Here is a 72089-nt window from a genome sequence, read left to right as displayed (position 1 = left end):
TACAGTACATATTCCGTACAATTGACCACTAAATGGTAACACCCGAAAAGGTTTTTCAACTTGTTTAAGTCGAGGTCCACTTTAAACAAGTTGAAAAAAGTTTTTCAACTTCAAACAAGTTGAAAAACTTAGTTACAACAGTGACTTTTATTGCAAATGTTGATCCGAAATCAGACGAGACGTCAACCTGAAACTAGCAGGGAGTTCAGTACAATTGACCACTAAATGGTAACACCCAAATAAGTTTTTCAACTTGTTTAAAGGGAAACATTATCACAATTTCAGAATGGTTAAAACCATTACAAATCAGTTCCCAGAGGCTTATTATATTTTTCGAAGTTTCTTTCAAAATTTTACCCATCACGCAATATCCCTAAAAAAAGCTTCAAAGTGCCTGATTTTAACCATCGTTATAAACACCCGTCCATTTTCCTGTGACGTCACATAGTGAAGCCAACACAAACAAACATGGCGGAAAGAACAGCAAGCTATAGCGACATTAGCTCGGTTTCAGACTCGGATTTCAGCGGCTTAAGCGATTCAACAGATTACGATTGTATTGAAACGGATGGTTGTAGTGTGGAGGCAGGTAGCGAAAACGAAATTGAAGAAGAAACTGAAACTATTGAGCCATATCGGTTTGAACCGTATGCAAGCGAAACCGACGAAAACGACACGGCAGCTAGCGACACGGGAGAAAGCGAGGACGAATTCGGCGATCGCCTTCTAACCAACGATTGGTATGTGTTTGTTTGGCATTAAAGGAAACTAACAACTATGATACATTTGGCAACAACATGCACTTTGAGAGTGCAGACAGCCCAATTTTCATCAATTAATATATTCTGTAGACATACCCTCATGTCAGCAGGCCAGGGAAGCTCGGGTCGATATTCTTCTCTTGATCATCTTCGGTGGCATAAGGGACGGTAGAAGCGGTGTGATCCAAGACATCCAGGGGGTTTAGCTCGCTCGTCTGCGGGAACAAACTGCCGCCATTGCTTGCCGTGCTACCGAGGTCCTTTGTCCCTGAATTGCTCACACACTCCGGCAGATTCAATGGGGGTCTGGCGGCAGATTTCTTTGACTTTATCGTTGGAAATGCATCTGCTTTGAGTGTCGCAGGATATCCACACATTCTTGCCATCTCTGTCGTAGCATAGCTTTCGTCGGTAAAGTGTGCGGAACAAGCGTCCAATTTCTTGCCACTTTCGCATCTTTGGGCCACTGGTGCAACTTGAATCCGTCCCTGTTCGTGTTGTTACACCCTCCGACAACACACCGACGAGGCATGATGTCTCCAAGGTACGGAAAACAGTTGAAAAAACGGAAAATAACAGCTGATTTGACTCGGTGTTTGAGAAAATGGCGGATTGGTTCCCGATGTGACGTCATCGCTCCGAGAGCGAATATTAGAAAGGCGTTTAATTCGCCAAAATTCACCCATTTAGAGTTCGGAAATCGGTTAAAAAAATATATGGTCTTTTTTCTGCAACATCAAGGTATATATTGACGCTTACATAGGTCTGGTGATAATGTTCCCCTTTAAGTCAGGGTCCACTTTAAACAAGTTGAAAAACTTATCCGGGTGTTACCATTTAGTGGTCAATTGTACGGAATATGCACTGTACTGTGCAATCTACTAAAAAAAGTTTCAAAATTCAAACCCCAAAAAACTAAACAGGACAAAACCTTGAGTGACGGGTCATGATCAATGTTCCCTCTAATTTTTCATGTGTGTGAGCAAACGTAAAAACTCCCTGAGCATTCAGTGGAGCCCATGTGAGCAACATCAGACGTGCACACTGTGGCTACACCAGCAGCACACCTGTCCCAAACCTGACTAAATAACAAGTTCAATCTCCATCCATCCATCTATTTTCTACCGCTTGTCCCTTTCGGGGTCGCGGTGGGTGCTGGAGCCTATCTCAGCTGCATTCGGGCTGAAGGCGGCATACACCCTGGAAAAGTCCCCATCTCATCGCAGGGCCAACACAGATAGACAGACAACATTCTCTTATTATTATAATCAAATGGCAGCAGTCATTTCCATGAGGTTATTTTCTAATATAAGTGTTTAGGCCCACTTACAATGACAATAACAAAAAATATTGTTTTTCATGAACTGTGTACTTGTATTGTTTGTCTGGGTGGAGGTCCTGCTTTGGAAATAATTTGTACCCCTTTCAGACATTGCATTTAGTTCCCATTAAAACATTCACATGTTGCACAATGAGATGTAAGCAGGGGATCATGTGTACATTCCTGCAACTTCCTGTTTGTAAAAAATATATTTTTATTAGTATTTATTTAATATACTAACAGCATTTCATGATTAATATTTATAAATTAAGATTCCTAATAAATGACACTAGCATAAGCACACATTTGATTGGTAAATCATAGTGTAACGACCTGGAATGACACTTTATGTGTGGTGTTGGAGTTGTCCGACTTTTTGTGTGGCTGTAAACGCATCACTGGCTAAGTGCCATATGTGCATGTGTTGGCGCAAGTGAGAAAGAGCGAGCGGCTGCTGTTGATATAACAAAGTTGGTTTTGGTCTGGTTTGTACTGCAGAAAATGACCAGTTTTGCTGGATATCATTTTTTTTACTAATGTTTTGGTGATGTGTTTATGGCCGACAATAAAGAGTTTTGCTCAGTAAAGTGATGGATGGAATTCATGTCCTCAAAGCGTCTCGACAGACGTTACAATATTTGAACAGGTGCAAGCCTGGCTCAGGGAGGAGGACGCCCCTGCCATGCAGAGTCCCCAGGGATTGTACCAACGAGTCCTTTCAACAAATTCTGAACAATGATGACGAAAACTGTTTTCTCTGTCGTGTCCGTGTGTGGAAAATTGTTATGCGCTTATTTTTTTTATTTGATTTTGTGCGTGGCATAAATTTGCCGTGCACAGAGGACGCTTGAGCAGTGCGCAATTGCACAGGCGCGCCTTAGAGGGAACGTTGGTCATGACAATATGTTTTTGAAAGCAGTGTTTTGGGTTTACTTCCTATTTAGCGCTCTTATTTTGTTACCTTCCACTTGTTGTGGCCCTAAATGCAGAGGCAGCACGCAGTGTGCAGGTATAGAGTATTTAATGTACAAAAGTGCACAAACAAAATAAGAGCGCTAAACAGGGAGTAAAGCCAAAACTAAACAAGACATGACCCGCTGTTACAGGTCATGACACGCATCTTTGTAAGGTTTATCCAATACTCTAAATCATGGATGTCCAAACCCAGGCTTTACGCATCATTAATTACAACAGTGACTTTTATTTGCAAATGTTGATCCGAAATCAGAGGAAACGTCAACCTCAAACTGTATAAAGCAGGAGGCATGAGCGGGTGATGCAGCATAATGCAGGCTTTATACATCACTAATTACAACAGTGACTTTTATTGCAAATGTTGATCCGAAATCAGAAAAGACGTCAACTTCAAACTAGCAGGGGGTATAAGGAGGAAGATGCAGCAACATAACCCAGGCTTTACCCATCACTAATTACAACAGTGACTTGTATTGCAAATGTTGATCCGAAATCAGAGGAGACGTCAACCTAAAACTAGCAGGGAGTTCGGGGGCCAGGAGGATGCAGAAGCATAACCCAGTCTTTACCCATTACTAATTACGACAGTGACTTTTATTTGCAAAAGTTGATCCGAAATCAGAAGAGACGTCAACCTCAAACTAGCAGGGGGTAAAAGGAGGAAGATGCTGCAGCATAACCCAGGCTTTACCCATCACTAATTACAACAGTGACTTTTATTTGCAAATGTTGATCCAAAATCAGAGGAAACGTCAACCTCAAACTGTATATAGCAGGAGGCATGAGCGCGGGATGCAGCATAATGCAGGCTTTATCCATCACTAATTATAACAGTGTCTTTTATTGCAAATGTTGATCCGAAATCAGGAAAGACCTCAACTTCAAACTAGCAGGAGGTATAAGAAGGAAGATGTAGAAACATAACCCAGGCTTTATCTATCACTAATTACAACAGTGACTTGTATTGCAAATGTTGATCCGAAATCAGAGGAGACGTCAACCTAAAACTAGCAGGGAGTTCGGGGGTCAGGAGGATGCAGAAGCATAACCCAGTCTTTACCCATCACTAATTACGACAGTGACTTTTATTTGCAAAAGTTGATACGAAATCAGAAGAGACGTCAACCTCAAACTAGCAGGGGGTATAAGGAGGAAGATGCAACAGCATAACCCAGGCTTTACCCATCACTAATTACAACAGTGGCTTTTATTTGCAAATGTTGATCCAAAATCAGAGGAAACGTCAACCTCAAACTGTATATAGCAGGAGGCATGAGCGGGGGATGCAGCATAATGCAGGCTTTATCCATCACTAATTAAAACAGTGTCTTTTATTGCAAATGTTGATCCGAAATCAGGAAATACGTCAACTTCAAACTAGCAGGGGGTATAAGAAGGAAGATGTAGCAGCAAAACCCAGGCTTTACCCATCACTAATTACGACAGTGACTTTTATTTGCAAAAGTTGATCCGAAATCAGAAGAGACGTCAACCTCAAACTAGCAGGGGGTATAAGGAGGAAGATGCAGCAGCATAACCCAGGCTTTACCCATCACTAATTACAACAGTGGCTTTTATTTTCAAATGTTGATCCAAAATCAGAGGAAACGTCAACCTCAAACTGTATATAGCAGGAGGCATGAGCGGGGGATGCAGCATAATGCAGGCTTTATCCATCACTAATTACAACAGTGTCTTTTATTGCAAATGTTGATCCGAAATCAGGAAAGACGTCAACTTCAAACTAGCAGGGGGTATAAGAAGGAAGATGTAGCAGCATAACCCAGGCTTTATCTATCACTAATTACAACAGTGAATTTTATTGCAAATTTAGATCCGAAATCAGAGGAAACGTCAACCTCAAACTAGACATAGCAGGAGGGATGAGCGGAGAATGCAGCATGTTCCAGGCTTTACCCATGACTAATTACAACAGTGAATTTTATTGCAAATTTAGATCCGAAATCAGAGGAGACGTCAACCTCAAACTAGCAGGAGGGTACAGTATGAGGAGGAAAAAGCAGCTGCCTAACCCAGAAGAACCCGCATAAATATAGCATGACTTTGTTGCTATATAAAAAAATAATAATATAGGAACAAGTTTAGAAAATGTCCTAAACTCCATTCTAATGTAAACATATGGCCACAAGGACAGAACTTCTGCACCTGCGTTTTGTAACGAGCCCCAAATGGAGTATTATCATATAAGATTAGATGATGTGCAAATTCTCACCTGGCAGGCAGACATGTTCTTCAAACTACAGTTTAATGGGCTGTAAAAGTTCAATTAAGATATGGTGACATCACTTAATATCATTCATCCCTTGTGATTCCCCACACTGCGCTCCTCCCCTTGCCTAATGTACCACCGAGCCTCTGCGGTAATGACCACCATCCACTTTTTCATCCAGCAAGCAAAAAGTACAGTAATGCTGTGGAGCAGTGGTTTTGACTTATTTTTCCTGTCAGGCGCGCCACTGTATGGAAATGCAATTGAGAACTGGATAATGTTGCTGTATGTGTCGAGCTCATTGCAAATAAACATCTAATTCTACTTGAGTGATTTTTCAAATAATATAATTACCTACCATAGTCACAGTAATGTCAAGGTCAGGGGAGCGTTGCTTCGGCGTGACCCCAAGGATGCAGAGAATGGTAGGCAGAAATGCAAGTCAAGAACAATTTTACTTACAAATAAATCATGGAACCAGAACAGCATCAGTCTCGAACGGAAGAGGAGGAGATCCAACACTGAAGAAGGGAAACAGGTGGAACCAAATAGAACTAAATAAACAAGGAACAGGTGTGCTGACAGGACATGGAACAGAAAGTAACGGTGCTGCAAAACACAGAGACCAAACAGGAAACACTGTCAAAACAAGAGCACCAGGAAAGGAAGTGATTCTAAACACATTACCAAACATAACCAAACTGTCAGTAGCAAGCCTGACATTTAATAACAAGTCCAAAACCAAGGGAAGGTGAAAGGAGGAATGGGGAGGGTTGCCAAACTGCGCCCCCGCCTCAAAAATAAGCCGACCATCAATCCAGACTATGTGCCCCCGCAGCCAGCGGGGAAGAGCTAGGTGGCGTCGGCGAGTTGAACGCCGCTGCATCTGGTGAGGCGGGCGCCCATGGAATGGCCACATCTGTGGCCAATGAGAAGGCAGATGTGAGTGGCCATTGTGCACCAGCAGCTGAAATCGTCCATGCCCAAGTCCTTGGCATAGCTGCTGAGCACGCGGAGGGCATCCATTAAACGGCCACACTCTATGCCGACGCTTATGCGACCGACAAGCTGGAGGTCGCGGAAGCGGCGAGGAGCCCGCTGGAGACAAAAAAGGCGGCGTAGGCGGCGAGGAGTCCGCTGGAGACGAAGAAGATGGCGGCTGCACACCAGGAAATAAAGAAGATGGCAGCTGCACAACAGGAGTCGAAGAAGATGGTGGCGTCTGCAGACCCACAGGAGAGGATGGCGCCGTCTGCAGATCCACTGGAGAAGATGGCGCCGTCTGCAGACGCACTGGAGAGGATGGCGCCGTCTGCGGTGGCCTCACTGAGAAAGGTGAGAGCTGTGACTCCCCTGTCGCAGAGCTGAACTTAGCCCCCCCCCCCTCAAGGGACGGATCCCAGGGCAAAACATTTTTTTGATCCGGCCATCAGTGCCAAAATCCTGTCAAGCCTCCCTGCCATTGAAATCTCTGCAGGGTCACTCACTGGTTGGATCATTTCTGTCATGTTCAGGTGAGCATTGCTTTGGCGTGACCCCAAGGACGGCAGGCAGAAATGCAAGTAAAGAACAATTTTACTTACAAAGGAAACATGGAACCAGAACATCACACGAAGCATCAGTCTCAAACGGATAAAGAAGAGATCCAACACTGAAGGAGGGACCCAGGTGGAACTAAATAGAACTAATTAAACGAGGAACGGGTGTGCTGACAGGACATGGAACAGAAAGTAAAAGTGCTGCAAAACACAGAGACCAAACAGGAAACATTGTCAAAACAAGAGCACCAGGACAGAAAGTGATTCGAAACACAGGACATAACCAAACTGTCAGTAGCAAGCCTGACAAGTAATACCAAGGGCTTTGTATACGTCATCATATTTCCTGCTCAGTGTTGATTATTTTGAGCACTGCTACCACCTAGCTGGAAGCTTTGGTATCCTTCAAGAATTAATATAAATACAAATAACGTAATTAGCTTGATGAGATCGATACTCAAATTCATACTTGCCAACCCTCCCGAATTTTCCGGGAGACTCCCGAAATTCAGCGCCTCTCCCGAAAACCTCCCGGGACAAATATTCTCCCGAAAATCTACCGATTTTCAGCCGGAGCTGGAGGCCATGCCCCCTCCAGCTCCATGCGGACCTGAGTGAGGACAGTCTTTTTTCACGTCTGCTTTCCCACGATATAAACAGTGTGCCTACCCAATCACGTTATTTTATACGAGGCGTCTGGCATACCGCCGATGAGCATGGTGTAGATGGAGAAGATCTACTCGGCGTCCGTGTTGGCGCACACTTTACCAAAGCCGACGCTGGTCAGGCTGCTGAGGGTGAAGTAGAGGGCGGCGATGTACGAGCTGCGCACCGACGGGCCGCCGACCGTGTTGTTGACGTAGGCCATCTCTAGGCGTTTGCCCAGCTCATGGAGCCATCCTTGGGGAAGAGACGGGAGGACAACAGGGTGACAAGAACTAAATCATCCAGACTAGAGATAAATTGTATTATTATGTTTATCTTATCTAGAAATGAATATATTTATTAATTTTAAAAAAAATAACTAAATACATTTTTACTATATTTCGCTAAAAACATAAAAATTAATTGTATTTTTATTTGTATTTTTTCTGACTCCTTATTACATCCAGCCATAGAATTATTCATTAAAATAAACATATTTTGAAATATTTAATTTTAAATGGTCATAATAATTCATTTAAAATGACCATAATTAATTATTAAAATAATTGCTTTTTTATCAACAACTTTAGCATTTTATTCATTACATTTTGAAGCTCTCAGAAGCCAAGTTATGTTATATTCCTTAAGATTTATTTATGCAAGTTTGAAGTATCAGTTATCTAAACACAGTTTTGTTTGCATAATTGCAGGATGTAGATATATATATATATATATATATATATATATATATATATATATATATATATATATATATATATATATATATTCTGAAATACTTGACTTGGGGAATTCTAGCTGTATATATACTCCTCCCCTCTTAACCACGCCCCCCGCCCCCAACCACGACCCCTCCCCACTCCGACCACGCCCCCCACCCCTCCCGAAATCAGAGGTCTCAAGGTTGCAGTTTCTCAATGCTCTACGTACTCGATTTTCCCTAAACAGTTCACCCTTGCACTGACTAGGCTGCTCACAAGAGAGCAAAGCGTCTGCACTGAGAGCAGTCCGTGACGATATTTACATTTTGGTTGCATGTATTGTAACATTAATAAGTTATTTTCGACTTGCAACATTTTTTCTAAACAGTTGTGTGATAGAAAGTAATAAGTTAAATATGTGTTACATTGTTTTATAATGTTGTATTTAAAACATATTTTCATAATGATAATTACCGAACAAGAGGCAAATTCACAGCATTATTTCACTATGTTTTTTATTATTTTAATTTCGTTATATGTATCGGCAATACCGATACCTTTATTACTTTGCCCTGTATTAAATGGAATCATTGATTATAGGGTTGTATGGTATAACCGTACTAATAAAGTACCTCGGTACTAATGAATTTGAAACGGTACTATACTGCTTCTGAAAAATACAGGTAGTCTTTATTTTCTGGACATTCAAGCGCGCCGTCGTCACGTTGTGACATTGCCAGTGGTAAAAATGCACCTCTGCCAACTTTTTTGCAATGTGTTGCTCCCAATAAATTCTAAGTTAATGATTATTTGCAAAAAATAAATAAGTCTCCCAGTTCGAATATTAAATATCTTGTCTTTGCAGTCTATTTAATTGAATATAAGTAGAAAATACATTTTAAATCATATTATTCTGTTTTTATTTACGATTTACACAACGTGCCAACTTCACTGGTATTACAATTATAAGTTTTAATTAATAAAAACAATTCAGTAATTTGACCATTTAGTGTCTATTTTTAAGTCTGTGTGGTTTAAAAAGAGTAAACCATCAATACAGTATTTGTTTTCCATTTTTTGTTGCAATCCTGTGCAAGGAACCCTTGAAACATTGATAATAAATTCATAAGATCACGAGTTGATTCAATGTCACTAAAAACAAAAATAAGAGCATAAATAAACACTGTAAAAAAAAAATATGTAAAAAAACAGTCATCTACTGGCAGCTATGGCTGCCAAACGAAAACCATACAATTAAAGTAAAACATTGTAAACCAAATAATGATCAAAAACATATTTACAGAAATTTTCATGAAACGTTTTGCGGAAAAATATCGTAATTTTACAAATGTTTACTAAATTATTTAGATCAACCACCTTCAATAAAGTGACAATGCAAACAGTTCTGCAGAAAAATACCTTTATTCTACAGAGTTTTTCCAAATTATTACGATCAAACACCTTTAATGAAGTGACAATGCTGGCAGTTCCACAAAGAAATACCATTATTTTACAGATTTTTTCTGAATTGTTAAGATCAACCACCTTTAATAAAGTGACGATGCAAACAGTTCTGCAGAAAAAATACCTACAGATTGTTAGTATGGACATAGACTTTTATATAACAAGCTACATATTTAATTAAATATAATTACTGTAATTTTACATGAAGTTGAAAGTAATTTAAGAAAACAGAAAATGCTATGTATAATTAATTTGGTATTTTTCTGTAAAAGAAATAGAAATATACATAGTTTGTCATTACTGGCATATTACTTAAAATTACAGGCGGGTTGTTTATTTACAGATAATGTCTTAAATTCTACAGTTGTATAAACTATTAAAAAAAAAAATAGAACAATTACAGTAGAAATTTAGAGTAAATTAACCATAAAAATGTGTTGTTTTTGTTACAGTGAAGCATTGCAACTTCAGCCGCGAAAGGAGGGAGGGACTGATTTACTATTGAGGGTCTTAGGGAAGATGGAGACCGTCTCAGCTGACGTTGGCTGAGAAGCAGAGACAATTAGGATTTAATTATGGGAACTCGACATGGAAAAACAACTTTGTGAAACCACTGGACAACCAATTACCTTTCTTGAACACACAAAGCAAATACCTATTACCTTCTCATAATTACAGGTATAATTAGTCAAAAGTACTTTCAAAATATTTACAAGCTATTGCAGACACAAATTAATTGCACAAACCAGCACTGTTGAACACACAGCCTTATGAATAGTAATTACTTGTTCCCTGAATTTCTAAAGCTGCATCTTACTGGCACTGGTCGGTTTACCATCTAGCGGAAAAGGTGAAAAGTTTGCAAGGCGAATGACGCTGATGCAGCCTTTTGATGAGGCCAATGTGAACATGCTTACGAAGGAGAGTCAATTAAAAATTGGATCACTATAAAAGGTAAATGCACACACGCTTGGACCAATTTCATGTCCATGCTGAACGCTACATCAACCTCCCACTTTACAGGCTGCAACCGGTGATCAATGGCTTGTTGAAGCCTCAGTCTATGCAATCTACAGAAGAGCAATATTCACATTTACCTTTCTGTTGGAAATAATTGAGCTCCGAAGTATGTAGATGACTCCTGCACCTACGTGCATGCACATCAAGACAAGAAACAATTACCTGCTTTTTTTTTTAACTGCTCTTTGATTACTTGCGCACCTGATTTTAACTCAACTCTGTGGCTTTAGAAAGTTTTTAATGGTTTCTGCTTTGTGACTTCCTGTACAAACCAAACTTTCCCTGCATGTGCTCTGTCCATTTGTGTTGTTTGTCTTGTTTCACTGTTTTATTTTGTTACACCAGTATAAATGTCTGATTTTTCGCAGCAGCTCTTTCAAAGGGCTGCAACAAAATAACATTGCATCACTTTGAGGCTATATGAATTTTTTATCAATATTTTAATCGTTCTTTGTAACCTTAAGTCCAAAAAGCCCCAAAATGTTGCGATTAATTAGGAAAACAAATATTGGTAACACGATAGTATGGGGAACACATATTCACCATTAATTAGTTGCTTATTAACATGCAAATTAGTAACATATTGGCTCTTAATTAGTCATTATTAAGTACATATTAATGCCTTATTCGATTATACAACCAGTAAGCCATTAACTAAGAGTCTTCCCTCAATAACCTCAGAATTATTGCTTATTAGTAACCCTAACCGTTATATGTTCCCCTAGTGTCAAAATAACTCTAAATTAAGTCTTTGTTACTTTAATAAGCAACTAATTAATGGTGAATATGTTCACCATACTAAAGTGTTACCCAAATATTGATGTTTCACTCTTTCTATTATAATAAAACCTAATTTACAAGTAGGAAGTAAAATCACATTCTTTACACTGCAAAAAGTCAGTGTTCAAACACAAGAAAAAGAAAATACAAAAATTAGGGGTATTTTATTTGAACTGACCAAAATTATCTGCCAATAGAACAAGAAAATGTGGCTTGTCAAGACTTTCCAAAATAAGTAAAATTAGCTAACCTCAATGAACCCAAAAATACCTCAAAATAAGTATTATTTTATATATTATTATTTCTACATGTAAAGCGACTTTGGGTACTTAGAAAAGCGCTATATAAATCCCAGTTATTATTATTATTATTATTATTCTCACTAATAACAACTGTACTACTATATGAGTATGTATTTTCTATTGTTTCATTGAAAATAAAACAGTAAAGTCCATTTGGCTGTCATCTGTTTTAATATGAGACACAATTGTGTCAAAGTCATGATTTTTTTTTACATGCTTGAAATAAGAAATGTTTACTTTAAAAAAGTAGTTTTATACTTGTGAGTGTTGATGACACAGTTTTGCAACAGTTGATATTCTAGTTTCAAGCATGTTTTACTCAATATAGGTCATAAATTCTCAGCAACAAGCTGTAATATCTTACTTAGATAATTTAGGACCAAAACACTTAAAACAAGTACAAATCTGCTTAGTGAGAAGAATTATCTTATCAGACAGAAAATAAGCAAATATCACCCTTATTTGAGATGTTTAATCTTACTTAGATTTCAGTTTTTGCAGAGTAAAGCAGAGGTTCTCAAATATTAACACTGAATTAGTGATTTTGTTCTTGATTTTAATCATTTTCAATAATTATACATAACCTACTTACAGTTTAAAACAGATCTGGGCGAATATTTTGACTCGGGGGCCACATTGAGAGAAAAAAATGTGTCTGGGGGGCCAAGGTGTATAAATGATATGTATACATTTAGCTGTAAAAATCTGCTGTACAGTATGTGTTGGGGTCCCTTTTTTTCAGGAACAATAATACCAAAAGTCACGATGTCCGATGGAGTTCTAAAAACGTTATGACAGACCACCTCGAAAAGACGGAATGGAATGTTACAGTTTTTTACTGCATGGGACACCCAAAATATGAATGAAAATAAAGAAAGTGGGACTTACAACATTAACTATGAACAATAAAACACTGAATATTAACAACATATGAACATCGCTCCTCTTTTACTTCTCAGACCAGCTCCTCGATAGACATCTTTTACAATCAATCAAAACACAACAAAAATGTAACAAACAAACATGGGTAATAAACACCTACAATATGATATATTATCACTTTTATGCAGACAAACTTGCTTCCGCATCTGTTTCTGACACATGCCGTTCAGGTTGGCTGCTCTGAAGACAAACCCCACCCACTCTGCTTTGTTCCTAGTCTGAGCTGCTGTGACATATATTACCGTAATAACTTGTATAACACCCAAAAGTGCAGATTGCAACCATTGAATTACTTTCTATAGTTCAAGACTTACAGATCATTTAAAAACAGCACTGCAAATCATAATGGCGGCTACAGTTTTGATATTAAAGGTCCAAAAAAATTATGTACAACGTTCGGCGGGCCGTAATGAATATCTTAATGGGCCCCATGTGGTCCGCGGGCCGTATTTTGCCCAGGTCTGGTTTAATAGGATAAATCTTGTCAAACATTGTTTACTCACAGATTATTATCAAGGTTTAGGTCAGGCTGATTACAAAAGTAAATACAATCTAATATACTGCAAACGAAGGGACTTATACAACTGAAGAAAAATACATTAAAAAACAACAAATAGTAATAAATATTATTCAAAATATCTTCATTAAATAGCACGTCAATAAAATTGAAGTGCAAATGAAAATATAGCTTCACCACTTTAGTCATAATTGTTGCGTTTAAAACTCAAAACTTCTTCTGTTTGTATTATATTGTCATTACTACCACAAGTGGTGAAAAAGTGTATTACATCTGAGTAGACCAGGGCCCATTCTTCCATTTTCTACCGCTTGCCGATGTTCAATAGGTCAATTTGTCCAATTATATAAAAAAAAAAAATCAACTTGATAACTTTGCCAACCTTGATAGTAATTTTAACAGTTGAAAAAGTACATTTAACAATACTGCGATAATAATGATAACCATGACAGACAAACAGATCATATTTTATTTTTATTAGTTGTTTGTTTTATTTAACTTGGATATTTAAAAGTGGACATTCCAATTATAGTGTTAAAATACACGATAAATGCAGGTTTATTGCATTTGAAAGGGTATACTTTCATTATTATAGTGTATTATCATTACATCAGTGGTTACTTTGGTCTCAAACTAATGTTCACAATAATATTGCACATCTGTAATTTGTAGGTCAATAGATCCATACTTGCCAACCCTCCCGGATTTTCCGGGAGACTCCCGAAATTCAGCACCTCTCCCGAAAACCTCCCGGGACAAATTTTGTCCCGAAAATCTCCCGAAATTCAGGCGGACTTGAGTGACGTGTCGACAGCCTGTTTTCACGTCAGCTTTCCCACAATATAAACAGCGTGCCTTCCCAATCCCGTTATAACTGTAGAATGATCGAGGGCAAGTTCTTGGTTTCTTATGTGGGTTTATTGTTAGGCAGTTTCATTAACGTCCTCCCAGCGCGGCAACAACACACAACAACAGTAGTCACGTTTTCGTCTACCGTAAAGCAGTTCGTCTGCCGTAAACAGCAATGTTGTTACACTCTTAAACAGGACAATACTGCCATCTACTGTGCATGCATATGTGACAATAACATCTACAGCTTTTAGAAAGTGCAGTGCACAACTGCGCACACAACAAGGAGATGAAGCAGAATGCATCATCAGAGAGGGTGTTCAGCATGGTTAGAAAAATAGTGACAGAGAATAGAACAAGGATGGACAATTCAACCCTTAACTCAACAATGAGTAGATGGGTGTTATGTGTGTGTAAACGTGTAAATAAATGAACACTGAATTTCAAGTGTTTCTCTTATTTATATATATATATATATATATATATATATATATATATATATATATATATATATAAATATATATATATATATAATAAAATAAATACATATATACATAATATATATATAGCTAGAATTCACTGAAAGTCAAGTATTTCTTATATATATATATATATATATATATATATATATATATATATATATATATATATATATGAAATACTTGGCTTGGTAAATTCTAGCTGTAAATTTACTCCTCCCCTCCTAACCACGCCCCCAACCACGCCCCGCACCAACCACGCTCCCCCCACCTCCCGAAATCGGAGGTCTCAAGGTTGGCAAGTATGAATATATCGCAAATTTTGTTATTGGCCCAGGCCTACAACTGAGAACCGCTGCAGCCCATACGGACCATAGCTAATAAACAAATATTTTTAGGCGACCCTCGAGGGGGAACTTGCAGCCCAACAAGGGACAATTGGGAAAGTTTGTGTCATGTTTGTCCTCAAACAAAAAACATACTAAAACAAAACAATTATACAATTATAGGACAAGGCATTTTTAAAAAAACATTAAAAATGGAAAAAGATGGCGGAAAAATAATTGTTTTGTTTTAGTATGTTTTTTGTTTGAGGACAAAAAATGACGCAAACCTTCCCAATTGTTAGAAAGCCCACTGTTTAACATGTTTGTGTCATGTTTGTCCTCAAACAAAAAACATACTAAAACAAAAAAATTATACAATAATAGGACAAGGCATTTTTAAAAAAAGATTAAAAATGGAAAAAGATGGCGGAAAAATAATTGTTTTGTTTTAGTATGTTTTTTGTTTGAGGACAAAAAATGACGCAAATCTTCCCATTTGTTAGAAAGCCCACTGTTTAACATGTTTGTGTGTATGCTTCACTGATGAGAGTATTTGGTGAACATACTTTTGTCCTACTAATTTCGGCGCTTCTTGAACTCACCTTAGTGTGTCTCATTTTGTCCACTAAATGTTTTATACTGTACGTGAATGCACAGAGGTGCACTTTGATGTTATTGACTTGTTGGAGTGCTAATCAGGCATATTTGGTCAGTGCATGACTGCAAGCTAATCAACGCTAACATGCTATTTAGGCTAGCTGTATGTACATATTGCAACATTATGACTCATTTGTAGGTATATTTGATCTCATTTAATATCCTTTACTTTAATCCTCTTTGTATGTAATTTAGTTTTGCATGTCTCATGACACATTATCTGTATGTAATATTGGCTGCATTTCAGATAGTTGTTTGTGTGCCATGTTGTTCCAGACCACAGCAAACATTACCTGAGTTGCCAAAGATTGTAATAAATATATTAAAAGAAGACAGCCTTAACTTGGACACACACATCTATACCTTGGGCCATTAAAAGCTAGTCATTTCCAGGAGTTATCTCACCTTCTGAGTAGCCTCTGATTTACTAATGGTTTCTAATGTTGTAAAAATGTGTAGAATAAATATTACATTTCAACATTTCTGTCAACGAAGATTTGCTTCAGCCTGTGACATATAGTCATTTTGATAGTAGGCTATTATACCTAATATAGACACTTACATCATGTGTTTCCTTCATTATAAGACTTATATACGGCTTTTCATTTTTTGCGGCTCCAGACAGATTTGTTTTTTGTATTTTTGGTCCAATATGGCTCTTTCAATGATTTGGGTTGCAGACCTCTGGTCTAAACCCATTGAGAAATTACCGTATGATAAAAACAAACACCACTAAAGGCTCCACAGTTTATTTTTTGTAGAGCACAATTTTAAAAATAGCCACTACTGCGATTACTGTGCAAAATAATGAACAATGAATAATCAATTCATGCAGTTGATTCTTTATTATTAAGATATGGTTTATTTATGTGCAACAAAAGGGCTCCATTAGACCTGCTTCCAACTACATGTTTAATATGTAATGTCCTGAAACATTAAAGTACATTATATTTTCAACACAGAGGCTCAGATAGTCACATGTATCACATTAAGTGATAGTATATACAATGTGGTTTTAAAAATGTACAAATAACCATTGGGCTTTAGCGTCCATCTCAATGCATAATTTATAAACTGTGCAGTGGTGATGAGACTGTAATGTTTAACTTTGATTACATGTTTGGACAATCTCTTGCAATTAGTGAATAACACAGGCAAAAATATTAACTATAACATTCAAAATGTGTCTAAAAAGGACCCAATTTGAGGGTTAAAGCAAAATGTGTTGGCATATAGTGTGGGGCAAGAGTGCATAATCATTACTCTGATGAATAAGCTAATTCACCTCCATGTTTTGGCATTCCCAGTGAGCATTAATCATATTACAAAACAATGCAAATAACATTGTGACTTTATTGCGTTGAACAGTGATACAGTGTTGAAATATGTACACTGGCTTGCTTCCCAGTTGGTCCAATTTATGGTAATGTGGATGGGAGCCATCTTGGGATTATTAAAATCAAACACTTTTCTTTCAAAATTCTATTTTAGAAATAGGGATCTTTCTGTGTGGAGTTTGCATGTTCTACCCGTGACTGCGTGGGTTCTGACGGAGGCAGATATCTACATATATCCATATTTAAGAGTTACTTCTTTATTCATAGTCTTATTAGAAAACAGCTAGTGTTTTTCCATTTGTTTTCTTTCTGGTTGTCCGCAAGTCCACTGTGAGTTACCTTGACTTTAGGAATGTGAAGAGGACAGATACTCCTTTCCTTATCTGTTCCTGTGTCCAGCTGAGGAAGACAATGGGCATGTGTTCGGGCTGGAGGGAGGGTCAACGAGGATGGGAGCAAGAGACACTTTATAGATGAGAAGGTTTCCGTATTTTAGATTAGATCATTTTAGCTGTGCTAGGGAACGTTTGCTGTACTGGATTGGTCTCACGTTTATTTTCAAAGCTTTGAAAATAAATCACAAAATACCCATTCTGTCTGGTGGTCAAATTGAACTCAGCTTATGTGTCATCAAAAGAACTTGGGAGTGACCAGCAACTTAAATTCCCTGGGAGGAACATCTGGTCCAAACGCAACAGTTCCCTCCGGGTACTCCGGCTTCCTCCCACCTCCAAAGACATGCACCTGGGGATAGGTTGATTGGCGACACTAAATTGGCCCTAGTGTGTGAATGTGAGTGTGAATGTTGTCTGTCTATCTGTGTTGGCCCTGCGATGAGGTGGCGACTTGTCCAGGGTGTACACCGCCTTCCGCCCGATTGTACCTGAGATAGGCTCCAGAAACCCCCCGCGACCCTGAAAGGGATAAGCGGTAGAAAATGGATGGATGGATATTTTAGATATAATCGTTCAATGCAATACAATGGTGAGAGAGGTAGGGCAGGTGAAGATGGATCATTTAAACTTTGGACAACTCCATCACTGTTAGCGCACTTTTGCTAACCTTTATTTACAAATTAGAATGTTTTTTTTTTTTAAAAGACATATGTATACTTGTTTTACATAAGGATTGGGAATGATAGACAAAATAAAAATAAAAAAAGGTCCCAGAGTTCTTCTAAAGATGAATTACTACAAACCCCATTTCCACATGGGAAATTGTGTTAGATGTAAATATAAACGGAATAAAATGATTTGCAAATCCTTTTCAACCCATATTCAATTGAATGCACTACAAAGACAAGATATTTGATGTTCAAACTCATAAACCTTTTTTTTTTTTTGCAAATAATAATTAACTTAGAATTTCATGGCTGCACCATGTGCCAAAGTAGTTGGGAATTGGTGTGTTCACCACTGTGTTATACGGCCTTTCCTTTTAACAACCCTCAGTAAACGTTTGGGAACTGAGGAGACACATTTTTTAAGCTTCGCAGGTGGAATTCTTTCCCATTCTTGCTTGATGTACAGCTTAAGTTGTTCAACAGTCTGGGGGTCTCCGTTGTGGTATTTTAGGCTTCATAATGCGCCACACATTTCTGTGTGGCACAGGTCTGGACTACAGGCAGGCCAGTCTAGTACCCGCACTCTTTTACTATAAAGCCACGTTGATGTAACACATGGCTTGGCATTGTCTTGCTGAAATAAGCAGGGGCGTCCATGGTAACCTTGCTTGGATGGCAACATATGTTGCTCCAAAACCTGTATGTACCGTTCAGCATTAATGGCGCCTTCACAGATGTGTAAGTTACCCATGTCTTGGACACTAATACACCCCTATACCATCACAGCTACTGGCTTTTAAACTGTGCGCCTATAACAATCCGGATGGTTCTTTTCCTCTTTGGTCCGGAGGACACGCCGTCCACAGTTTCCAAAAGCAATTTGAAATGTGGACTCGTCAGACCACAGAACACTTTTCCACTTTGTATCAGTCCATCTTAGATGAGCTCAGGCCCAGCGAAGCCGACGGCGTTTCTGGGTGTTGTTGATAAACGGTGTTCACTTTGCATAGGAGAGTTTTAACTTGCACTTACAGATGTAGCGACCAACTGTAGTTACTGACAGTGGGTTTCTGAAGTGTTCCTGAGCCCATGTGGTGATATCCTTTACACACTGATGTCGCTTGTTGATGCAGTACAGCCTGAGGGATCGAAGGTCACGAGTTTAGCTGCTTACGTGCAGTGATTTCTCCAGATTCTCTGAACCCTTTGATGATATTACGGACCGTAGATGGTGAAATCCCTAAATTCCTTGCAATGGCTGGTTGAGAAAGGTTTTTCTTAAACTGTTCAACAATTTGCTCACGCATTTGTTGACAAAGTGGTGACTCTCGCCCCATCCTTGTTTGAGAATGACTGAGCATTTCATGGAATCTACCCAATCATGGCACCCACCTGTTCCCAATTTGCCTGTTCACCTGTGGGATGTTCCAAATAAGTGTTTGATGAGAATTCCTCAACTTTATCAGTATTTATTGCCACCTTTCCCAACTTTTTTGTCACGTGTTGCTGGCATCAAATTCTAAAGTTAATGATTATTTGCACAAAAAAAAATGTTTATCAGTTTGAGCATCAAATATTTTGTCTTTGTAGTGCATTCAATTGAATATGGGTTGAAAAGGATTTGCAAATCATTGTATTCCGTTTATATTCACATCTAACACAAATTCCCAACTCATATGGAAACGGGGTTTGTAGTAAATGTCCTGGTGTACCAAAAGGTCAGAAATGTGCCCAGAGTACGCATCTTGCAATTTTGGGTACATTTTTAATTTTAGCAATTGGAACTTACCCGAATATTTACGGTAAAATCAAGGGTTATGCATACCTCCTCATATTTCCTGTTGATTGCGCACTGATGCCACCTAGATGTAGGTTTGTGCATTGTTCAAGCATTTTCAAAAGTTGCTAAGACAGGAAGTCTTCCCTTACGACAATAATCAATACTTGACAAAAACTATTTAAGGTTGAAGAACATGACCTAATTTACCAGTAATTTTTGACCTTATCTTCCAGGCCAACTTTTGTCAGACATGACTCAAGTATAAGAAGCACATTTTACATCTCAGTCTTCCTTTTATCCTGAGTGAAGGGAATCTGTGTATTGCTCAAGTCGATTCAAGGAAGCCATCACGCAAAGGTCGGACGTGGAGTCTGTTCTCTAATTAAGATTCCAAAAGATCATGGATCAAGAGCGACACACTAATTACATTTTTGGTTGTAATGTAAGGTCAGGTGGTCGGGCTCTCAACTAATTATTTGTCAGAAGATGTAGAAAAGCACAGTTCGTTTCAAAAATACAAGGCTATTTCATACCAGAGTAATACTTAAAAACTGAATGCTCCGGGAAAGCATTTCTTACAAAACCCCTCATCAAAACGTTTTTTTTTTATTCTTCCAACTTGTATCGGGGATTAAAAAACCTCATTTCTTTTTTTCTCTTGCGGTGACTGAAAATCGACCCGGATAAAAGTGTCAAGCAAATGCCAAAATGCAATTTTAATGTGTTCTTTCTTCTTCCCAAGAAGGAAAAAAAAACAGCAAAAATGGGAAATGACACATCCAGAATATCATCATTGGTTTTCATTTGACTATTCTTGTGTTGTTAGTAAATGAAGTTGATCCAAATGGCACCTGACTATGTGATGATTGGACTTTAATCAGTGTCATCAATCAGCCAACTCAATCATTCAATTCAACCTCGGCTCCTTTGGATGATTAATGTGGAATGATGGCGATCACTAATGTTGGCTCCATGGAAGCCAGGCTATGGTTTCGTGGTCCGAGAATTCATGGAGTTGAAAAAAAAAGACACACTAAGTGGCACTTTTAGTTGCCAAGTTCTTAGATTTGGCCAAATGAGTCGCCTACCTCCACAAGAGCTCTGTGCTCTTCTGCATACTTGCCAACCCTCCGGAATTTTCCGGGAGACTCACTCACGCCTCTCCCAAAAATCTCCCGGGACGACCATTCTCCCGAATTTCTTCCGATTTCCAGCCGGACTTAAGGCACGCCCCCTCCAGGTCCGTGCGGACCTGAGTGAGGACAGCCTGTCGTCACGTACGCTTGGCCAACCAAAAAGTAACCACAGAACACTATTGTTCTGTGGCTACTTTTTGGTTGGCCAACGGTTTACGTTGTATTGCGCACCCTGACGGCAAGTGTGGGAGTCGGTTCTGAAGTATGAAGTAAAGAGACTTAACTTCATCACCTCGCCTGGTTATTGACTCCAACCCAGAATACTACACTCATACCTACGCTCCTTCAAAGTCTGTGCTACTGGCTGCAAAGCATTGCACTTTCAAATACAACAATGAGTAGAGAGGAGGGTTATGTGTGTGTATATGTGTAAATAAATGAACGCTGAAATTCAAGTATTTATTTTATTTATATGTATATATATATATATATATATATATATATATATATTAGGGCTGCAACAACTAATTGATTAAAATCGATTATAAAAATAGTTTGCGATTAATTGAGTCATCGATTCGTTGGATCTATGCTATGCGCATGCGCAGAGGCTACGTTTTTTTTTTTTTTTTTTTTTTTAACCTTTATTTATAAACTGCAACATCTACAAACAGCTGAGAAACAATAATCAAAATATTAGGGGTAAAACGGTATGTGTATTTGTATCGAACCGTTTCGGTACGGGGGTTTCATTTCGGTGCGGAAGTGTACCGAACGAGTTTCCACACGGACATATTAAGTAGCGTACTGCATGTTGTGTAAACAATACTCAAAATGTCGGACATTTGAGGAATTTAAGAAACACCGCCCTGACAGCTCCGCAAAAGAAGACATGTCCGGTGAAAAGAGGACGTATGATCAGTCCATCCTAGCCCGTTAGCTGCTAGCATGCTAGCAAAAGAGAACTAGCAGCGATCGGTTTCACCGGACGTGAAGCGGATCGCTGCTAGCATGCTAGCAGCTAACGGGCTAGATCCTGACCATACGTCCTCTTTTCACCGGACATGTCCTCCTTTGCGGGGCTGTCGGGCGGTGTTTCTTAAATGCCTCAAATGTCCGGCATTTTGAGTTAGGGTTGCGTGTATTTTCAATATACGTTCAGGGTTAAGAAGGTTAAAAACAAAACAAATTGTGCGTGCAGCAGCATTCGTGAGGGAAGGGGAGAGACAGAGAGAGCGAGAGAGTTGTGTTAAACGTGCCTGCGTCGTCAGGCTCTGCTTTTTATCGATACATTTATCAGATTTTATTTTTTATTATCTATAGCAGGGGTGTCAAAAGTGTGCATTTTTGTAACATTTTCATTGTTTTATTTGGCAAGTTGAAAGAACATGGCGCCAGTATGCATTTTTTTCCCCAATAAAATACTGGAAAGGTTTGAAATGTAGTTTGTCTCTTTTATCCGATTATTAATCGATTAATCGAAATAATAATCGACAGATTAATCGATTATCAAATTAATCGTTAGTTGCAGCCCTAATATATATATATATATATATATATATATATATATATATATATATATATATATATATATATATATATATATAATAAAATACATATATATATATAGCTAGAATTCACAGAAAGTCAAGTATTTATTTTATTTATATATATATATATATATATATACTTGAATTTCAGTGAATTCTAGCTATAAATATACTCCGACCCTCTTAACCCCGCCCCCCGACCCCGCCCCCCTTAACCCCGCCCATCCGACCCCGCCCACCTCAGCCTGCCGTTCCCTTTAACTTGGACACAAACATCTATACCTTTGGCCATTCTAAGACAGTCATTTCAAGAGTTATCTCACCCTCTGATAAGTTTTACTAATGTTTCCCAATGTTATAAAAATGTGTAGAATAAATATTATTATTATTATTATTATTATTAAGCAACATCATGCGCCAAAGAAGGCAATCTCATTCATCAAAGCTGGAGAGACACCTTGTGCACATCCAAAGACAATAACCGGACTCCTTCACACAGCCAATGATTGGCAGCTACACGTTGACCTGGGAAAACAACTGAGGTTCCCCCAGCACATTGTAAAAACATCTCTACGGCCAGACATGATCATCATCTCAGAAGCTTCAAAACACCTCATCATGCTGGAACTAACAGTGCCTTGGGAGGAGCGGATTGAGGAAGCCAACGAAAGGAAACGTGCCAAGTATTAGGAGCTGGTGGAGGACTGCAGGGGCAGGGGCTGGAGGACTTTCTATGAGCCAATAGAAGTTGGCTGCCGTGGCTTTGCAGGACGCTCCCTCTGCAGAGTTTTTGGCCGATTGGGAGTCACGGGCGGCCAAAAGGAGGGCCATTCAATCCGTAAGTGACGCGGCAGAGAAAGCCACGAGGTGGTTGTGGCTGAAAAGGGCAGATCCGTGGGTTGCAACTGGGACACAAGCAGGGACTTGATCACCCCGGCTGGGTCGTCTGGACGAGGGTGTCTGATGTTGCGAGACCCGAAACACCCGATGAATCCAGGATACATCACTGATGTCCCAGTGCATCCAGGAGATGTATCTTTCAAGTACATTTCAACGTTTCTGTCAACGAAGATTAGTGTCAACCAGCAACACAGACATTTTGACAGTAGGCTAATGTAGATAATTAGCCACTTAGCCGTTGTTTGTGTACCATGTTGTTCCAGACCACAGCAAAACGTTACCCAGCTTACAAAGATTGTAATAATGTCAAGACTTGGTCCTTAGGTTTTGTTTTTCCGGAAGGCAACGGAAAGTTGGCTCGGGCGAGACGGGAATGTGAGTACATGATTTATTAAACACTATCAAAAAAGAACAAACAAAAGGCGCACACAAGGGCGGAGGTAAAAAACTTGGCTAATGAAAACAAAAGACTTGCACAAAGGCAAAAGACTATGAACAAAAAACAAAAACTTACTTGGCATGGAACTGTGAACATGGCATGAAGAAGAATGATCATAAAGAGTGATGTTGCCAGAAAGACAGCCTGGCAACTCCAAGCTTAAATAATAGTGACATGATTAGTGAAAACAGGTGCGTGACTCAAAACGTGAAACAGGTGCGTGACGTGACAGGTGAAAACTAATGGTTGCTATGGTGACAAAACAAGAGAGTGAAACCAGGAACTAAAAAGCGTCCAAAAAACAAACAGCACAAGGCCAAACAAAAACATGATCAACACAGACATGACAAATAAATCTATTAAAAGAAGAAAGCCTGCCATTTCCTTTAACTTGGACACACACATCTATACCTTTGGCCATTTTAATTCAGTAATTTCCAGGAGTTATCCATCCCTTTGAGAAGCCTCCGTTTAACTAATGTTTTCCAATGTTGTAAAAATGTGTAGAATAAATATTACATTACTAATTTTACGGGTGAGCTCAGTGTTTAGCATTTGCACTCACCTTTTGCTTGGGTGACTGATGTGTTTGCATGCAAACCACGTATCCCAACTGTGCAAAAAAACAAAACAACAATTACACAGAACGTGCTTGTTGTGCAGTACGATACCATGTCTTTATTCCTCAAGACATTTGGCTCAGCGGGTTCAGCCTGCTAGAGTATCTGCAATTGGCAGTACTGTTGCGCACAGTCAGGAACAAAAACAAGGCAGCAAAGCACCGCCAGATGGCTAAATTCACAATTCGGAGTGTGTGGCGGCAGGCTGACATGGTGGGTGGTAGCAATACCCATTAAAAGGCCATGTGAAGCTGATCAGCTGGGTCCCATTTTAGAGCCACGGACGCCGCTGCAGTACTTCTGGAAGCGGACGCGGGGGAGTGGAGGCAACATGGCGATTTACCTGCTTGCCATTGCACCTCATTAAGTTGCAGAAATGTACCCACATACTGGCCACGTTTTGCAGATGAGCGGCAGCAAGCAAGATTTAAGTCTGTTTTCGCTTTCTCTTTGTCAACAACAGTGTGACACCTTTTCTGTGTGTGTGCGTGTGTGTGTGTGTCACGACACATTTAAACGCCGATCACAGTCACACAAGCCGACTTGTGTCTTTTTCCTTCCTGGCTGCCAAATCCTATCGAGTATTATGAGCTTGCGCGCGCGACTGAAGGGCGAATTTACCTCACGTCACTCCTTGCCACTCACTTTTATTAAAAAGGTATCAGTTGCTGTCGTGCGAAAGGTGCCGTATGAGGCTTGAAAATAGCTCGGGTGATTGTTTTATGTGCACGGAAAAGGTGAGAGGATGTGTTCTTTAAATTGGATGAATTTATATTTTGAGAAAAGCTTTAGAGTGAAGTAGTGTAAAAAAAAAAAAAAAATGCCTCATGACTTGAATAACAAGACATTCGCTTTACTTATTCTTCTCACTTCAAAGGGCCTGGATTTTGTATTTTTTTTTAAAAGACCACACTCTTGATCCATCTTTAGAATTGTGTCTACAATGGTAATGCGTTGTGTAATTCGTAGATAAAAACATATACAATGATTTGCAAATCCTTTACAGCTTATATTTAATTGAAAACACTGCAAAGACAAGTTATTTAATGTTCGAACTGAGAAACTTATTTTTTTTTTGCAAATAAGCATTAACTTAGAATTTTATGGCGTCAACACACTGCAAAAAAGTTGGCACAGGGGCATTTTTACAACTGTGTTACCTGGCCTTTCCTTTTAAAAACACTCAGTAAACGTTTGGGAACGGAGGAGACCAATTTTTGAAGCTTTTCAGGTGGAATTATTTCCTTTTCTTGCTTGATGTACAGCTTAAGTTGTTCAACAACTCTACGTTGTGGTATTTGACGCTTCATATTGTGCCACACATTTTCAATGGGAGACATGTCTGGACTACAGGCAGGCCAGTCTAGTACCCGCACTCTTTTATTATGAAGCCACGCTGTTGTAACACATGCAGAATGTGGCTTGGCATTGTCTTTCTGAAATAAGCAGGGGCGTCCATGAAAAAGACGATGCTTGGATGGCAACATATGTTGCTCCAAAACCTGTATGTACCTTTCAGCATTAATGGTGCCTTCACAGATGTGTAAGTTACCCAGGCCTTAGGCACTAATACACCCCCATACCATCACAAATGCTGGCTTTTGAACTTTGCACCAATAACAGTTCAGATGGTTCTTTTTCTCTTTGGTCCGGAGGGAACGACAGTTATCCACAGTTTCCAAAAGCAATTTGAAATGTGGACTCGTCAGACCACAGAAAACTTTTCCACTTTTCATCAGTCCATCTTAGATTAGCTCGGGCCCAGTGAAGCCGGCTGCGTTTCTGGGTGTTGTTGATAAATAGCTTTCGCTTTGCATAGTAGAGTTTTAACTTGCACTTACAGATGTAGCAACAAACTGTAGTTACTGACAGTGGTTTTCTGAAGTGTTCCTGAGCCCATGTGGTGATATCCTTGACGAACTGGTGTCGCTTTTTGATGCAGTACCGCCTGAGGCATCGAAGGTCACGGGCCTTACCGTTTACGTGCAGTGGTTTCTTCAGATTCTCTGAAACTTTTGATGATATTACGGACAGTAGATGGTGAAATCCCTAAATTATTTTCAATAGCTCGTTGGGAAATGTTGTGCTTAAACTGTTGGACAATTTGCTCACGCATTTCTTCACAAAGTGGTGACCCTCGCCCCATCCTTGTTTGTGAATGACTGAACATTTCATGGAAGCTGCTTTTATACCCAATCATGGCACCCACCTGTTCCCAATTTGCCTGTTCACCTGTGGGATGTTCCAAATAAGTGTTTGATGAGCATTCCTCAACTTCCTCAGTCTTTTTTGCCACTTGCGTCAGCTTTTTTGAAACATGTTGAAGGCATCAAATGAGCTAATATTTGAAAAAAATAACAAAGTTTACCAGTTCGGACGTTATGTATCTTGTCTTTGCAGTCTATTCAATTGAATATAAGTTGAAAAAGATTTGCAAATCATCGTATTCTGTTTTTATTAACGATTTACACAACGTGACAACGTCACTGGTTTTGGGTTTTGTATAATAACCCAATGCGGTGCTCTATGCCAAAATGTTACAGATTAAATCTAATAACATATTTTTTACTATTGTCTTCAGTTTGTTAGAAAACATGTCACCCAATTTCCATGTGGAACAAGATAAACATAAATACTCCCCAAATCGGAACGATAATATAAAAACCCTAACCTCAACATAAAAAATAATGTAAAAAAGTACATAATACACAATCAACATCAAATATTTTAAATAACCATCCAGTTTGTACACAAAACCTCTATTGTCATCAAAAGGTCAAGGTTGACCCGGAGCATAAACACTATGCAGTTGTTTACGGCCACAACCAATAAGGGGGCCACATGATTATGGCCCTTGGCTTTTTTTCCCCTTTCATTTAAATCCGTTAGTTATAAAAGAGACAACGTCATGAACGTTAACATAACATACATTTTTCTGTTCAACAGTAAGGAATCAAAATGTGAATGTGTCGAACAAAAGGTAAACATATGACACATTTATTTGTGGCAGCACGGACAAAATTATTGTGGAGAGGGGCGTGGTTCGCGCGTTCCCTGCGGGCGGGGTGTGTGCGGAGGCCGGCCATGAAGCAGCAGACAGGTGAGTGGATGACTCAGCTGGAACGAGTTATCTAATCACCTGTTCCTTTATTAAGCAGCGTCGGAGACCATGAGGGCAGAGGGGACCTGGAAAGCAGCTGAAAAGCCACGGAAGAGTGCTGAAAAGCCGAAAAGAGAGACATTGTGAGGAGGAGGAGAGCTGAAAAGCCGACAGAGACTTGTGTGAGAATTTAATTAAAAGAATTGTAAAACGCCGACCCAAAGTGTTGTGCCCTTTCCTGTGGTCCCAGAAGAACCCGAGACAGAGACGTCTTCACAGTGGCGCCCAACAAGACGGACCACAGAAAATGTCGACAACATCCCCGCTGGAGGCGCTGGGCCAAGTGCTGGCCGAGGTGTCAACGGCAAGCCGGCAGCAGACACAGGTGCTGCAGGCATTAATGGACAGAGCAGAGGCGGCGGGAGGAATGTCCGCCATGAAACGCATGGTGGAGGGGGAGGACCCCCAGACATTCCTCGATGTCTTTGAGGCCACGGCGACATCGTGCAGGTGGCCAGAAGAGGAATGGGGCGCGAAGCTGCTGCCGCTTCTGGTGGGGGAGGCGCAGCGGGCGGCGGTGAGTCTCCCGGCGTCCGCCCGCATGCAGTATACAAACTTGCGCTGTGCCATACTAGATCGGGTCGGCAGCAGCCCCGAAGACCATCGCCGGAAGTTCCGGGCCATGATGTTGGGGCAAGGGGACCGGCCCTTCGTACTGGCATTCCAGCTCCGAGACGCAGCAACCCGTTGGCTCCAGCCAAATGGACTGGACCCAAAAATGCTGGAGGCCATCATCCTGGAGCGATTCGTGGAGGCAATCCCGGCCAGGACCTCCGCATGGGTACGGTACCACAGCCCCCCGGACGTCAAAGCTGCGGTGAAACTGGCGGAGGAACACCTGGCAGTACAGCGGGAGACAACAACCAAAACGGCCAAGAGACCCACCCCAGCACCCCGCCGACGACTCGCCCCGCTCTGGGGGGGGGGGGGGGGAGAGTCTCCGCAGTGGCAACCAAGCCAGCCGGAGCCACCCGGAGCCAGCGAACAGGTTCACCACACGGACATAAAAAAAGAACACGCACACACACACACCCAGAGACAGACGACAAAGGGGGGGACACGGGGTCATAAAATGTCTATGATTTGTGCATTGCAGGGTACCGACGCTGCGGGGAGAGGGCTTCCCTCGCAGATGGCACCTCAAACCCCAGGGCCGGTGTGCTGGAGGTGCGGACGGCCCGGGCACGTGCGCCGGGAGTGCTCCCTAATGGAGGTGGGGCAGGTGTTGCGGGTTGTCGGGCCTCCAGCACCCGCCCCCGATCGGGGGGAGACGTACTGTGTCCCGGTAAGGGTACAAGGGGGTACATATCGGGCGATGGTGGATTCGGGCTGCAAACAGTCCATGATCCACCAAAACCTGGTTTGGCCCGGGGCGTTGAGGCAGGCGACACGGGTGAAAATTATGTGTATTCATGGGGATGTGCACGAGTACCCTATGGTGCCAGTGGAAATTATATATAAGGAACAAAAGCATAAAGTTAAGGTTGCCGTAAGCGCGCAACTTACGCACCCCGTAATTCTAGGGACGAATTGGCCGGGATTTAACCATTTGGTGACACAATGTGTGGGGTTGCGTTCACAGACAGTAGGCGAGGGGAGTATCCGCGCGGTTCTCAGCGGCGACGCGGCTTCATCCGGGGCTGCCGAGCGGGAACCGGTGGGGGCTTCGCGGGAGGCCCCCCCGGTCCCCCGCTGGCAACCTACTGAGGACTTTCCCCTCGAGCAGTCCCGTGATGAAACCTTGCGCGAGGCCTGGGACCAGGTGGATTATATTGACGGTCAGCTGGTGCGCCCGGGGAAAGCGCGGGTATTCCCCCATTTTTCAATTATTAGGGATAGATTATACAGAGTGGGCCGTGACACTCAAACCGGGGAGGAACACACCCAGTTGTTGGTGCCAAAACACCGCCGGGAAATGGTTTTCCAGGCGGCGTATTTTAATCCCATGTCTGGCCACTTAGGGTATGATAAAACACTTAATCGGGTAATGGTTCGATTCTATTGGCCAGGCCTCCGGGCAGACGTGCGCCGTTGGTGCGCTGCCAGTCCGGACTGCCAGCTGGTGAACCCAGCGGCCACCCAAAAGGCGCCCTTGCGCCCATTACCGCTTATGGAGGTCCCGTTCGAAAGAATTGGGATGGACCTCATCGGACCATTCCACCCGAGCACACGGGGATACCGCTTTGTGTTAGTCCTGGTGGATTATGCAACGCGTTATCCCGAAGCAGTACCTTTGCGCTCCATCTCTGCCAAGAGTGTTGCGCAAGCGCTGTTTCAGGTCATCTCCCGAGTTGGAATCCCGAAAGAGATTCTGACTGACCAAGGCACGTCCTTTATGTCGCGCACGATAAAGGAACTCTACGGGTTACTGGGAATTAAAGCGATCCGCACCAGTGTATACCATCCGCAAACGGATGGGCTGGTGGAGAGATTAAATAAAACGCTGAAAACCATGATCCGTAAGTTTATGCACGAGGACAAACAGAATTGGGATAAATGGTTGGACCCCCTAATGTTTGCGATGCGGGAGGTACCCCAGGCCTCTGTTGGTTTTGCACCTTTTGAGTTGTTGTATGGCCGGAGGCCTCGCGGAGTGCTGGACGTCATTAAAGAAAGCTGGGAGGAGGGTCCAAGCTCCAGCAAGAATGAAATTCAATACGTCATGGACATGCGAGCAAAACTCCACAAGGTGGGGCACTTGTCACGTGAGAATTTGCTCCGTGCCCAAGAACGTCAGCGGCGCACGTATAACAGGGGGACCCAACTACGCAAATTCACACCGGGAGAAAAAGTACTTGTATTGCTTCCAACCTCAAACTCCAAATTACTTGCAAAGTGGCAGGGACCCTTTGAGGTCGCACGGTTAAGTGGGTGATGTCGATTATGAGGTTCGGCGCTCGGACCGACGCGGAGACACTCAGATCTATCATTTGAACCTGCTGAAGGCATGGAAAGAGGCGGAGCCTGTTTCCATGGTGACAGTAGTGGGGGAGGAGGAGGAGTTGGGGCCAGAGGTCCCGCGCTCTGGCCCGGCCCCCCGGCTGTCCTGTGACGACCAGCTCACATCAGCGCAGAGGGCGGATGTGGCTGAGTTACAGCGGCGCTGCTCTGATGTGTTCTCCTCGCGGCCCGGTCGCACGGATCTCATCCGACACCATATTGAGACCAGCCCGGGGGTTACGGTGCGGTCTCGGCCATATCGGCTTCCCGAACACAAACGCAAAGTAGTTCGGGAGGAATTAAAAACTATGCTTGAGTTGGGGGTGATAGAAGAATCCCACAGCGCGTGGTGCAGTCCCATTGTTCTGGTTGGGAAGAAGGATGGGACTGTGCGGTTCTGTGTGGATTACCGCAGGGTGAATGAACAATCACGGTTTGACGCGTACCCAATGCCTCGGGTCGACGAGCTCCTGGATCGGCTAGGCACTGCTCAATTTTTCACGACACTGGATTTGACCAAGGGCTACTGGCAGATTCCCTTGTCACCAGAGTCCCGAGAAAAAACGGCCTTTTGCACTCCGGACGGTTTGTACCAATTTGTGACACTTCCGTTTGGCTTGTTTGGTGCGCCCGCCACGTTCCAGCGTCTCATGGACCGAGTGCTGCGCCCCCACGCTGCATACGCGGCTGCCTACCTGGATGATGGCATCATCCAGAGTAGCAGCTGGGAACAACACATACGGCGAGTGGGGGCGGTGCTCGAGTCCCTGAGGCGGGCAGGGCTCACCGCCAACCCGGCGAAGTGCGCGGTTGGCCGTAGGGAGGTACAGTATCTGGGGTACCACTTGGGAAGGGGACAGGTGCGGCCGCAGGTAGACAAAACAGCGGCAATCGCGGCCTGTCCACCCCCCAAGACGAAAAAAGAGGTGAGGCAGTTTTTGGGACTGGCGGGCTATTACCGGCGGTTCATTCCCCGGTTCGCGGACTTAACCGGCCCACTGACTGACCTCACCCGAAAGGGTGCTCCAGAACTGGTCCAGTGGACGGAGCAGTGCCAGCGGGGGTTTGAGAAGGTAAAAACAGCACTCTGCGAGGAGCCGGTGCTGCACATGCCTAATTTTGACATCCCTTTCTGTCTGCAGGCGGACGCGTCGGGCCGGGGACTGGGGGCGGTGCTGTCTCAGCGGGTGGGGGACGTCGACCGCCCCGTGCTGTATATCAGCCGGAAACTCTCGGACCGGGAGGCAAGGTACAGCATGGTGGAGAGGGAGTGCCTTGCCATCCGGTAGGCGGTCGGGGCCCTCCGCTACTACCTGTTGGGGCGTGCCTTCAGTCTCTGCTCAGACCACAAACCTCTCCAGTGGCTCCATCGCATGAAGGACGGCAACGCACGGATCACCCGATGGTATCTGGCATTACAGCCCTATAACTTCCGGGTGGTCCACAGGCCGGGCGCGCAGATGGCCGTGGCCGATTTTCTCTCTCGGCCCGCTATAGGGGGTGGGGGGGAGTGAGCGCGGCCGGACAGCTGCCCGGCCTCAAATCTGGCGGTGGAGGCATGTGGAGAGGGGCGTGGTTCGCGCGTTCCCTGCGGGCGGGGTGTGTGCGGAGGCCGGCCATGAAGCAGCAGACAGGTGAGTGGATGACTCAGCTGGAACGAGTTATCTAATCACCTGTTCCTTTATTAAGCAGTGTCGGAGACCATGAGGGCAGAGGGGACCTGGAAAGCAGCTGAAAAGCCACGGAAGAGTGCTGAAAAGCCGAAAAGAGAGACATTGTGAGGAGGAGGAGAGCTGAAAAGCCGACAGAGACTTGTGTGAGAATTTAATTAAAAGAATTGTAAAACGCCGACCCAAAGTGTTGTGCCCTTTCCTGTGGTCCCAGAAGAACCCGAGACAGAGACGTCTTCACAATTATGTTTAAGTTTCACTTTTGCATCTCATAGCACATAAAAGTGGTGGTGCATTCAAGGAACCTTGATTAAAGTTCGAAACAAATATGTCGCTAGTTTTTAAAGATGCAGGTATAATGATAATAATAATAACAAGAAGAAAGATAATGATTGTTATTACCCACACATTGAAGGAACCTTGATCAAAGTTCGAAACAAAGGTGTCACTAGTTTTTAAAGATGCAAGACTAGTAATATTAATAATAATAATAACAGTAATAATAATACTAATAACAATGATTGTTATTATCTGCTCTTGATAATCCTACATACATCTTTTACATTTTTTTTGAGGAACTTAAAATGCGCAAACATTCCGCAAAAATCAATGGTAAACTTTTACAACGGTGCCATCAGCAGTGTCCTCACTTACGGCTTTTTAGTGTGGTTTGCTAACTGCACTAAAGCGAACCAACAGGCCCTCCAGCGAGTGGTTAAAGCGGCGGGGAAAATTACAAGGACGATACTCCTAGAGATGAGTGCCATGTACACAACTCGCTGCCTAAAACGAGTAAACAACATCCTGAAGGACAGATACCACCCAGCACATGGCCTCTTCAACCTGCTACCCTCTGGAAGGATGTATAGATCGATTCGCGCCAGGACCACCAGAATGTCTCACAGTCTGCATCCCCAGGCTGTGAGACTGCTAAATGAACAGCCTGCCCCTTTGCTGCCCCGGACCATCTTATTACCTCACTCTTCACCACCTCAATAATTGTGCTCTGGACATTGCATTGCTGCAACATCAACGTAACACCCATCAGACATCTGACTGTTCCCACCCCCACGTCCCTCTTATCGCGGTCTTCCTGACAATGCTAAAATGTAAACTATTGTCAACCTGCACATCAATGCAGTTTCTATGCCGTTGAACAAAGCTCAAACAAAATCTCGTTGACATGTATGACTTAAGTGTTATTATGACAATGACAATAAAGGAATTGATTGATTGATTGATTGATCAGGGAAACTTGACATATTTATAATTATTTGACAGATCAATGACAGATTGCATCATTATTAAAATGCACATACTGGTTACTTTATATCATTCTCTTTCAAATACGTCAAAAATGAGTTCTTAGGGTATGTAAACATACTGAGTATGTGTATGCGGGTTGGTTTAGGTTGGGGGCCCTTCAGGAGTCTAATAATAATAATAATAATAATTAACACTAAAGACCAAAATGCAACCACAAACTAAACCTTGTATAGGCCACGCAAAGCCTAAAATACTAACGATGTGTGTAAGACCTTGTTCACACTGAAGGTCAATTTCAATGTTTTGGCCCTTATGTGACCTGTATCAGAATGTTTTGAACAGTACAATTTAAAATTTGTTCAAACTGCAGTCGTTTGATTGGGACGTGTTCATCCGATCAATAGGTCATCAAAAAGTGAGAAGCGTCATAATTATTCGCCAAAATAGACAAATTAAAATTAATAGTTCACAAATGACCAGAAAACCGGCAAAAATAATGTGTTTTGGGAACTCGCGTCCACCACTCCTGTTTCCGACTGCTCGCCCAAACGCTCTTTGCAGCAAATGTCCCACAAACTGCGAGTGACCAAATATTTGCCTTCTTCCTTCTTAATCTTCTACGTGCATTCCGTTCATAAAATGTTGACTTTGATTTGCACAAAATCCTTCAAATCGCCATTAATGCTCCAGGACTGAGACCTGCTGGAATTGGAGCCATGTTTACTTCCGTAAAATCTGCTGCTCGTCTGACAAGAGGACCCCATATGTCTGCATGCGGATCGGATTGCGTCCACATTAGACATCGCATTTTTCTTTGTATTTCGATGGACTATATAAAAAGATCGGATTTGACAAAAAGAATCAGAATTACACATCCCACCCTGCAGATGTAAAAAAAAAAAATGAACCATAAACATTTCAATTATGTAGACACCAAGTAAGTGTAACCTCTAAAAATTATCCAAAGAAAACAAATGTAACCGATTGATTACTAAGTAGCATAGCATGTTGAGGCTAATCTTTCAGATGCAAGCTCGTGTGGATAATGCATATATTTTTGATATACTTTCATGCTTGAATATAACATTGTATTGTGTGATCATGCTACTGGTACTTCTCCACTCTGGAGATGTTCGTGCGGACGTTATACTTCCGTTGCCTTATTATCTGTTGTTGATGTCCATATTTGGTCCTCGAGCGCCCAGTGTCTGCACAAACATGATTAATCACTCCTCAAAAGGGAGGTTTGAGCCACTTCTGTTCTGTGAAGGACACGGTCCCTCTTCTTATCAACAGGTGCATCACTCTCTGTAAAAGGGGGGGCTGCCTTCTCACTATAAGAGTCAACTTCTTTTGTCTCACTTTTAGACCTCTCTTGGCGATGCTGTGGTTGCGTTGTAAGGGCTGGTCTCCTAAAGCTTTAGTAAAAGTTGGCCAAGTACTATTTTGTCTCGGTGGTCTCTTTTACTCAACATATATGTCATCCAAAAGAACTGGGGATGGACCAGTGTGTTGTATTCCTTGAGAGGAAGACTGGTCGCAAGCAACACTAAGGCCTACTGAAACCCACTACTACCGATCACGCAGTCTGATAGTTTATATATCAATGATGAAATCTTAACATTGCAACACATGCCAATACGGCCGGCTTAGCATACTAAAGTGCAATTTTATATTTCGCGCGAAATATCCTGCTGAAAACATCTCGGTATGATGACGTCAGCGCGTGATGAGCGGACATTTTGGGACAGCATAGTGTCCAGCTATTAAGTCGTCTGTTTTCATCGCAAATTTCCACAGGATTCTGGACATCTGTGTTGGTGAATCTTTTGCAATTTGTTCAATGAACAATGGAGACAGCAAACAAGAATGCTGTAGGTGGGAAGCGGGCGGCTGCAGCAACACAAACACAGCCGGTGTTACATTGTTTACATTCCCGGAAGATGACAGTCAAGCTTTACCATTGGCCTGTGGAGAACTGGGACAACAGAGACTCTTACCAGGAGGACTTTGAGTTGGATGCGCAGACGCGGTACTGTGAGTACGCATGCAGCTGCAGCTTCCAAACATTTGATCGCTTGCCCGTACGTGCGTGCCGCTATGTGCATGTCACGTACGTAACTTTGGGGACTTTGGGGAAATATATGTGCTGTATGAACTTTGGGGAGGTGAACGGTACTTTGGGCTGTGGGATTGAGTTTGTTGTGCAGGTGTTTGAGTTGTATTGGCGGGTTATATGGACGGGAGGGGGGAAGTGTTTGTTATGCGGGATTAATTTGTGGCATATTAAATATAAGCCTTGTTGTGTTGTGGCTAATAGAATATATATATGTCTTGTGTTTATTTACTGTTTTAGTCATTCCCAGCTGAATATAAGGTCCGACCCGCCTCTCACAGCATCTTCCCTATCTGAATCGCTCCCACTGCCCTCTAGTCCTTCACTCTCACTTTCCTCATCCACGAATCTTTCATCCTCGCTCAAATTAATGGGGAAATCGTAGCTGTCTCGGTCCGAATCGCTCTCGCTGCTGGTGGCCATGATTGTAAACAATGTGCAGATGTGAGGAGCTCCACAACCTGTGACGTCACGCGCATATCGTCTGCTACTTCCGGTACAGGCAAGGCTTTTTTATCAGCGACCAAAAGTTGCAAACTTTATCGTCCATGTTCTCTACTAAATCCTTTCAGCAAAAATATGGCAATATCGCGAAATGATCAAGTATGACACATAGAATGGACCTGCTATCCCCGTTTAAATAAGAAAATCGCATTTCAGTAGGCCTTTAACTGTACACTGTGTTAAATAACTGAGGCTTAAATTCATTAATGACATCTTTACATCAGCTGACATTTCTCTTTTTTTTTTTTTTTCTTCGCTGTGTTTCAGACAGTTTAGTTTGTTTTGACATTTTTACAAAGTTCTCTGGTCATCATCAATAAATTTGCCCCTTGTCCCCCACAGAGCGCGAGCAGGTGCAACTCAGCTTGAAGAAGACAAAAAAAATGGGACTTTTTTGCCATTATCATTTTTGTAGAAATACTAAAGAGTTAACTAGTTTAAAGCGGGTTTTCCCCCTTAGTGGCGCCTGCTGTACCGCCTATGTACATGATACATACCGAGGGACTGAACTGTTGGTATATTGAGACCTGCCTATGCAGCTAAAATGTTATGAATCAGTCACACAGTGTTTGCCTTGTCCTTCTTGAACCATTGAGTCGATTTACCGACATAATGTTCCCATTAAACTGCGCCAGTCAATCTTGCTTGGACCTTTTACCTACAGAGATTCGATTTGTTTTCCTTCAGAATACCAGGCATGCCAGAATCCTGTGAGGGGACCAATTGCTCTAAAATTACATTTTTCTTGTGCATAACTCAATAGCATCAGAGATAACACTTTTATTTATTACTCTTACTGTACATTAAAGTAGAACATTGATGCATGTTGGAAATGTGATTATCATATCTCCCGGGTTGAAATCTGGCTCAGACATCTGTGGAGTTTGAATGTTTTTTTTTTGTGTACGCTACTAACTAACAAGACGGCGTCAGAAGCACAGCAAGTTCAATGCAAGAAATATTGTTAAACTAATAAATGCAACAACCAGCACCACACTAAAATTTAATTGATAAAAAAGAAGGAGGCAATATCACACAGCAAACAACTTGTAAGTACACGCACATAATCACACACTACTACTACTATGGGGGAATGATGAACAACAAAGCAAAAATTGACATTATAAGCTTGCAATCCTAGAATACCCCATTTGTGGGGGGGGGGACCCTAAAAAAGCCATCAAAGCACGTTAAATCTCTTTATAAACAGAAAATCATCACACGTGTGGAGGAAAATGCAGAGTCTGTGTCTGCATGCATTCAGAAGTGCATGGAGGATGTTAGTGTGATCAAGAACATCCCCACACGGGCCAACGAGAAACCCTGGATGAACAGTGAGGCACGTGCAATGCTGAAGGCTCGAAACAACGCTTTTAAATCTGGCGACATGGTAGCGCTTAAAAGAGGTAGAGCCAACCTGAACCGTGCCATTAGGGTTGCAAAGCGTGCTCACAGTCAGAAAGTGCAGGACTTCTTCGAGAACCCCACAAACACTAGACAAATGTGGCAGGGCATACATGTCATTACGGACATCACACGTCACCTAGCAACAGGAACCGCCTTTTAAAATGGTAAATGGGTTATACAAACCCCGTTTCCGTATGAGTTGGGAAATTGTGTTATATGTAAATATAAACGGAATACAATGATTTGCAAATCATTTTCAACCCATATTCAATTGAATGCACTACAAAGACAACATATTTGATGTTCAAACTGATAAACTTTTTTTTTTTTTTGCAACATTATCATTAACTTTAGAATTTGATGCCAGCAACACGTGCCAAAGTAGTTGGGAAAGGGCATGTTCACCAATGTGTTACACGGCCTTTCCTTTTAACAACACTCAGTAAACGTTTGGGAACTGAGGAGACACATTTTTAAGCTTCTCAGGTGGAATTCTTTCCCATTCTTGCTTGATGTACAGCTTAAGTTGTTCAGCAGTCCGGGGGTTTCTGTTGTGGTATTTTAGGCTTCATAATGCGCCACACATTTTCAATGGGAGACAGGTCTGGACTACAGGAAGGCCAGTCTAGTACCCGCACTCTTTTACTATGAAGCCACGTTGATGTAACACGTGGCTTGGCATTGTCTTGCTGAAATAAGCAGGGGCGTCCATAGTAACGTTGCTTGGATGGCAACATATGTTGCTCCAAAACCTGTATGTACCTTTCAGCATTAATGGTGCCTTCACAGATGTGTAAGTTACCCATGTCTTGGGCACTAATACACCCCCATACCATCACAGATGCTGGCTTTTCAACTTTGCGCCTATAACAGTTTGGATGGTTCTTTTCCTCTTTGGTCCAGAGGACACGACATCCACAGTTTCCAAAAACTATTTGAAATGTGGACTCGTCAGACCACAGAACACTTTTCCACTTTGTATCAGTCCATCTTAGATGAGCTCAGGCCCAGCGAAGCCGACGGCGTTTCTGGGTGTTGTTGATAAACGGTTTTCGCCTTGCATAGGAGAGTTTTAACTTGCACTTACAGATGTAGCGACCAACTGTAGTTACTGACAGTGGTTTTCTGAAGTGTCCCTGAGCCCATGTGGTGATATCCTTTACACACTGATGTTGCTTGTTGATGCAGTACAGCCTGAGGGATCGAAGGTCACGGGCTTAGCTGCTTACGTGCAGTGATTTCTCCAGATTCTCTGAACTCTTTGATGATACTACGGACCGTAGATGGTGAAATCCCTAAATTCTTTTTCTTGAACTGTTCAACAATTTGCTAACGCATTTGTTGACAACGTGGTGACCCTTGCCCCATCCTTGTTTGTGAATGACTGAGCATTTCATGGAATCTACTTTTATACCCAATCATGGCACCCACCTGTTCCCAATTTGCCTGTTCACCTGTGGGATGTTCCAAATAAGTGTTTGATGAGCATTCCTCAACTTTTTCAGTATTTATTGCCACCTTTCCCAACTTCTTTGTCACGTGTTGCTGGCATCAAATTCTATAGTTAATGATTATTTGCAAAAAAAAAAAGTTTATCAGTTTGAACATCAAATATGTTGTCTTTGTAGAATATTCAACTGAATATGGGTTGAAAATTATTTGCAAATCATTGTATTCCGTTTATATTTACATCTAACACAATTTCCCAACTAATATGGAAACAGGGTTTGTACTTGTATAGCGCTTTTCTACCTTCAAGGTACTCAAAGCGCTTTGACACTATTTCCACATTCACCCATTCACACACACATTCACACACTGATGGTGGGAGCTGCCATGCAAGGCCCTAACCACGACCCATCATAAGAAAGGGTGAAGTGTCTTGCTCAAGGACACAACGGACGTGACGAGGTTGGTAGAAGGTGGGGATCGAACCAGGAACCCTCAGGTTGCTGGCATGGCCACTCTCCCAACAGCGCCACGCCGTTCCCAAAGGCACATACACATACTGTGGTCTCATTAAAAATCTCAACTGCATACTATATGCCTTTTATTTTTTTAAGTAATGCAATAATTACTTCCTTTAGTAATTAATTACATGTACTAAATAATAATTTATTTGGTAATTCAATTGCTTTTTTGGCAAAGTATCGAGTAACTATATTGAATCACTTTAATAAAGTATTTTGCTAAACACTGGTTGTGAGTGGAAGACTCTATTTGTCCCGTAATGGAAGTGTGAGTGTGTTGGTCAATATAGCAGCCCTTCCAGGATTTCATAGGCTTGTTTTGTGATTGCCTAAAATGCCTGAATTTGGGTCAGCCTTTTCAGAAAGTTGCATCAAAAGTTGCGATGTTTTGAAGCTTTCTTCTTTTTTTTCAATAACATTGAATATACGTGCGACTTTATGAATTTGGTCCTTGTAACCTTAACCTCAAAAAAGCACAGGATATCAAAAAACATTGGAAAACAAATGTATCAGGGACAGTGTAGGTTTGCACCATTGTTACTGTTTAGCGTGCTGGAGCTTGCGGCGTGACCCCAGGCTGCAGAGACAGAAAGCGACGTGCAGGTAAAAGTATTTATTTGTGGAGAAATTATGTAGCACCAGCATGGCCGAGACAGTGGACCGAAAGTGATTAAAAAAATACTTTGTAGAAACAGAGGCAGACACTTACAGGCATAAAGCAGAGCGAAGAGTACGGAACGTAGGATGCAACATGCAGAATACCAGTTAATCTGAACACAAAGAAAAGGAAAACATATTAGACCAGACAATGCTCGCTTAAGGACCTGATGGGACCTGATTGGCAATCACAACCAGTTGAGCCGCCTGATTGCCAATCAGGAACAAGTGAGGAAGCAGTGCTCTCAGCAAAGGTAAAGATGCAGCCTGACATGACAAACAGGAAAGGAAAATTAAGAAAATAAGAGCGCTGGAATGAAAATGGAAACCAAAACACCGGAAAACATGTTTTAGGAAGCCATGTACCCCCCCACCCCCCTACTCCTGCACACTTAAAGGGGAACATTATCACCAGATCTATGTAAGCGTCAATATATACCTTGATGTTGCAGAAAAAAGGCCATATATTTTTTTAACCGATTTCCGAACTCTAAATGGGTGAATTTTGGCGAATTAAACGCCTTTCTAATATTCGCTCTCGGAGCGATGACGTCACGTTGTGACGTCACATCGGGAAGCAATCCGCCATTTTCTCAAACACCGAGTCAAATCAGCTCTGTTATTTTCCATTTTTTCGACTGTTTTCCGTACCTTGGAGACATCATGCCTCGTCGGTGTGTTGTCGGAGGGTGTAACAACACGAACAGGGACGGATTCAAGTTGCACCAGTGGCCCAAAGATGCGAAAGTGGCAAGAAATTGGACGTTTGTTCCGTACACTTTACCGACGAAAGCTATGCTACGACAGAGATGGCAAGAATGTGTGGATATCCTGCGACACTCAAAGCAGATGCATTTCCAACGATAAAGTCAAAGAAATCTGCTGCCAGACCCCCATTGAATCTGCCGGAGTGTGTGAGCAATTCAGGGACAAAGGACCTCGGTAGCACGGCAAGCAATGGCGGCAGTTTGTTCCCGCAGACGAGCGAGCTAAACCCCCTGGATGTCTTGGCTTACACCGTCCCTTATGCCACCGAAGATGATCAAGAGAATAATACCGACCCTAGCTTCCCTGGCCTGCTGACATGAGGGTATGTCTACAGAATATATTAATTGATGAAAATTGGGCTGTCTGCACTCTCAAAGTGCATGTTGTTGCCAAATGTATTTCATATGCTGTAAACCTAGTTCATAGTTGTTAGTTTCCTTTAATGCCAAACAAACACATACCAATCGTTGGTTAGAAGGCGATCGCCGAATTTGTCCTCGCTTTCTCCCATGTCGCTGGCTGTCGTGTCGTTTTCGTCGGTTTCGCTTGCATACGGTTCAAACCGATATGGCTCAATAGCTTCAGTTTCTTCTTCAATTTCGTTTTCGCTACCTGCCTCCACACTACAACCATCCGTTTCACTACATGCGTAATCTGTTGAATCGCTTAAGCCGCTGAAATCCGAGTCTGAATCCGAGCTAATGTTGCTATAGCTTGCTGTTCTTTCCGCCATGTTTGTTTGTGTTGGCTTCACTATGTGACGTCACAGGAAAATGGACAGGTGTTTATAACGATTTTTAAAATCAGGCACTTTGAAGCTTTTTTTAGGGATATTGCATGATGGGTCAAATTTTGAAAAAACTTCGAAAAATAAAATGAGCCACTGGGAACTGATTTTTAATGGTTTTAACCATTCTGAAATTGTGATAATGTTCCCCTTTAAAAAAGTAAGCAATACATTATCTAGCGTTGAATCATTTATATTTAATAAATTATTTTGTTATGATTTCTTTTTTAAATAAATCTTTATAAAGAGCATATCTTAAGTGGCCTTTCATGATTATACGCATGTGCTCGGTGGGCTTTATCTGTTGACTTATCCAGATGAAGTGAGTAAAGTCCATAATTAACCACACAAATACTAGTCCAGTGGTTCTTAACCTGGGTTCGATCGAACCCTAGGGGTTCGGTGAGTCGGCCTCAGGGGTTCGGCGGAGCCTCTGCCGCTGAGGTCAAGACACACCAGACTCAACGTGTAAATAAAAACTTCTCCCTATCGGTGTATTACGGATACCCCCGAACAATGTTCCCTTTAATTTTCCATCCGATTTGCAGGTGTGTAATTTGTTGTGAGTTCATGCACTGTGTTGGTTTTGTTCTTTGAACAAGGTGATGTTCATGCACGGTTCATTTTGCGCACCAATAAAAAAAAACATATAACTTTGTCTTGAATTTGAAAAAATAAACATTTTATTTTTCACTAAAGAAGGGTTCGGTGAATGCGCATATGAAACCGGTGGGGTTCGGTACCTCCAACAAGGTTAAGAACCACTGTACTAGTCAATGCATCCAGTCAAACAAACGACCGAGTCTGCAAATGTACTAATTAATCAAAGCACCACGTCAGTAAAAATAACTTTGAATAGACGCACGATATAAATGAAATATTCAAGAAGAAACACTCCTTTTTCTCTCTGGCTCTTGACGAAGGCGGTCATGCTCCCGCTCTCTTTGTATCTCCCATGCCTGCTTCTTTGTCTTGTCTTAACTTTAAGAGCCTCTCTTTCTGCGCTGTTCTCCGAAATCTAAACATGATGGAATTGATCAACTGGATTTGCAGCTCAATAGCTAACAGCAAGCTAGCGCTTCTCAATGTAAACAAATGGGTGGATCTACATATACATCGACTCTAACGATACCAAGTATAATCACAAAATATTTTGTCTTTTTTTGTTTTGTTTATAAAGTCAGGAAATATGTCACTGGACACAGGAGAACTTTAATTATGACCAATGTATGACCCTGTAAATACTTGGTATTGGATTTAAACCAAAATGTGTGTTATCACCTAAAATTACCGTAAGATAAAGTATCGAAATAACAAAGAGTGATTATTACATTTTAACAGAAGTGTAGGTAGAACATGTTAAAAGAGAAAGTAAGCAGATATTAACAGTAAATGAACGAGTACATTATTAATCCATTTTCTACTGCTTGTCCCTTATAAATTTGACAAAATATTAGAATGATAAATGACACAATATGTTACTGCATATGTCAGCAGCCAAATTAGGAGCCTTTGTTTGTTTACTTACTACTAAAAGAGACAAATGTTGTCCTTGATTGCAATAAGAAACATATGTTTAATGTGTATATTAAGATTGTCTGTTAAAATACAGTCAATAATGAAATTTTTTTTGTGGTCCCCTTTATTTTGAAAAGTATCGAAATGCATTTTGCTACCGGTACCAAAATATTGGTCTCGGTACAACCCTTCTGCCTTATAAAACAATAAAGAACTTTGTTTTTGTCTTCTTTCTCTGTGTTTGTTCAGGATCAATACGCCTTGAGCTCCCCCCTGTCCATATGAGGCGTTCAAGCGCACTGTGTAGATATGAGTTTTCAGACAGCAATAAAGTCCCACTGTTTGTTATTACTATTCACGTACACTTAGCGTACCTCACTTCGGGAACCTGGGCTTTACACCGTTGCAAAGTACAACAACAATAATCAACATATAGTTAAATGAGAGGTTTTACCACAATTCAAATTAAATCCAATCATTATAAGGCAGTGTAATTGACACCCTTTGTTCTAGGGTGGTATACCGTTACTGGTGTGGTATCGCGGTACTAATGAAGCAAAAACGGTTCTATACTCTGTTTGAAAAGTACCGGTCATGATTTTGCTGGTTTTGCGAGCAGAGGAGCATGTTCGGCAGCGCACAATCAGGGAGGACTTGCAAGCAGACACAGCGTGTAGACAAAAAAGGGAGAACGGACGCATTTTGGCCTAAAACTATAGATAAAGGTGAAGTTATAACACTGAAACACCCTCAGGTGCTTTAAGACATGGATAGATAGCTAGCAGCGAACGTCCATTCGCAGTCGGCTGTGTTTTACCTACTTCTAAATCGCTAATCCTTGTCTCCATGGCGACAAATAAAGTAAGTTTCTTACAAGTATCATCCCTGCAGGACGAGGAATAGCTAAACATGCTTTACTACACACCGTAGGAGGATACGATAGCTAACCGCTAACAGCTAGCTAGCACCCTGAATGTAAACAAATGCCATGGGTGGATCTACACCTGACATCCACTGTAATGATACCAAGTACAAGAGCATATCTACTATGATTACATAAATATTTTTTTATTGTCACAAATTATTTTTACTTTTTTTTTATTTTATTTATTTTATTATGTTTATAAACTCAGGAAATAGGTCCCTGGACACATGAGAACTTAAATTATGACCAATGTATGATCCCGTAACTACTTGGTATTAGATTGATACCTAAATGTGTGGTATCATCCAAAAACTAATGTTAAGTATCCAAACAACAGAATAATAAGTGATTATTACATTTTAACAGAAGTGTAGATAGAAAATAAACAGAAAATAAGCAAATACTAACAGTAAATGAAATAAGCAAATACTAACAGTAAATGAACAAGTAGATTAATAATCATTTTTTACAGCTTGTCCCTCACAATTTTGACAAAATAGAATGAGAAATGACACAATATGATACTGCATACGCCAGCAGACTAATTAGGAGCCTTTGTTTGTTTACTTACTAATAAAAGACAAGTTGTCTAGTATGTTCACTATTTTATTTAAAGACAAACTTGCAATAATAAACATATGTGTAATGTACCTTAAGATTTTTTGTTAAAATAAAGCCAATAATGCATTTTTTTGTGGTCCCCTTTATTTAGAAAAGTACCGAAAAGTATCGAAATACATGTTGGTACCGGTACTAAAATATTGGTATCGGGACAACTGTTATGGTTTACAGAGAGGAGATGACGACAAAGATAGTTCTATGTATTTATTATGTATATTACCATATATATAATAATCAAACAGTAATAATAATAATAATAACTACGGAAATGGAGTGTGAGACAAAATCCAAGAGTGAGTGGTGTTAGACTATGTGTGTGGTTAGCTGTTGTGTATTACCGTGATGTTGGATGAGGAAGCAGACAAATCCAAAGGGGGCTAGGCAAAAGGGGTCCGTGATCCGCGTGAGGTCCGTGGGGCAGAGAGAGGCGTCGGAGTCTGTGTCCAAAGCGAGGGTGGAGGATCAAAGAAGGCAGGTCAAAACCACAGGGGAAACAACTGGTAAGACTCGGGAAGGAACTACGGGAGAACAAACAAGGGCGTCAGACACGGAGGGAAAACGCAGAGAGTAAGAGAGCATAAATCTTTGGCTTACGGTACACCAAGGGTAAACTAAGTTTCCGCATGGATCCTAGGGTCCACTGGTCCTTTATATAGCTCCCTCTCATCAGGTCCAGGTGCGTTGATTGCTGATCGCCCACAGCCTTGCCGGCATGTGGGCGTGACGCGGCAAGCGAAAGATGAGGGCCGTGACAACAACACTACTTTGTTCTATTAATTTATGGTTCCACTGTAGATAATTGAGTATCGCAGCTTCAAAGTGCCTTAATGTTAGAGTGTAACTCTTGTATAAATGTCAGTCGTTATTCAAAGATTCTGCTCCATTTACTGGATATTATCCTTAATAAACGTTGGCTGTCCCAGCCTATAACATTCTCTTTATTGTCCCTCAATGGAGCTAAAGAAATGTAGATCATGCAACTTAAATTAGTGTGATGAGACGCATGAGAAAATGAATATATCAGTAATTATAAGTGTCCAAATAAATTCAGTCTACTGGATCACATATAAAGGTCAATTTACTTACTTACATATAACGATTTTATTACGCACGTTGTCCACCACCTGGGCCCAATCTCCCGCCATGCTTACAATTAGACATGAACCCCTCGTCGTCGGCGCCACCCATGGTGATAATGGCAAACACTGACCCTGCCCCCCCCCCACCCCGCCCCGAAATCCACTCACCCAACTGCCCTATCAGAAATCTCCCCTCAATCATTCTCTCCACAGAGCCCATCCACTCTACCCTCTTCAGTCAAGCATGAGCTGTCCTTTGTGGCAGAGCGAGATGGCGGGAGAGAGGCTGACTTTCATTTCCGCCGCTCCGCCGTGCAGCTTTGACGCGCTTGCACGGTTCCGGTAAACTCGTCTTCCCCCTTGAGAGGCCCATCGAGTCCACAATCTAAGGCCTTGTAATACAGTACCTGGCCCACAATAATATATTGTGCCTCATGCTGGATGGTTATCGACAGGCTGGCTGCTGATGTGTGTGTTAGCTCACCTGACGATGGTGATGATACCAAGTCTTTATGCTCTAATATCGACCCTCTATTTAAAATATCAATACTTTTGATACTTAAGTTCAGGGGTGTCCGGACTTTTTCCAACAAAGGGCCGCATACTGAAAAGTCAAAGTATCTAGGGTCCATAATGATATTTTTTCATATAAAAAAAAATGTCATCAAATATGTATTATTAGTGACTAAGTACACTATATTGCCAAAAGTATTTGGCCACCTGCCTTGACTCACATATGAACTTGAAGTGCCATCCCATTCCTAACTCATAGGGTTCAATATGATGTGGGTCCACCTTTTGCAGCTATTACAGCTTCAACTCTTCTGGGAAGGCTGTCCACAAGGTTGCAGAGTGTGTTTATAGGAATTTTCCACCATTCTTCCAAAAGCGCATTGGGAAGGTCACACACTGATGTTGGTCGAGAAGGCCTGGCTCTCAGTCTCTGTTGTAATTCATCCCAAAGGTGTTCTATCGGGTTCAGGTCAGGACTCTGTGCAGGCCAGTCAAGTTCATCCACACCAGACTCTGTCATCCACGTCTTTATGGACCTTGCTTTGTGCACTGGTGCACAGTCATGTTGGAAGAGGAAGGGGCCCGCTCCAAACTGTTCCCATAAGCTTGGGAGTATGGAATTGTCCAAAATGTTTCGGTATCCTGGAGCATTCCAAGTTCCTTTCACTGGAACTAAGGGGGCAAGCCCAACTCCTGAAAAGCAACCACACACCATAATTCCTCCTCCACCAAATTTCACACTCGGCACAATGCAGTCCAAAATGTACCGTTCTCCTGGCAACCTCCAAACCCAGAATTGTCCATCAGATTGCCAGATGGAAAAGCGTGATTCATCACTCCAGAGAACGAGTCACCACTACTCTAGAGTCCAGTGGCGACGTGCTTTACACCACTGCATCTGACGCTTTGCATTGGACTTGGTGATGTATGGCTTAGATGCAGCTGCCCAGCCATGGAAACCCATTCCATGAAGCTCTCTGCGTACTGTACGTGGGCTAATTGGAAGGTCACATGAAGTTTGGAGCTCTGTAGCAACTGACTGTGCAGAAAGTCTTTGCACTATGTGCTTCTGCATTCGCTGACCCCTCTCTGTCAGTTTACGTGGCCTACCACTTCGTGGCTGAGTTGCTGTTGTTCCCAAACTCTTCCATTTACTTATAATAGAGCCGACAGTTGACTTTGGAATATTTAGGAGCGAGGAAATTTCACGACTAGATTTGTTGCACAGGGGCATCCTATGACAGTTCCACCCTGGAAATCACTGAGCTCCTGAGAGCGGCTCATTTTTTCACACATATTTGTAGAAACTGTTTCCATGCCTAAGTGCTTGATTTTATACACCTGTGTCTGGGCCAAGTGATTAGGACTCCTAATTCTGATCATTTAGATGGGTGGCCAAATTCTTTTGGCAATATAGTGTATATTATTATTAATTATGATATAGAACATTTCAGCTTTTTATCATTACATACCCATTTTTTTTAAATATTTTTTATTACATTTTTACTGTTTTTTTCCCCATGTACTTTGAATATGGTGCAGAGTGTCCGAATCCCTGAATTGTAGGTGTAAATGTACAAAATGAGCTCAAGGTAGCCTTAAACATTAGCATATGCACATTCAAATGCTAACACTTGCCATGTGTGCTAATGATGGCATGCTAACAGTTAGCATGTATCACATTTCAAGTAACACGGCTGTAAGGCTGTGGAAATAGAGAAAAAAAGTGTAAAATTAGATGAAAAAGTTAGCTTGCTTAAGTTAGCTTGCAAGCATGCTATTGTTAGCATGCTAACAGTTAACAAGTGTCACTTACCAAGTTACATGACTCTGGGGTAAACGGTTGCAAAACTAGCTCAAAAAGTTAGCATGCTAATTTGGACATGCTAGCAGGCCAGCGTTACCATTACCATACTGTTTTTTTTTTAATGCATGTGTTTTATGAAAATACACAACTTTGAAAATGTTCGCTGACATGTTAGGTATATTTGCACAAAGTATCGGACAATATCGCCAATACCAGCCTGAATTTTACTTGGTATCGTTTCGGAAAGAAGGTCAGTGGTATTGCACATCACTACTCTTTTGCTTGGCCAGCAATCTCAATTAGGATATGTTCCCAATTGCCTGACACGGGACAGATAAAATGTAAACAAACATATAAATGCATGTAAATTAAGAAGTGAATGTTTATATGCTACAGTACCCAGAAGGCTTAGCGCCGTACACATGAACCGGGTGCATGTCTAATCCCCGGTTTTTGTTGGAAATGTTTTCCATTCTCTCATATTTAGTGGAGGTAGGAAGAAGTTGTGCCAACGTAATTACCCTTTGCATAATGGCATTAGTTTGAACAGGAAGCATGTGTGAGGCTGGTTATTTAACGGATCTCTGAGAAAACCTTTTCTGCTGCAGACTGAACGCACTTTTTTTCACTGCCTTTAATTTGTAAATATTTGATTATGCATGATCAAAAAAAGAAAACACTCTTCATTTTGCAGATTTTATTGTAATAATTCAGGCCTTTTTATATTAGCATAGTATGCCCAATAGTCTGAATTACATGCATTACTTAACACATCTCTTTTCTACTTACAGACAAAATGGTTATTCTAAAGTTTTTAAACAAGCCGCGTGAGAGTAAATGCATAAACTGTATATTGCGGACTATAGAGCGCACTGGTATATTAACCGCACCCACAAAATTTTAGGGAAAAACATATTTTACAATATGTTAGCTGCGCCGGACTATGAGCTACAGATATACATTGTGAAATGAGTCATTTACACAGAAAAATTCTGTAAATTTTTATTTCCATACCTTACTTATTTTCCAATGGCGCCTGTAACATGGCAGTAAAACGGGTGATCAAACAAAACAGAAGTCATTGTCATGGACCCACGAGCTTACGAAAGCTAGCGCTCCAATCAGTGAAACAGACCCTAGGTGAGACTCTTGATGAGTTTACCGGGGAATTTGCAAAACTGAAACAATACAAAAAGAATGTCGTTGTAAGTTACATATGTTAGCTAATTCCAACGACACTAGCTTCATTACATTACGATAGCACGTACAAACATACATGCCAACCTTGAGACCTCTGAATTCGGGAGATTGGAGGGAGTAGCGGGGGGTGTATACAAGTATTTCTTATATATATATATATATATATATATATATATAAATAATCCGTTCATGAATGAGTATATCCGTTCGGCCACCGTGTTCAATGGAGAAGTCTGATCTCCAAAATTTTCAGGCAGCATACCCCTCCCCCTTAGAGCTGTTCTGGATGAACTGAATTTATTTTTTCCAATCATTTTGGAAATTGCAAGCGTACTTCTTCTTCTTACTCGTCGTCGCCATGTCTCTTCTTCGTTCTTCTGCTTCGACTCTGTTATGTTTTTGGACATTACTACTTGCCGTTGTTTTGAAGCAATGCATGATGGGAATCCGGATGTTGTGTGTCAGTGTATTAAAGGGGAACATTATCACAATTTCAGAAGGGTTAAAACCATTAAAAATGTATTTTATTTTTCGAAGTTTTTTTCAAAATTTTACCCATCACGCAATATCCCTAAAAAAAGGTTCAAAATGCCTGATTTTAACCATCGTTATATACACCCGTCCTATTTCCTGTGACGTCACACAGTGATGCCATTACAAAAACAGCAAGGTATGGCGACATTAGCTCGGATTCAGACTCGGATTTCAGCGGCTTAACACTGTCTGATAAGATAATTACTAACAAATATGAACTAGGTTTACAGCATATGAAATACATTTGGCAACAACATGCACTTTGAGAGTGCCCATTTCAGGCGCGCTAAGAACATATATTTTTCCACGATTTCAGCACTCAGGTTAACCATACCTAAATAGACACAAAATACTGTATTACACAAGACTACCCGAATGTACTCGAATGATTGAAAAAAAAAAATGTTTTTAAGCTAAATTATTGGTAACCACAGTTTATGTATAATAATTTACGTAAAACCGCGAGTAATGAATAAAGTTTTCATCAATTAAAATATTCTGTAGACATACCCTCATCCGCTCTCTTTTCCTGAAAGCTGATCTGTTCAGTTTTGGAGTTGATGTCAGCAGGCCAGGGAAGCTAGGGTCGATATTCTTCTCTTGATCATCTTCGGTGGCATAAGGGACGGTGTGAGCCAAGACATCCAGGGGGTTTAGCTCGCTCGTCTGCAGGAACAAACTGCCGCCATTGCTTGCCGTGCTACCGAGGTCCGTTGTCCCCGAATAGCTCACACACTCCGGCAGATTCAATGGGGGTCTGGCGGCAGATTTCTTTGACTTTATCGTTGGAAATGCATCTGCTTTGAGTGTCGCAGGATATCCACACATTCTTGCCATCTCTGTCGTAGCATAGCTTTCGTCGGTAAAGTGTGCGGAACAAGTCGGCTTTCCCCACACCCTCGTATTTTGAACAAATTTCGTCCAATTTCTTGCCACTTTTGCATCTTTGGGCCACTGGTGCAACTTGAATCCGTCCCTGTTCGTGTTGTTACACCCTCCGACAACACACCGACGAAAGTGAGAAAATGGCGGATTGCTTCCCGATGTGACGTCATCGCTCCGAGAGCGAATAATAGAAAGGCGTTTAATTCGCCAAAATTCACCCATTTAGAGTTCGGAAATCGGTTAAAAAAAAATATGGTCTTTTTTCTGCAACATCAAGGTATATATTGACGCTTACATAGGTCTGGTGATAATGGTCCCCTTTAATGTGCCGGCTGGAATAAACACACGCTGAGAAATAGCTCTGTGCCTACTTACTTTATGGGTTATAGATAAACCTATGGATAACGGAGACATATATAATAGTCTCCTTTTCAGGTGAGAGAGGACGCTAAAGGCAGTGCCTTTAAGGCACGCCCCCAATAGTGTTGGCCGGGTGGAAATCGGGAGAAATTCGGGAGAATGCTTGCCCCGGGAGATTTTCGGGAGGGGCACTGAAATTCGGGAGTCTCCCGGGAAAATCGGGAGGATTGGCAAGTATGCGTACAAATGTGCATGAAAACCCTCCTACAGACATCACACGTGGGACGGTTCAGTAAGTATAAACAGTTTTTAGTTATACCGGAAAACTTACAAACGTTGCTTGGGGTTACGAATGAAGAATCCGCAGGAGTAAAAACGCTATGGACGGCTAGAAGACTGAACGGAACTCTACTTTCTGTCAAAAAAAAGCACGACAGGTATATAGAAGGACACTGCAGCACCTACAGTGAGCGATTACGTCGTAAAGATGGCGCCTTAGCACAAACAATAAAACACGCTTTTTTTTCAAAACTTTTTATAATGGCCATCAGCAAAAAATTCATTAAATTAGCCGCATCCTCTCATAAGTCACAGGGTTCAATGCGTAGGAAGAAATGAGCGGTTTATAGTCCGGCTTATAGTCATTGTAGGGCTGTACAATTAATGACATTTTAATCACAATCACAATTTTGGCAGTGACAGTACGATTAAACAAGGGTGATTGTCGGCGATAGCAGCATATCAAATCAAGCACTTCCACAATCAACCGTCAGCCGACCAACAGGGGGTGACGGAACGAAAGTTTAGCACATATGACATATATAGTGTGATGTCATATTCGGTACTATACCGCCCCTGAAAAGTACCGGTCCGCCACCAACCCGCGCCCCTGTCGTCCTCACATTCGTGACATTGCTGGTTTACGAGCAGAGGAGCATGTTCGGCAGCGCACAATCACAGAGTACTTACAAGCAGACACAGTGTGTAGACAGAAAAGGGAGAACGGACGCATTTTGGCCTAAAAACTAAAGATAAAGGTGAAGTTGCTGAAATGCCCTCAGGAAGAGGTACTTTAAGACATGGCTAGCTAGCTACCAGCTAAAGTCCAACCCGAGTCGGCAGTGTTTTAGCTACTTCTAAATCACTAATCTTGGTCTCCATGGCAACAAATAAAGTATGTTTCTTACAAGTATCACCCCTGCAGGACGAGGAATAGCTAAACATGCTTCACTACACACCGTAGCTCACCGGCGTCAAAATGTAAACAAACGCCATTGGTGGATCTACACCTAACATCCACTGTAATGATACCAAGTACAGTAGCGTATCTAGTCGAAACTATTATAATTACATCGATATTTTTTGGCATCACAACATCTTTCGTTTTTTTAAAATGTATATTATTTTTATAAACTCAGGAAATATGTCCCTGGACACATGAGGACTTTGAATATGCCCAATGTATGATCCTGTAACAACTTGGTATCGGATTGATACCCAAACTTGTGCTATCATCCAAAACTAATGTAAAGTATCAAATAACAGAAGAATAAGTGATTATTACATTTTAACAGAAGTGTAGATTAGGGATGTCCGATAATGGCTTTTTGCCAATATCCGATATTGTCCAACTCTTTAATTACCGATACCGTTATCAACCGATACCGATATCAACCGATATATACTGTCGTGGAATTAACACATTATTATGCCTAATTTGGACAACCAGGTATGGTGAAGATAAGGTACTTTTAAAAAAAATGCATAAAATGAAATAAGATAAATAAATTAAAAACATTTTCTTGAATAAAAAAGAAAGTAAAACAATATAAAAACAGGTACATAGAAACTAGTAATTAATGACAATTAGTCAAATTAACTGTTAAAGGTTAGTACTATTAGTGGACCAGCATCACGCATAATCGTGTGTGCTTACGGACTGTATTCCTGCAGACTGTATTGATATATATTGATATATAATGTAGGAACCAGAATATTAATAACAGAAAGAAACAACCCTTGTGTGTGAATGAGTGTGAATGAGTGTAAATTGGGGAGGAAGGTTTTTTGGGTTGGTGCACTAATTGTAAGTGTATCTCGTGTTGTTTATGTTGATTTAATTAAAAACAAAAACAAAACAAAAAACAAAAACAAAAAAAAACGATACCGATAATAAAAACACCGATACCGTAAATTTCCGATATTACATTTTAACGCATTTATCGGCTGATAATATCGGCAGGCCGATATTATCGGACATCTCTAAAGTAGATAGAACTTGTTAAAAGAGAAAGTAAGCAGATATTAACGGTAAATGAACAAGCAGACTAATAATTAACTTTCTACCACTTGTCCTTAATAATGTTGACAAAATAATAGAATGATAAATGACACAATATGTTACTGCATATGTCAGCAGACTAAATTAGGAGCCTTTGTTTGCTTACTTACTAATAAAAGACAAGTTGTCTTGTATGTTCACTATTTTATTTAAGAACAAACTTGCAATAAGAAACATATGTTTAATGTAACCTAAGATTTTTTGTTAAATTAAAGCCAATAATCAAATTTTTTGTGGTCCCCTTTATTTAGAAAAGTACTGAAAAGTATTGAAATAATTTTGGTACCGGTACCGGTACCAAAATATTGATATCGGTACAACACTGCATACGTTTGTAGAAGTATTTTCAATGTATCTGATCGTTGCTTGTGAATGAAGACCAGAGACGTGCCTTGTTTCAAAGTGATGATATTTGCAACTTTAAATACCAGTTGAGGTCTTTCCTTGGCCACACACATTGTAAGAACGCTGTCTTTATGAGCACAGCTTGTTTTTTCTGCCGTTGCAATACGTGTGTGTGTGTGTGTGTGTGTGTGTGTGTGTATGTGTGTGTGTGTGTGTGTGTGTGTGTGTGTGTGTGTGTGTGTGTGTGTGTGTGTGTGTGTGTGTGTGTAGTGGAATCCCGTGCGATGGCTCGTGCACAGATCTGCCTCGTGGCCCTCGGCTTGTGTACGAGTAGTGGAGTTTGTGTGCGAAGCCGAAACGACAGCTTCCTTCCTGTCTCCGCTGGTGCCTGCCAATCGGCCCGGACTAAAGGAGTCTTGACAGCCTAAATCACGCTGAAGAGCCAGAAACAGATGTTAATTAGCTTTAATGTGTCTTTTGTTCTGCTGCCAAGCATCACTAACGACACAACCCTGTGTCCTATTTCCTACCAGTGTATCTGGGTAGGATCTTTAGTGGCCTTCTAAGGCCACGTTTCCACGTTTCTGTTGACAATGATCCTTTTTGGAGTAGTAAATCCCGATCTAGCTGTGCTTGGAACTGGTTTTGGCGTTGGGATAGATTTTTTTTGGTTCTAGGAAATATGCCTCGGTAGTCAAATCACCGTGAGTTAAGACTAACAAGTCTTGTGAGACTTAAAAGCGGTTAAAAAGTTTAACTTTGCAAGCCTGTTTTGCTTTTTCAAATCCTTTTTTGCCTCTGCTCGGTACACTTTGAGCAATACAAGCGAAGATTTTAAAATCTGAGAACTTGACAAAGGAACCACGAACATAAAAATACTGATATGAATTAAAAATATTGGTAACACTTTAGTATGGGGAACAAATTAACCATTAATGAGTTGCTTATTCACTTGCAAATTAGTAACATATTGGCTCTTAATTAGTCATTATTAAGTACTTATTAATGCCTTATTCTGCATGGCCTTATATACAACCAGTAAGCCACTAACTAAGAGTCTTCCCTCAATAACCTCAGAATTATTGCTTATTAGTAACCCTAACCCTAACCCTTATATGTTCCCCCGGGTGTCCAAATAACTCTAGATTTAGTCTTTGTTACTTAGAATGTGTTCCCCATACTAAAGTGTTATCAAAATATTTAACTGCAATTAGTCATATTTTGTCCATAGTTAACTCATAATAGATCACAGATAATTGTAATAGAACGTTTATTTTCTATCTTTAATAAGTGTACCCAGTGTTACGTAAGACGAGGGGAAGGAGACGGCACGACAGCAGGATGTCTAGCTCAAAGGGGTTTTATTTGAGCTTGATGATTACGTTGGGTGTGTATGCTACTATGTGTGTGGATGCAGGGCTATGTGTAGAAGTTAACCAAATATAAGTTGCCAGAGGTTGTTGTAAGTGCGTGTTGGTTGTGGCAGCAAACAAGTCCAGAGGGGCTTAGCAAAAGAGGTCCGTGACCCGAGCGAGGTCCGTGGGGGCAGGAGAGAGGTGTCCAGAAGTCCAGGTCCGAGCGCGGGGGTCGAGGGTCGAGGAAGGCAGTCAGAGTCCAGTGGGGGGAAATCGGCAGGTGAAGCGCACGGCTCACTACGGACACACGGAGGTATAAATCAGGGCTTTGTTCCGGCGTGGAGTAGTCAGCAGAGAGAACCTTTATGGTGCTGCTTCTCGTCAAGACCTGGTGCGCTGATTGATGATTGCCGCCGACTGTGGAGGTGCGTGGCCACGGTCTGCGCGGCGCGTGTGGGGGCGTGTCCTGCGGTGCTTGCAGCGCGCAAGGATGAGGGCGTATTCCAATGCGCCCTGGCCGTGACAATATCCCCCTCCTTATGGACAGCTCCCAGATGTCCTCTAGCTGGAACCACAAGGAACCCGGGAACAAAAGTCAAGGGAGGGCGGAGGGGCGAACTAGAGGTGGCTCGCCGGCCCAAGTGTCCTCGATTCCACCGGGGACGAGTCTGGTGGCGACGGCGACCAAGAAACAGCCACCATCTTGGCCGTCGGGAAGGCGGACGCAAGTAGCACCATGGTGCGTCTCGCCGGAAACGAGGAAACGTCGGAGGCGAAGAGGATGTCGTCTGAGGCGTGGAAGCAGCAGACGTCATCTGAGGCGTGGAAGCAGCAGCAGACGTCGCCTGAGACGTGAAAGCAGCAGCAGACGTCGTCTGAGGCGTGGAAGTAGCAGCAGACGTTGTCTGAGGCGTGGAATCAGCAGACGTCATCAAAGCTGGAGACAAGAAGGGCAGCTGAGGAGCTGGACGAGGTGCAGAGGTCGGCGAAACAGGCCTAGGTGCTGAAGCCAGTGCTGCTGGCCGAGGTGCAGAGGTCGGCGCTGCCGGCCGAGGGGCAGAGGTCGGCGCTGCTGGCCGAGGGGCAGAGGTCAGGGCCAGCCTGGGAGCTGGTGGGGACGCGGGGGCCAGCCTGGTAGCTGGTGGAGACAATCAATGTGATTGCCGTAAATAAAGATGTTAAAAAATGCATTGTTTTCTTTCCAATTTCATAAACGGTATTCCTTTATTTATCATTGCTTCCTTATTTGTTATTATTCCAAGCTGATTATCAGATCCGAGGGATGGGCTTTATGGCTTGGATTGGCAGACCGTTGTGGTGGTTCCTCTCTTTAAGAAGGGGAACCGGAGGGTGTGTTCTAACTATCGTGGGATCACACTCCTCAGCCTTCCCGGTAAGGTCTATTCAGGTGTACTGGAGAGGAGGCTACGCCGGATAGTCGAACCTCGGATTCAGGAGGAACAGTGTGGTTTTCGTCCTGGTCGTGGAACTGTGGACCAGCTCTGTACTCTTGGCAGGGTCCTTGAGGGTGCATGGGAGTTTGCCCAACCAGTCTACATGTGTTTTGTGGACTTGGAGAAGGCATTCGCCCGTGTCCCTCGGGAAGTCCTGTGGGGAGTGCTCAGAGAGCATGGGGTATCGGACTGTCTGATTGTGGCAGTCCGCTCCCTGTATGCTCAGTGCCAGAGCTTGGTCCGCATTGCCGGCAGTAAGTCGGACACGTTTCCAGTGAGGGTTGGACTCCGCCAAGGCTGCCCTTTGTCACCGATTCTGTTCATAACTTTTATGGACAGAATTTCTAGGCGCAGTCAAGGCGTTGAGGGGATCTGGTTTGATTAGGTCTCTGCTTTTTGCAGATGATGTGGTCCTGATGGCTTCATCTGGCCAGGATCTTCAGCTCTCACTGGATCGGTTCGCAGCCGAGTGTGAAGCGACTGGGATGAGAATCAGCGCCTCCATGTCCGAGTCCATGGTTCTCGCCCGGAAAAGGGTGGAGTGCCATCTCCGGGTTGGGGAGGAGATCTTGCCCCAAGTGGAGGAGTTCAAGTACCTCGGAGTCTTGTTCACGAGTGAGGGAAGAGTGGATCGTGAGATCGACAGGCGGATCGGTGCGGCGTCTTCAGTAATGTGGACGCTGTATTGATCTGTTGTGGTGAAGAAGGAGCTGAGCCGGAAGGCAAAGCTCTCAATTTACCGGTTGATCTACGTTCCCATCCTCACCTATGAGCTTTGGGTCATGACCGAAAGGACAAGATCACGGGTACAACCGGCCGAAATGAGTTTCCTCCGCCGGGTGGCGGGGCTCTCCCTTAGAGATAGGGTGAGAAGCTCTGCCATCAGGGGGGAGCTCAAAGTAAAGTCGCTGCTCCTCCACATCGAGAGGAGCCAGATGTGGTGGTTCGGGCATCTGATCAGGATGCCACCCGAACACTTCCCTAGGGAGGTGTTTAGGGCACGTCCGACCGGTAGGAGGCCGCGGGGAAGACCCAGGACACGTTGGGAAGACTATGTCTCCCGGCTGGCCTGGGAAAGCCTTGGGGTCCCACAGGAAGATCTGGACGAAGTGGCTGGGGAGAGGGAAGTCTGGGCTTCCCTGCTTAGGCTGCTGCCCCCGCGACCCGGCCTCGGATAAGCGGAAGAAGATGGATGGATGGATGGATGGATGGATGGATGGATGGATGGATGGATGGATGGGCTTTATGGCAAAAAATAACGAAAAATATCCGATCTCGATTAAAGGCGCTGTTTGCAACATTTGAACAGATGCCTAGATGGCGCCAACTTTCCAATGTATTTTGTATAATTTTACACATTATATCCCGCCCTCTTACGGCGTCTAGTATGTAATGACGCAATTGCATACTTACGTACAGGGGCGCCACTAGGGATTTTGGGCCCCATGAAAATAATCTTTACAGGGCCCCCAACACAGTGTCATTATTTTTTCTGTATTATAATTTCATCATCATTAGGGGCCTCTCTGGGCCCCCTCCATCATGGGCCCCTAGAATCCGTCTCCTTTACCCCCCCTTTTCGGCGCCCCTGCTTACGTAACACATGCACAGTGACTGCCGATCAACACCAATCACTTTATTCAAGCCGGTAAAAAAATGTATTACAGAAACTTTGTAATTGTGAAAAAGATAGACAATTGTCAACCAAATGTGATCTATTAAACCACTAATGGTAACATAAGCTTGCCGGTGGTGCCACTTTTTTTAACCTGCCAGTTGCAAAGCAGCTGTACTAAATAACAAATAATCTCAACCATTCAATCAAAGTTTATTTATATAGCCTTAAATCACAAGTGTCTCAAAGGGCTACACAAGCCACAACGACATCCTTGGCTCAGATCCCCCCTAATCTAGGGATTAGTTCAACATTTATTAACATTCTAAGTAGATAAAAAAGGCTACTAAACAAGAACAAGCACAATAACATAACAATGTACCAATGCATTTGAGTTTACTTGCTTTCAGGTAAAAGATAGCCCACTCATTATTTTAACACTGCCGGTCCAACTATAGTATCAGAAGCTGTCAAGTTATCATTAACTTACAGTAGCAATGACGATCTGGGGTTGCATCCACAACTTCCGAGCATTAGCACTCTTAGCACGATTTTGAACGACAAGTAGTCATCAATTTTGCAAAAGGACTCGTGGAAGTCATTTGGGAACTGTTGGGCTCTGTATTTTGGAGTTAGTTGCGTAGTTGGAGGTGGCTGCGTGTCAAGGAGGCAGGCAAAGAGATGGCCCAAGAAGGGTGCATGGCTGCCGGCTAGAGTGATGGCGGGTTGGCCAGGATCCACGTAGGTGAGTGTTTGTCAATCAAACATGATTACATTTGCATTTGGATTCTGTTTTAAGCAAACACTGATTCTGTTTACCATATTTTCCAGACCATAGGGTACACCGTATTATAAGGAGCACTGCCGATGAGCGGGTCTACTCAGGTCTATTTTCATAAAAAAGACGCACCGGATTATAAGGCGCTTTAAAGGAGTCATATTATAATTTTTTTTTCCTAAATGGAAAACACTTCTTTGTGGTCTACATAACATGTAATGGTGGTTCTTTGGTCAAAATGGTGCATAGATTATGTTTTACAGATCATCTTCAAGCCGCTTTCTGACAGTCGCTTCAGGATGCGCCGTTTTGTGGGCGGTCTTATTTACGTGGCTCACCTTTGGCTGCGTCTTTTCTCCGTCATATTTTTTGTAGCGGTGTAGCATGCAAGGATGGGGGTGGAAGAAGTGTCAAAAGATGGAGCTAACTGTTTTAATGACATTCAGACTTTACTTTACTCTCCTCATCCGTGGCTCACAAGTGCAACAACAAGGCCGGAAATGTGTCCCGTGAAAAACCGTCCGACCGGAACTCTCTAATAACGTTCCAATAAAGTTTCTTGGGTGAATAATGTAAACTCACTACACCGGCATGTTTTAGCGCCTTCATGGAGAGTTTACTGACAGATATAAGTAAGAACTTTACACTGCTTTATATTAAAAATGGCAACAGCGGAGGATGAATGTCACATAACAAGAAGATAGAGAGAAAGAAAAAACGTATTGACTATGGTGTCGTAACAGACTACAAAGGCGAACGTGCGGAAATTTTCAGGATTTATGCAGATCCCAAATACAGATCAGCAGGTACCAGAAGGTAAGAAAAGTCTCTTTTGCATAATATTGCAAAACAAAACGCCAGATAATATGTCTTACCTTATACACACACCATAATAATACTCGTATGTTGAAGCACAGTACAATCCATCAAGTGGTGTGGCTTCATACATACTAAAACATTTTGAAAGATTTTTGAGCGCCGTGTGTAATGTTCTTTATTTTCAATGGAACATGTAACTTGTTGTTTACTTGAGTCATATTGCAGTCTACACGTATCTCTTGTGTGTGACTGCCATCATTTTGCAGTCCACTCATATCTCTTATGTGTGACTGCCATCTACTGGTAACACTTATCATTTCACCATGTACCAAATAAAATTGCTTGGAGGTCGGTAAGCACAACCAACATGATTCCGTACATTAGGCGCACCGGGTTATAAGGCACACTGTCAAGTTTTGAGAAAATGAAAGGATTTTAAGTGCGCCTTATAGTCCGAAAAATACGGTACTTACTCGTGCCGATTGTAGCCGGAAGTGGGGCGGTAAAAGGTTGACTCTTGATTTTTTTGTATGCTTTGTAGCGGCACCTGAATTAATGTGACAGTACGCGTGTGTCATAATTACGACAATCAGCCGGATAAAAACAAATTAAGTACCGATAGCAGTATCATTAGTCCGTAATTTTAACGGCCCCCTTGGACCGACCCAATTCGAAGCCGGGACTAAAAAATACCGGTATTCGGTATACATCCTTACTTAGCACTTTTTGTGGGCCAGAAAAGCAAGCTGAAATAAGCAACCACACGTTCAAAAACAAAAACAAAAAAATGCATCCTGCAACTCACAAATTTTGCAAGCAACTTTCGAAAAAAGTTAATTGTCATGAGCAGACTTGGAACTCTGATGATAACTCACAATAATATGGATGGAAAAAACGCTGTTTTTGGGAGAAAAACTTGCCATTCAAAATTTCTTTGTGCATTCATGCTCTCTATCCGTCCGCTGCTTTTTCACCACCAAGGTATGGACTGAGGCTCACACAGGACGCACGTTAATCGAGCGCTAAAAAAAATGTAAAACAATTTTTACTAACTTATTATCGTTATTGTTATCAACTTTGACGGCCTTACCTACAACATCATACGAAAACTGGATTTTCTATTCGAGGTTAGTACACATATTCATTGGCTTCCTTAGCTTTTCTCTGGAATGACCATGTTCAAGCAAGGCAATCACGTCCAAATAAGATGTCTTCGAAATAAATACAAGTCTTTTTTCAAGGTCGGCAAGCTAGTATTGCATGTGTCAAACAAGGATGCCCCATTTTTTTCTTGCATATAAATTAACTGAAAAGCAATGTTTGTGAGAAGCTTTGCTCGCTGATAGTTTGGGGACAACGCGCAAACAAATAATATCATTATGCGATTTCGAGCCATGGCCGGAATATTCAACACATTGGAAGACATATTTGTCTGACAGTTACCAACCTGACTTCTGTTTTCATTGTGAAATATTCGCAGATCATATTCCAATCAGTGTTCATCAGCAGGCGAGTGGTAATGGAATTAGTGTTGATGTGGGAGATTAAACATGTGACAGGCGTTCAGGTTTGGGAATGTAGAAATTGCAGCAAAATGTTTCTATAATTTAAGGGTGGAACTAGAAGAAAGACAATCATGCTCATCATGTTGTGCAAAACATTGTCTGTGTTATTTGTTTTCAAATTAGAGGTTGAGACTTGACGCTATAGGCTTCCATAGCTGGTCAGCACAGTGCAGAGCAGCAGACTGGCCTTGTGGTAGTAACAAGCAGTAACGTTATGCTATAGTATTGATTCTCAAATCAATATATATAAATATATATATATATATATATATATATATATATATATATATATATATATATATATATATATATATATATATATATATTTTTTTTTTTTTTTTTTTTTTTTTTTTTTTGTCCTGTCCAGCTACTCAGGCAAATCATATAGTTGATGTAGATGCCCACATCGGCTGTACACATTTACTTTACAAAAGAGAAGTGTGGGATACTTCTCTTGTTACCTTATTTGTATTTGACTTTATTAAATGGATTTATATTATTATTTGGTGCAGCTGGAAAGAGAAACAAAGGAAGACAGAGGGGGAAATTGCGGGGACAAGAGGGGGATAAGACAGAGAGACAACAACAACAGCAAACACAGCAATAACAACAACAACAACAACAACATCAGCAAATAGGATATGTACAAATATGATGGTAAAAGTGATAGCAAAGAAGCAGTTAGTGAAATAAATATTAATAATACAGAAATGACAATGAACATTATTACACTACAAATGGAGCATTACAAATACCAATAGAAATAACACTACTGATAATGAATGATAACAATAATTACCTCTATTATCAACAATACAATTGTTTCAAATGCAACAATACATATATGTAATGATAACTAGAAATACAAAAGAAAGCAGATAAATGGAGGGGAAGAAAGAGAAGCCAACTATATTAACCTTGTAGATTGTTATAGTAACAATAGGACCAATCAAACAAACAATCATATCAATCATTCAAATCAAATAAAAATCTCAATACTTTTGTTCAGGGGTGTCCAAACTGTTTCCATTAAGAGCCACATACTGAAAAGTCAAAGTATGCGGGGTCCATATTTACATTTTGTCCTTAAAACAAATATTGTGTCAGATTTGTATTATAGGTGGCTAAGTATATTATTATTAATTACTAGTTAAAACATTTCAACCTTTTCTCATTACATACCCTATGTTTTTTTTTCGTTTTTTTTTTTCATTTTTACTGTTGTTTTATTTCCATGTAAAAAGAGAATAATAATAATAGAAATATTATTATGATTATGTAAATGCATAACATAGTGCAGTGGTCCCCAAACTACAACTACGACCGATTACGGCCCACCAGCGTCCAAAATCTGGCCCGCGGGAAGTCTCAAGTTGAAAAAAACAACAAAAAAAATATTTTTTTTAAGAATGTGTCTTTTCTAATCCATTTTCTACCGCTTGTTACTCTCAGGGTCTCCTAGCCGCTCAGGCAGTGTCTAAAAATGCATTTTCCCATCGATAAAGTGATATATATATATATATATATATATATATATATATATATATATATATATATATATATATATATATACATATATATATATATATATATATATATATATATATATATACTGTATACATACACACACACACACACACACAAACACACGCACACACAGCCCCCGGCAATTTTTTTTTTAACCCAATAGGGACCCCCCAGTCAAAAAGTTTGGGGACCCCTGACCTAGTGCGTCAAAAAAATCTGCCTGTACAAAAATATTAATGTTAAGTTTGATATTTAACAGTGTTTATTATTGTTATTGTAATTTTTCAAATTAATTAATTCATAAGTTAGCATTTTCTTTTTTAAATAACCAACTAAACTTTGTTTGTGTTTTATGTATGGTTTATTTTTATTTTGGAGCTTCTAATATTTTAGATCAGGGTTGACTGAACTTTTTCCAACAAAGGCCGCATACTGAAAAGTCAAGTATGGGGGAGCCATATTGATATTTTATTATCAAAAACAATGCTAAATACAGATCATAGATATGATTAAAGACAAAATGTTGTGGTATAGGTGACTAAGTACATTGTTATTAAACATTTCAGCTTTTCTTATTACATTCCGATCTTTTGCTCTTTTTTCTTACATTTTTACTGTTGATTTTTTTCGATAAAAATGGTTTTTTTTAAGTCCAGCAGACACTTTAGGTGCAGTATATTTGCACAAAACACCGATACCAGTCAAAATTTGACTCGGTATCGGATCGGAAGAAAATCAGTGGTATCGCACATTACTACCTAGTAGTACAAACTTAGGTCGGGATACTTTTCTGGCACCAACTGAATCCCGCACTAATTTACATAAAATCTAACGGTGCCATCTTACATTACCTGGGTAGCGCATGACGTCACGCCCAGTTGCTGACTCACTTTGGCCCTTGACGATCACTCCAGCAGCACTGAGAGCGGACTCAGCCAAACATTACCCCTAAGTAATGTTGTAATTTTCAATGCCAATTAAGTATTTGACTCAAAAAAACACTCCAACGTGAGTAAAGTAAGGCTGCACTTTTCCAAAAATGCGCTAGCTTGATGCTAATATACATTATACATTGATTAGCTACTGATTGGCATTAGCGATTTTACATGAAAACTGCAACTAAGATGCATGTTACAAACAAACAGCTTGTGGGTAAAAAGTACAATCCTTACTTTGTTAACACTTTTTAGGGCACAACAAAAGACTAGAAAGCAAACACTGAACTGACTAGTCAACACACAAGAAAGAAGCTACTACCGCCATCTAATGTCTTGGACATGCAACTGTGAGACTAAGAAGTGTTAAAATAAACAAAGTTAATTAACAAACAAACAATTAATATTTACACACAAAAGCACTGAAAATTGGTACTGTTGAGTACCAGTATCAATTCCCAGGTACCGGGAATTGGTACCGTATCGGTTCAAATGTGAACGGTACCCATCCCTTAACGTGGCGGTATATATCTGTAAGTAAAAATGGATTGAGCTCAAAAAGGTCGTCTTCTTGCTCATATACTTTTTCAAATGTTCTTGTAGTCAGAAAATTTCTGTCATTGTACCAAAAATATTGTCTGACTTGGAGAAAACTGAAAAGTAGAAATGCACATGTTGGCACAAGTTTAAAACGGTTGTGATGCTAATTTCTGTTAGCCTGTCAATGGGATCGTCCATTGTATGTTAGCATTAAGCTAACAACATAAAGTGCCCTTCTTTATCCTTTATGGTTGCATTGCTGTGTGAAGTTTATACCAAATTGAATTATTGATTCAATATGATTTCCGATGTGCACTTTATGTGTCTGTGAATGAACTTTTCTGTGTGTGTTTAATTTGTCAGCAACTTTATTGTCAATAAATTAATATAGTGGTATAGCTCGGTTGTTAGAGTGGCCGTGCCAGCAACTTGAGGGTTCCAGGTTCGATCCACGCTTCCGCTATCCTAATCACTGCCGTTGTGTCCTTGGGCAAGACACTTTACCCACCTGCTCCCAGTGCCATGCACACTGGTTTAAATGTAACTTAGATATTGGGTTTCACTATGTAAAAGTGCTTTGAGTCACTAGAGAAAAGCGCTATATAAATATAATTCACTTCACTTCACTTCAATAAAGAACCTCCAATTGGACGTTTTTCATCTCTAATTTAAAAAAAAAAAAAAAAAAAAATCCAAGATGGCGGCGCGCACAGACGCAGCGGCTTACGGCTCTCCATTTCAGTGCTCTTTCTTCCTTCTTTTCTTCATGTTTTTTTTCCTTTTGTGCACCACCTGTACTGCAAACACCCGGTACACCCGCCAGTCACTCTTGGATATCGGTAACTCGCACCAGATATCTGTTTCGAGCGACTTTCACCACGAGCACAACATCCCAGATGACATAGCGAGAGCACAGGGCTCTCCGTGGTTTGTTGTCGGGTCTGGGAGACGGCGCAGACGGAGAAGGGAGAGGAAGCAGAAGCGTGGCCGCAGGTCCGGCGTCTTGCTCAGGCTTAGGAAACAACCCCACAAGCCACCTCTACCGAGCCTGTTCCTCTCTAATGCCAGATCCCTTGTACAGAAGATGGACGACCTGGAGTTACAACTTGCTGGAAACCGCTATGTTTGGGACTGTTGTGCTATGATTATCACCGAAACCTGGCTTCACCCGGAAATACCCGATGCTAGCATGCAGCTAGCCGGACGCACTCTGCTCCGCCGGGACAGAACTAAGGACTCCGGTAAGAGCAGAGGAGGGGGGCTCTGTATCTACGTGCATGAGAACTGGTGCAACAACGGGACAATCACTGAACAGCACTGTTGCCCGGACGTGGAGTACATGTCTGTTAGATGTCGGCCTTTTTTTCTCCCGAGAGAGCTGTCTGTTGTTATCATCACGGCTGTGTATATTCCACCGGACGCCAAAGTAAACACAGCGCTCTCTCTTCTGCTGAACACCGTCAACGAACAGCAGCGGGCCCACCCCGACGGTGTTCATATCATAGCAGGGGATTTTAATAAGGCCAATCTGAAGACTGTACTCCCTAAGTTCTACCAGCACGTGAAGTGTTCTACAAGGGGCAAGAACACCCTGGACCACGTGTATACCAACATAAAGCACGCGTACAGAGCTACACCCCTCCCCCAGCTTGGACAGTCAGACCATCTTTCCCTCCTGCTCTCTCCTACCTACATCCCCATCAGACGCCAGGCCAGGCCTATCACAAAGACTGTTATGACCTGGCCTGACGATGCACTCCCCAAACTTCAGGACTGCTTCCAACACACAGACTGGGACCTCTTCCAACAACAGGAGCTGGAGACAGCCACAGGAACGGTGCTGGACTACATAAAGTTCTGCATCGGGAATGTGACTGTGGAAAAAACCATCCGGGTTTACCCCAACAAGAAACCCTGGATGACCAGCCAGGTCCGCACACTCCTCAGGGCCCGCGACGCAGCCTTCAGGTCAGGGGACAGGGCACTGTACAGTGTTGCTAGAGCTGACCTGAAGAGAGGGATTAAAAAAGCAAAGGCGGACCACAGGAGGTGCATAGAGTCCCATCTGTCCAGCAAAAACTCACGGGAGGTGTGGCGGGGCATTCATGACATCACGAACTTCAGAGGCTGCAATATGACAACTGCGGATCAGAGTGCGACACTGGCAGAGGAGCTTAACTGTTTCTTTGCCCTTTTCGAAACCCCCCAGCGACACTCATCTGCTCCAGCCCTGCCCCCGCCCCCACCGGGCTCCGGCGCCACTCCACTCACTGTACAGGAGCACAGTGTCAGACGAGTGCTCCTGGCTGTGAACCCCAGGAAGGCTACCGGACCAGACGGAGTACCTGGAAAGGTGCTCAGGACGTGCGCCCATCAGCTCGCTCCCCCCCTCACCAGGATCTTCAACCTCTCCCTGGCTCAGGCAGTCATCCCATCCTGCCTGAAGTCATCTACAATAATCCCGGTGCCGAAGAAGTCTCCCATCACCAGCCTGAATGATTACCGACCAGTGGCCCTCACTCCGGTAATCATGAAGTGCTTCGAGCGACTTGTTCTCCAGCACATCAAGGACCATATCCCTCCAGACTTCGACCCCCACCAGTTCGCATACCGGGCGAACAGGTCCACAGAGGACGCCATCGCTGTTGCTCTCCACTCTGCTCTGAACCACCTGGAGCAGCAGCAGAGCTACGTCCGGATGCTCTCTGTGGACTATAGCTCTGCCTTCAATACAATAATCCCGGACAGACTCTGCAATAAACTGGACACTCTTGGCCTCCCCCCTCTCACAAACGCCTGGATAAGGGACTTCCTAACGGACCGACCCCAGAATGTGAGACTTGGCCCGCACCTCTCATCCTCCCGCACGCTGAGCATCGGCTCCCCACAGGGCTGTGTGCTGAGCCCCCTCCTCTACTGCCTTTACACCCATGACTGCAGTCCGGCCCACAGTGACAACCTTACCGTCAAGTTCGCCGACGATACCACAGTGGTCGGGCTCATCTCCAGGGGTGACGAGGCTGCCTACAGAGAGGAGGTCCTGAAGCTGACGGCCTGGTCTTCGGAGAACAACCTCGCTCTCAACACCAGCAAGACCAGAGAGATCATCGTCGACTTCAGGAGGAGCAGCACCAACCCTGCCCCCCTCTACATCAACGGCGAGCGTGTAGAGAGGGTCCACACCTTCAGGTACCTTGGAGTCCACATCTCTAATGACTTCTCCTGGACAGTCAACACCACATCAATCATCAAGAAGGCTCAGCAGCGGCTACACTTCCTTAGAGTCCTCGGGAAGTACAACCTGAAGCCTGACCTGCTGCTGACCTTCCACCGCTCGTCCATCGAGAGCCTGCTGACCTACTGTATTACAGTATGGTACGGCAGCTGCACTGCAGCAGACAGGGAGAGGCTGCAGAGAGTGGTCAAGACGGCTCAGAAGATCATCGGCCGCCCTCTCCCCTCTCTGACGGACATCTACACCTCCCGCTGCCTCAACAGAGCCAGTGCCATCATCAAGGACAGCACCCACCCTGGCTCTGACCTGTTCCACCTGCTGCCCTCTGGAAAGCGCTACAGGTGCATTAAAACCAAAACAAACAGGCTAAAGAACAGCTTCTTCCCCAGGGCCATAACCATCCTGAACGGACTGCCCCATTGTCCCTCATAACTGCCTTCTCTTCGGTGCAATAACCCATTCCACCAACCACCCTGTTTTTTTTTTTGTTTTTTTTTCATGTATATATTCATTTTTTCTAGCATGCACACATCGCACTGTATGGAATGGCCTCAATCTCGTTACCTTGCGTAATGACAATAAAGCTGATTCTGATTCTGATTCTGATTCTGAAAAAGGACTGTTCATCTATCTGCCAAACTAAATTTGGGAGGGCAAAATAATAAATGTAAATAAAGTAGGAGTGTACAAAGTGAGTAGTGTAGTAATAAAATTATCACCAAAAATATAAAAAACGCAAAACAATAATGTTTGTTGATATTAATAACTAATAATGCTAGCATTTCTCTGTTAATATAAAAAAAGCTCAACTAAAATATATGATGGCGTCTTCTTGATACCACAATGGATAGATGCCCGTTCTGTTATTGATTGTTTATTGATTGTTTATTGAATGGATCCCCATTAGCTGACGCCAAGGCGACTGCTAGTCTTCCTGGGGTCCATATAGGAGCATACAAAATTAAAATTATCTAATTGATCACTCTATTTAAGTCCTCTTGTTGGTGTTTAGTCTATTTCTGTGAACCTGAAAGTATATTTTAATGCCACGAGTGGCCCGAGAGTGCCAAATCTACATGCCTGACTCAACTAACATTTCATTTGCCCTTAGGGCAGGCGAGCTCAGCCTGTTGGTCTCTTGGTAGCTGTGCATGCTTACATAGGTAAATATTTAGTTTTTCGTGTCTTAAATGCACTTTGGAGGAAAGCAACTAACCATCTTTTAAGAAGCATTAGTGCTTCTCTAATATATATATATATATTTTTGTCCTTTTTAAAAATAAACAAGTAAAGTAGCTCGAGAACTAAATACTATAAGGCGCACTTTTTTTTCTCAAAACTCGACAGTGTGCCTAATAACCTGGTGCACCTAACGTACGGAATAATTCTGGTTTTGCTCACCAACCTCGAAGCAATTTTATTTGGTACATGGTGTAATGATAAGTGTGACCAGTAGATGGAAGTCAAACATAAGAGATATGTGGTAAGAGGTATGATGGCAATATGTCTCAAGTAAACAACAACATTTTATATGTTCCATTGAAAATAGAGATGTCCGATAATATCGGACTGCCGATATTATCGGCCGATAAATGCTTTAAAATTTAATATCGGATATTATCGGTATCGGTTTCAAAATTATCGGTATCGGCTTCAAAAAGTAAAATTTGTTACTTTTTAAAACGTCGCTGTGTACCGTAGGGAGAAGTACAGAGCACCAATAAACCATAAAGGCACTGCCTTTGCGTGCCGGTCCAGTCACATAATATCTACGGCTTTTTACACACACACAAGTGAATGCCATCCATACTTGGTCAACATCCATACAGGTCACACTGGGAGTGGCCGTATAAACAACTTTAACACTGTTACAAATATGCGCCACACTGTGAAACCACACCAAACAAGAATGACAAACACATTTCGGGAGAACATCCGCACCGTAACACAACATAAACACAACAGAACAAATAACCAGAACCCCTTGCAGCACTAACTCTTCCGGGACGCTACAATATACACCCCCCCCCCCCCCCCCCCCCACCTCAACCTACTCATGCCCTCTCAGGTAGAGCATGTCCCAAATTCCAAGCTGCTGTTTTGAGGCATGTTAAAAAAAATAATGCACTTTGTGACTTCAATAATAAATATGGCAGTTCCATGTTGGCATTTTTTTCCATAACTTGAGTTGATTTATTTTGGAAAACCTTGTTACATTGTTTAATGCATCCAACGGGGCATCACAACAAAATTAGGCATAATAATGTGTTAATTCCACGACTGTATATATCGGTATCGGTTGATATCGGAATCGGTAATTAAGAGTTAGACAATATCGTAATATCGGATATCGGCAAAAAAGCCATTATCGGACATCTCTAATTGAAAATATAGAACATTACACACGGCGCTCAAAAATATGTCAAAATGTTTTAGTACGACTTTAGTAAGCTATGAAGGCGCTCTGCTTGGTGGATTGTTGGTGCATTAAAACATATGAGTATTATTATGGTGTGTGTATAAGGTAAGACATATTATCTGGCGTTTTTTTTCGCAATATTATGCAAAATAAACTTTTCTTACCTTCTGGTACCTGCTGATCTGTAGTTGGGATCTTCATAAATCCTGAAAAATTGCACGCATCCACCTTTGTAGTCTGTACCGACGATATAGTCGATAGGCTTCTTCTTTTTCTCTATATCGTTGTTATGGGACATTCATCCTCCACGGTTGCCATTTCTAATATAAAGTAGTGTAAAGTTCTTGCTTATAACTGTCAGTGAACTCGCCATGAAAGCGCTAAAACATACCGGTGTAGTAAGTTTACATTATTCACCCAAGGAACTTTAGTTATTAGAGAGTTCCGGTCGGACGGTTTTTCACGGGACAAATTTCTTGTATTGTTGTTTCTGTATGAGGAGATGCTGCTCCGTTATTGATTTAAGTTAAGTCTGAATGTCATTAAAACAGTTATCTCCATCTTTTGACACTTCTTCCACTCCCGTCCTTGCACGCGACACTGCTACAACAAAGATGGCGGTGAGAAGACGCTGCCGTAGGTGAGCCACGTTAATAAGACCGCCCACAAAACGGCGCATCCGGAAGCGACTGTCAGAAAGCGGCTTGAAGATGATCTATGCAACATTTTGACCAAAGAACCACCATTACATGTTGTGTTGACCACAAGGAAGTGTTTTCAACTTAGAAAAAAATTATAATAATACGACTCCTTTAATGCGCCCTATAATCGGGTGCGCCTTATATATGAAAAAAGATCGAAAATAGACCATTCATCGGCAGTGCGCCTTAAAATCCGGTGCGTCCCATGTTCCGGAAAATACGGTACATGGGAACGAGTAAGACGTAGTAAGATGACCGCAGCATCAAACAAACCAACTTTAAAAATGGAACACCATTAATAATAATAATAATATTTTATTTGTAAAAAGCACTTTACATTGAGTAAACAACCTCAAAGTGCTACAGTGTATAAAAAAATAAATAATAATAATAATAATAATAATAATAAAAATAAAAAGATAATAAAAATAAAAACTAGAACAGCCCCCATTAACAATAAGTTAAAAAAAGGCAATACATGTGTGGTTCTCTCAACTATTTTGCATACGGCTATATATGATTTAGAGAAGCAGCAAACAGCTTTTTTCTGAGTGCGTCACACCTGAGGAAAATGCTGTTTATACATGTGCATCCTTTTAAATTAAACGTCGTACTGAATTCATTTGTCGTCGCAGATATCCCATGAGGTCTCACAGCGCACGGAGGTTTTCTATTTCATATCAAGCATGCAAAGGATTCACACATGACTGAAACTTCTGCACGGCGCCTCGTCTATTAGGCATTAAAGCAGAAGTCATACAGTGCACACTAATGGTAATATGTGGCGCATAAAAAAAGTACTGGTATGCACGGTCTACCGTTTCCATAGACGTTGGTTAAATTAAGTACGATTGTACACAATTGGACATGTAAAATTCACAATATAAAAGATCACTATAAAAAAATGTGTGTGAGTGTGCTGTTGCGTGATGATGCCAATATCGTTAAGTGCACTGGAAAGGCATCCCTTGTGCACTTAGGAGACCATCGCCATGCCTTTCTTGTTCTTTGAAGGCTACATGGCAGAGTGGTAGTTAGAGGACGGTGATGCAAAGGCAATCATCTCGCTCACTCCCTGCAACTCATTGAGATTCTCAAACTGTGGTGCTAGTGCTACACGGGCTCCATCTAGTGGTGCACCAAAGAATCACTTGATTAAATATTCAAACACAGTGTTACTGTTCGAACTATGTGTAATGTTAGAGTGGCCCAAAATATTAACTACACTTGTAGAGTGAAACCTCTGCCTTAATTATTATTTAGGCCTACTATGCTACTGTATTCTAATGTTGATCATTATGGTGTTTGAGAACCACTGTAGTAGAGCATTGACACCAAACAATGCTTATTTGTAGTGCTGTACGATACCATTGATTTTCTTTCCGATCCAACACCAAGTAAAATTCAGGCTGGTACCGATCCA

This window comes from Nerophis lumbriciformis, linkage group LG23, assembly GCF_033978685.3.
Source record: "Nerophis lumbriciformis linkage group LG23, RoL_Nlum_v2.1, whole genome shotgun sequence".
Classification (NCBI taxonomy): Eukaryota; Metazoa; Chordata; class Actinopteri; order Syngnathiformes; family Syngnathidae; genus Nerophis; species Nerophis lumbriciformis.
This window is presented reverse-complemented; position numbering follows the sequence as displayed.